This window comes from Gymnodraco acuticeps, unplaced genomic scaffold (assembly GCF_902827175.1).
Source record: "Gymnodraco acuticeps unplaced genomic scaffold, fGymAcu1.1, whole genome shotgun sequence".
Classification (NCBI taxonomy): domain Eukaryota; kingdom Metazoa; phylum Chordata; class Actinopteri; order Perciformes; family Bathydraconidae; genus Gymnodraco; species Gymnodraco acuticeps.
This window is the reverse complement of record NW_022989947.1, coordinates 1,489,127-1,555,536: the sequence shown is the minus strand read 5'-3', so window position 1 is coordinate 1,555,536 and position 66,410 is coordinate 1,489,127. Positions and strand designations below refer to the sequence as shown.

Below are 66,410 nucleotides of genomic sequence, written 5' to 3'. Positions count from 1 at the left end.
TTTTCCCCTTTCCCCCCCTCCCGGTAAATTAAATAACTAACTAAATAAAATAGATAGATACATGTATAGGTCAAAGTAAAGTAATGTAGGAGATAATATTAAAAGAACATTTATAGATAAGGGAATAAAGAATAGTAACAGTAATACTTGTACCCATATACTCACATATGTATACCCACATATACACATACACATACGTGTGTGTACATACCCACACACATGTACACATGCACATACATACACGTACCTACATACATACATGTATACAAAGACAGAACAAATCAATAAAATTAATATAACAAAGTATAGAAGTATTACAGACTGTTGTGATGGACAAATGCATGCATCCTATTGGTTGTGCAGAACTGAGATAGAGAGATGTCAGAGGTCACTTACCCCCAGCAGATCTCCAAATTCATTGTGAAGCAGCTCCTTCAGCTCTGCCTTACTCAGGGTGTTATTGTCCCCTTCCCTGCCAGCGTACTTATTGAAAGAGCCAATGAGGAGGGCCATAGCATTCTGGACGTCAGACATGATGATAGCTGATTTAAAAGGACACAAAGAATAAAGAGTTAAAAAGTCACGTTATGTAATCCTGTGTTGGTTGCATGGTATTATTATCATGGGTGCAGGACCGATTGGCTTAGTGTTTAGCCCATAAAGCTTCACACAACAAACTGAAGTCTTCTTATGCTCTCATTTAGTGCTGCTGTGTCTCCATCTAGAGGCGGAGTCTGTTCACTTTTACTGACGCACACTGTAATGGATCATGTGGCATTGTGGTCAAATTCGGAATGTTAGCAAAGAACATCATTTACATCCACAACAAGAGGGGCTGGTTCCAGGGGAGAGAAAGACACGGATTTCATAGAAATAGAACAGGAACGCTTTTATGATCATTGTACATAATACATAAAATTAGGAAGTGTCACTCAAGTTAAGTGAAGGTAAGAATCACATAATAAAAACAAGTAAAGTATTGTCGATATGAACAAGTTTCAAAATAGTTAACAAAATACAATGAAATATTGCACGATAAGAAGAGAAAATTGTGCACTGGAGGTGATCTACTTTTTTCACTAACTTAAATATGATAATTATTTTGCCTGTAATAGCTGTTTTTTCTCCTCCTGCTACAGTTCATGGCTGTATTTTTCATCCTGTAATTATAGAGACTAGTGTACACAAAGGAATGCATTATAATTGTATTCATTTTGATTTCTGGAGCAGCAGACAGTGGCTGAGTGCTTTTGTTTCTTCTGCCAGTGTTTTTCTCTGGGTTTTCCATTGAGCTGGGTAAAACTAAACCCCAGCCACTTTTATTTCCCCGTCACAGGACTCTAAAGCACGGTCTCTGCAGAGTGAGATATTGTTATGGCAACAGTTTCATCTCTATAGGTAACTCAGCTGAACTAGGTACAGAAACAGGTCAAGACTTGATTAAAGTCCCAGATGTGTGATGCCTGTTCCCTCAAAGCTGTATGTCTAAAAAGCTTTTTTCTTTCCAAAGACTCCATGAACCCCAGAGAGTCAGTTCTGGTTGCATTGTGACTCACGTGACGCTGCTCCCTCTCTGGGGTGTGGTAAGCTGAAGCTGTGGCAGCAGAGGGTTTGTAAACAGAGGGGAATTCAGGAGAAGTACAGCACAAAACAAATATCATATTACTGTTCCAATCTTTGATTTAGTTTGGATTGGAAGCAGGATGTAGATGCTAAATTCTGAATCGACAATGCCTCCGTAAAAAGCACATTCCAGACTAAAGTTAAACAGATAACTGGCACCGGAGCAACAGGAGAAATGTCCTTTGCAACGTTTGTTTCACAAGTAACTAAGAAGTCATGGTTTGCACTAAAACACATACAAAAAAAAAGATAACTCCGGAAACCCAGTAACTTTGAAGTTAGAAATGAAAAACACTGACGTTTTTGAAAAAATGTGTTTGTGCATTCCTTTTGAATGAAGTGAATGGAATCAAACATAAAAAAACAAACATTGTTTAGATGTTTTACTCACCAGAGTAGATTTGCAGAGATTTAAGAAGATCGGAGAGTGAGAGTCAGTCTTGGAGGATCTGTAGTGATGGAGAAATACATGCAAAGGATGTTTTATACTCCACCACACCCTTTATCCCTCCCTTCATAATGCTCCTTTCATCTCCAACCACTCATTCTACTCCCCTTGTGGGGCATTAGGGTCTGAGCATGACAACTGTGGGAGGACCCTATTCACTTTGGGAATTATTATTGTGCAAACAAACCACAACCTTATGCAATGGTTTGATTTATAGGTATTTTATTTTACTTTTATAATAAATAAATACAACTTTATATCTGTATAAGTATCTGGTACTAGTGCAACATGCACATGGAAGTCCTGCAAAAATGTTCAGGGGGGGTTGCAGTTATCTGACATTGTGGTATGACCTTAGAAGAAGTATGATTAGCTCAGTACCAACTGAAAACCTTGAAGATGCAAAGTTATTGAAATATTTAGTTTTCATTGAATGCACTTTCTGTGGCATGCGGGCCATTTTGCACAATTTGAAAATAAACAGGAAGTTGATCTACCCAAAATGTAAACAGTCCAATCAGCACCAACCCTCCCTTGCATGATAAGGTTTCAGGCTTGAGGACTTTTACAAGTCAATATTGACTTGAAGTCATAGCGCCACTTATGGAAAACAGGGGATCAGTTTTATGTGACAAACATCATCCAAATTACATGAAAATCACATTGTGTCATTTCCGTAGTTACTCATCAAGAAACACTGGATGTATTATTGTTGCTAGAAAATATCTGATTATACAATTTTTTAACAGTTGAATAACTATATATATTTAGCATTTTAAATCGTCATTCCTGTTTGCATTAAGGAGGACTATTTAAAAATGTATCACAAGAATCTTGTAATGTTATGATCTAGTTAGTTATAGTCATATTAAGTCTGTTAAAAACATGTAGAAGTATAGCGGGGTGTGCTCTTTAAGAGTTTTACAAAGCAACATTTTTGTCATACTTGTTACTGCAACAGTATAATTTAAGACTTAAAAAAGTCTAAGTCTTAAAAAAAAATCTCCCCTTGCTCTTTGATGGAATGTAAAATAGGAATTTGGGATTTCATGTTAACTGTTTGTTCACTTGTTTAATCCAGATCATTTTCTTTGCATTTCACTTGTTCATTGATGATATTTTGCAAGCTGATGAACACAGCAATTACTATGTAAACTGAATCACTTTTTGTAATGATGCAGTACACAGCTGCTCCATTTAGATTTAACCTTTGTCTAAAAGAGAATCCCTGATTTGTGTACAACACTTTAGCCTCAGACCCTGCCAAAACAACTCTCTTAAGACTTGAGACAAAACACTGGGGTTTTTTCAGTAATTATTTTGTTCTTCTAAAAAAATAACTAAAGTAATATCACTTTTTTGCATGTGCATGATAAATTATAAATCCACCCTTTTGTATGAGTGTATGTTTGTCCTATTGTTTGTTTGTTTTGAGTTAAAACAGTTTTTTTTCTTCTTTTGCCCAACCAGGTATCAAATAACACTTTTAATTGTAACTGTTCCACTATTTTATTCTTTATATATAATGACTTTTTCTATTTGTATTCAATTGTTCGAGATGTGCATGATTAAAAAATGAAACTTTTGGGCACAGTGACTCACTGAGGGCCGATGTTATGGTCCTCCGGAGTTGGTCCTCCCTTTCTTGCAATTTTCTGGTGGAAGCTGTGACTCACAGCCATGTCCCTGAAGCTCATGAGTCACGCTGCAGAGACCAGAAATCAGAGACATAAAATCTGCACGGTGGCAACTCTCTGTGCTTGTATTCTTCAATGTGTTGTGTGTGGTCTGTTGCATGACTTTGAGTTAGAGATATCAAAGGTCTTTCCTGCTGTCTGTCCTCTTTAGAAAGGCTGCAATTGTTTTGGTCTCTAATTAACAACTTCAATCAAAGTCCAGCAGGCCTACAGATCATAGGATAGAAATCAAGTCACTGTCGCCATCTCTCATTTACCAAAATCTGAGATTCGTAAGCACTGTCCTTTTAGCTTTGCAGAAAACTCCACTCAAACATTTTTCTCTGTTTTTTTCCATACCCAAGTCTGCCAAACAGTACCCATGGAAACCACATCCTGTTTTAATTCCAGCTGTGAGTCATATGAAACTATTTGCAGTACAGCCAAATACTCATGGCTAACATCATGATTACACTCTTGTGCCATCTAGTGGTCAAGCAGATGAACACTGACGAGAACGTTTATTTTCCTTGCAGCCATGTTACTTAAAAACAGATGTCCCAACTTGACCTAAAACGCCCTTACCAGCAGTACCCTTACCAACATCCAATGTTAGTAGTCACAAATCTCCACAATAAACCCCACCCCACCCTCTGAAATAGTTGACCATAAACAAAAAATGAGGTTGCAAAGGAGGTAGAATTTGGGTTTTGGTGGCATTTTAAGCCTTTTTTAGAGCGACAAAGTAGAAAGATGATGGAAAGTAATACAAAGAAAAAAGGCGTGTGTCAAGAAACAAAAGTTCCCATAGTAGTGGCTCACATTTAAGTGATAGGAAACAAAACACAGACACAAAGAACATGACCTTTTTTATATTTCAGCATGCTCACAATAGTTTGAAGTCATTTCCCTCTGCAGCAGCTTCAACCCGGATGTTGGAAGGGTTTGGTGCGTTCAGAACATCATTGTTTTATTGTTTAGCAGATTGAATTGTCCACAGAGAGGGGCTGTTCTGCCTCTGTGTGTGTCCAAGGAAGGTGAAGTATGCATTAGTGAATGTTTTCTAATCTCTAAAGTGACACCAATACACACCTTCACTGTGTACCAGTTGAGAAAAAGTCAAGCTGGATGAGTTATTCCAAACTGATGAACGTTGTTAGCAAAGGTATTTCTCATTAGGGGAACAAGCTTGGGGCAGTACATTCAGTGACCTCACAGATCCAGAGTTATTCATCTTCACAAATGATTGTTTTGTTTATCTATCATTGCATTCAGTAAACCTCAAGCTCAACTAAACAAAAGGGATATTGAGAAAACAGACAGCAGAGTGGGAAGTCCCTGCTGTAAACTGAGCTGTGGGTCACATGGGTGTGATGCTTTTGTAGATGAGGGGTAAAGACACACACACACGCATGCACACACACACACACACACACACACACACACACACACACACACACACACACACACACACACACACACACACACACACACACACACACACACACACACACACACACACACACACCACACACACACACATACCATGTATACATCACTTCAGGGGACATTACATTGACTTACATGCATTTCCTGGAGACTTATCCTAACCTTAACCATAACCAACACATGCCTAACCCTTACCCTTAACCTTACCCTTACCCTTACCCTAACCCTAATCCTAAACCTAACCAAGTCTTCACCCTAAAATTAATGATTCCCCTCATGGGGATCTCCAATTTGTCCCCATAAGGGAGGCGAGTCCCCACACGTGACTGTGAAAACAGATTTAGGTCCCCACAAGTATAGTAATGCTAGGCCACACACACACACACACACACACACACACACACACACACACACACACACACACACACACACACACACACACACACACACACACACACACACACACACACACACACACACACACACACACACACACACACACACACACACACACACACACACACACACACACACACACAGCATGGTAACCTAGCAACGTTGGTATTTGTTCTGTAACCATGCACACTGGAAGGCCACAGATAGCTCTGCCCAAGGAGGTGTGGTTAAGGCTTTTAAGCATTTCCCCCCCTGATTTTTGCCTTCGAGGCAGATCTTATATGTTGCTTTTAAGAACGTTTTTATTATTGTACTCTTTTATCTCACCATTTGTATGTCTTTGTATCTGTTATCTTTGTGTTCACAAATACTATACTACTCCTACTCAGGCTGTTCAAGTTCTTCCCAGTTAACTGGGATCGTCCAACCCTGACCTCAACCGTGGGCTAAACCCTAATTTACAGGAGACATATCTTTCTAACATTTATGACTAACGTGTTAGTAAGAGCTTTTCAGTGCCAGCAGCATAGCCTGAGCAGAAGTGCTGCCTGAGATACTTTATTTAAGCAAAAAAAGCCTCTTTTCAGTTCAGAAATTGAGTCAGAAGGCGAGTGTTATTCTGATCATCTCTCTGGTGTTATCCAAATTTCACCAGACTTAAAACACAATGAAAATATTTGGTGCATGACTCACTGTGCCATGTGATTCAGCAGTCGAAATGTCTTCACAGTGCTCAGACTTGACTAGAATGCAACAACACAAAACGCACCTTTCACTAGTATAGAAGAAAACATACATAAGTGGATGTATATGTATCGTGATCAAATCTGTGATATTAACATAAACATTTTTGTGTGACACATATAAATCTAGTTTTAAATTAATCTGCAAAGATATTGTGCATTCTTTCCGTAACAGGATGCAGTTGCGTAATCCCCACTAATCTCCTTGGAGACAGACACACTGTCTTGTTGTATTTACTCTTTTATATAATTGCAACGTGGGAGAAGCCGTGGGATTCGGAACAATGAGTGTTTAGGGTCACACTAAATCACATAGCGGCTTTTTAAAAGACAAAGGCTGCTTGATTAATGGTTTGGGCGGAGAAATATCTCTCATTCCCCTCAAGTATCAACTGTTGCAACACTGACATGATAAATGTTTTAACAATGCTGTATCTGTATTCTTATTCTATATTTGATCTTATTAGAAACTGGAGGTATAACTGACAACTGTATGTGGAATTATCTTCTCAACTACACTATCATAAATACTAGTCTTGCTTGGTCTACATGATTCAGTACTTTTTTCACTTGTAGATTATGTTTTTTAGGTAGAAAAAGAAAATAATCAGGTAAAAGAAGTTTCACTAAATAAATGGATCCAGCAGGATATATAAATATGTTTTATCAGTGTCTGCTGGTTTATCTGTTCATGAATTTATCATAGTTTAGAGAGTTGCAACATCAGCTTTACAGAGAGGTGAGTTCATTACTGGAACATTCTGCACATTCCTCAGAGCAGCGATAAGCAGGACTTTATCAAACAGAGAGGGAGAGGTTTGTCTGCACTTCACACACAGGAAGCCATAAAGTACAGGTGGGAATGGCATTATAACACCTATTGTCAGTGCCACCGTTCCCAAGGGATTGTAGCCATTATGGAAAGTGCTTTTATGATTAAATGAAATAGATTTATGATAACTTGCAGGCAAACACATGTGTCAAAGTATACAGTAACTTGTGCATTTAATAACCACCACACTTGACAGGTTTGAAATTCTTCAGTATATTTAATGAACAAAACTATCTTTACAAAACTTGAAATGCTTTTTGGTTTCTTTTCCTTTCTTCCGCTGTTGTTGTTTACTTCTTCCCCTGCTTCTTCATGTGCGTCTGATAGCATTGCTCACAGGCAATGGAAAGTCCAACAACCAGAGAAACAAACTCCTCAAAATCCACCTGGCCATCACCGTTGGTGTCCAGGTCCTTCATGATTTTGTCAATAGCAGCAGGGTCCTTCTGGGACTGGGTTCAAGAAGAAATATGTTAGTTGGGCATCAACAAGAAAGCTATGTGATAAGTGATATTATAAATGAATTCTGGACATGATGCACTCTACATGTCAGTCTCTACTCACAAGGAGGAAGTTGGACAGCTCGTTCTCCATCAACTCTCTGAGCTCTCGCCGGCTCAGAGTGCCGGATCTCCCATCCTTAGAGGCGTAGCGGTGGAACACCTTGATGAGGGACTCCATGGCTGTTTCCAGTTCAGAAGGCATGGTTGCTTTCGTTCTTTAAGACTAGAAAACAGAGTTCAAATAGACAATTAATTGATGATATGATCAATTAGTTTATCTTCTTAGGGAAACTTTCAAACAAGACCTTAAAGAACTTTCATGAAAAAATGGCAGTGATACTTGATGATGAACTAATCAAATTGCTTTTACAAGAACATGGTTTACTGATGATGAGCTTATCTGAGGATTTTAACGGGCATGGGGGAATGAAATGTGAAACAAATGCTAGATTGACATGTAAACAACAATCTCCCTCCTCCGGTAAGCCTGAGCTCCATTAGGGGATCTAGCTGAGAAAGTAACAACACTTTTTTCCCAACGCCCTTCCCATTGATGAGTACTATGGGAAGTGAGAGGTCTGTTATTAGTGCTAAAATGGCCACTGGCATGAAAAATTACAACATCAACCACAAATCTCAATCCATTCTGCGCACTGTAGAATTTAAACAGTTAAAAAGTAGAAGTGGGAGGACAAACAGGGGTTGGATGTTATATGTGTTAGAGGGAATGGAAAAGTCTAGCTGAATGAGGGGGAAAATGTGCATAGTCAAAGAGGTAGTACATGTGTGCACAAGCCCACATAGTCCAACCACACCCTTTGCTGTGTACCTATATACATGGTCTCAATTGTGTGAAGATAACAAGAAAGAGACATTCCAGTGGAGTCAATTGTGATCAACTTGAGGAAAAATAGTTAGCGTGTAATAACCAATCTTCTATAATTCTTCTATAAATTTTTAAAAGATGTAAAAAAACGTTTTGATAAAGTAGAAACTTCTTCTTTATAAATGCTTCACTACAGAAAACCACTTTTACAGATAAAATGAACTAAACTACATCTATTTCTTCCCCACCCTACCGTTATTTCCTGCTGTGAAAATCCTTACAAAGCAAAGCAAAGTCAGACAAGTCCGTTAAATTCCGTTAGTTCTTACCGTCAGAGCTGAGACGTGGTCGGCGGAAGAGAGAATGTTCAGAGGTCGCGAAAAATGTGGAGCAGAGGTTTTATAGTGAGGCGACGCCCTGCTGCTGTGAGTCAACCTGCGGTGGACACTGGACCCGGGAAGAGAAGTGAGAACGGGCACCCGGTGGTGGGCGGTAACTCTAGAAACACACTTTATATTACTGTCTTGGAGTTGTTGGAACAACTTCTAATTCCTTATGAGATTACAGTTTAGTTATGAAAAGGGACTTAAATAGATATGCTACACATAGACGGATCTCTTCAGACTGTATAGAGAAAATGCGACTATAATGCGAACAATAATCGATAAATCGTCTTACAAATGAAACGTTCTTGTGCTATTTTAAAAAGTCCGTTCCTGGCACTTTACATACTGCATACGATGGTGGTCAAGATTCTTTACTTGAGTACCACACTGTCAACACGCTTAATTTCAAGTAAAAGTAGGCCTACTGCATCAAGAGTGGTACTATAGTAAAAGTACAATGTAAGATTAGGAAAATGAATTTAAAGTATTGGGAGTAATAATTTCTGATTTTTTTTTTTTTTTTAAATGTTTTAAAGCAAAGTAGCAAATCTAAGAAGCTGGAACTTTGACACAATTTTAACAAAAAACTTCAGAATTGCTGCTAATTTATTTTCTGATTCACTCATGGTTTTAGTTACTTAAATATAATGTTCGATGGTTTAATATATATCAAATAATCACATTTTTACAAGATTTTCACTTAGTATAGTTGTGTCAACATCTGAATTTATAAACTAACTATACATCTGAAAAGAAACATGTAGTGCACTAAAAGTATAACATTGATCTACAAAATGTAGTAGAGCACTGAGAGCAGAAGTATAAAGTAGTATAAAAACGAAACACTTGGGTCAAGTACTGTACTTAAGTACCTCAAATGTGTAGCCCACTTAATTACAGTACTTGAGTAAATGTAGGCCTACTTAGTTACTTCCACCACTGGTATCATACTGCACAGATTTTGTTCTCAGACTAATGCTGAATTACATCATTGCAAAATAAACAGGTTAATGAGTGACCAGAGGATTTCTTACAGATAAGCCTTTTGGACTGATGTCAACAGGAAATGATGAATGGGGCGTAATGTAATCAGCAGGTTAGCCAGTAGAATGTTACCACACAGCAACTACTGTCTCTGAGTGACTCACAGCAATCAATACAAATCATTTTTTTATCTTGGTTTTATGGAAATTATAGATAGACATGCACCCCTGCGTACTTTTAGAGTGAAGGGACGAGACAATCCTTGGTTTTCTGCTGAGCTGTCTAGTCTCCTATATGAGAGAAACTGGGCAAAGGCTAGGAAATCAGGCTCAGAGGTAGAATGGCTGCGTTTTAGGCAGCTAAGAAATAGCTTCACATCGCAAATCAAAAGTGCTAAATCAAAGTACTATCTGTCAGTTACCACAAAGAATCTGAATAATCCTGGAAAATTTTGGAAAGCCATAAAATCGATATCCACCGGTGATATCCGTAATGAGCTACCTCCGTGCCTTACCACAGCATCTGGCACTATATCGGACAGGGCCACTATGTTAAACTGTTTTAATGAGCATTTTGTGTCTTGTGGCTCTCTGTTTGATTCTGTCACTAACTCTGCTTCTGTGAACACCACAGTCTGTAACTCTGAAAAAGGTGTTTTGGAAAACCCTTTTAGTTTTACTCCTTTTACTGTTGATGTTGTTCGTGAAGTTTTAACCAAGTTAGATCCTAAGAAACCGGCTGGCCCGGACAATTTAGAGCCTTTCTTTTTAAAGATAGCTGCTGATTTTATTGCTCCACCGCTCACTACTCTTTTTAACCTCTCCCTCAGCACTAACACAATTCCAAAATTGTGGAAGTCAGCGTATGTCCTGCCTCTACTAAAAGGTGGGGAGGCCACTTTATTAAATAATTATAGGCCCATCTCAAAATTATCAGTTCTGGCTAAGGTGCTCGAACGCCTAGTGAGTGAGCAGGTAAAGGTGTTTTTATGTACAAATGACATCCTGTCTAAACATCAGTCAGGCTTCAGAAAGCAACACAGCACCATCACTGCGACAATGAAAGTGGTGAATGATGTGGCAAGTATTTTAGACAATAAGCAGAGCTGTGCAGCTCTATTTATTGACCTGTCCAAAGCGTTTGATACCGTCGATCATCGCATTTTAAAGCAGAGGCTAGCCAGTATAGGCATGTCCAGCCATGCAGTGGGGTGGTTTGAAAACTACCTCTCTGAAAGGTCCCAATAGGCGCATTCACACTGCGGTACTTTTCCCACAAAGGTTCATGTGAACTTAGTTCATGTGAACTCTTTAGTTCGCATGAACTAAGTACAGATCGCGTTCACACTGGAAAAAGTCCCTGGGGGTGGATTAGGCCAGAGGTTCTCAATTGTTTTTCAGCCAAGGACCCCTTACAAGATAGAGAATACACCAAGGACCCCCTCATTCTGATTTGTGATTTTGGGCTATATAAATAAAAATGTACTTGATTTGACTTGTATGTCCCTTGGAATAATCTGACGTAGCCTATTTTTTACACTTCTATAGTCTTAGTTATGTGAAAGAACAACACAAGAGAAATGTATTAGAAAGATATTGGATATGTATTAAAAATATTTGCACCATCTCAACACAGAATACCCATAAAACAATCAATCAATTAGCTGCAAGTAACACTGTACCTAAAGAAAATATCAAAGGGAAATCAAGAGAAAAGTGATCATTTGAAGTGCATTTCAGAACATACACACACACACACACACACACACACACACACACACACACACATACACACACACACACACACACACACACACACACACACACACACACACACACACACACACACACACACACACACACACACACACACACACACACACACACACACACACACACACACACACACACACACACACACACACCACACACACACAGGGGTTTAAAGTGGGCCGGAACGATCCAGAACAGCGTTCCGGCACCTTCGATTAATAAGTAAATAAATCTGATTGGCAGTTTCATACATAATAATGTCAAGCGAGTTCACAGGGCTGCCAACTCTCACACAATTGACATTTTTCACACGCTCTCAGCCACAAGTCCGTTTTCTCAAGCAGTGAAAAACAAATTCATAACTGATAATGTCATGGTGCGAAAAGAAGACACTACTGCACATTGCGCAACAGCAGCACCATGACCATCTGAATAGCGAGAAATATACACAAATGTATTATATTGTAACCTATTCCCATGCATGTTGCTTAAAGTAATCAGTCTCACTTCTGCGTCTCTCCCGCTCCTCTCGCGCCATGCGCACCAGGCAGGAGTGAGAGTGAGTTACCATGGTTACGGGGACGCTCTGTGTCTCTGTCGCTCTGAAACTTCTCGCGATTCCCAATAATACGTTTTTAGTAATATAACATAATTTTACAGTTTTGGTTAACATTATACAGGGTTAATGTTTCTTGATTAAATCCAAAGAGGGCAAGGTGGTGTTGTAGACATGTAGGAAATGTGTTTTAAATTACAATTTGTTCACACACACACAGAGAGAGAGAGAGAGAGAGAGAGAGAGAGGAGAGCGAAGGAGATAGAGACGAGAGGAGAGAGAGATAGATAGAGAGGGAGAAGATAGAAGAGAGAACGAGAGACGGAGGATAGAGGACAGAGAGAGGAGAGCTCGAGAGAGAAAACTGATCTGAGCTTAGGAGAGAGAGAGAAAACTTTCTGCTTGTTGCAATACTGTAGCTTATGCAATTTAGGCCTAGAAATGTTTATGTAACTTATGTGCCATTGTAGTCCATGGTTTTGAGTCTGTCTGTGTGTTGAGCGCAGCGCCGTCTGCTTTTTGCAGTACAGTAACTAAAGTAAGTTAGGACTAAGCATACCGGTAGTTTTCTGTGGACCTGTCTGTTTTTCATTTACTTCATTTGTAGCCGTAACCGGTCGTTTTAAAAATCTGTCCATCTTCGTAGTATGCTAGCCGTGTTATATATCTATGATGCTTGCAGCGGCGCTCTTTGACTGACGTAACAGTTATTGTTGTTTCCACTGTAACGCGCTTGATTTTTAAATGTATCTATATGTTAGATTTGAACGTAATCTATGAAATATTTTAGATTAAAAAATATATATATTATTTGTTGAAAAAAAAAAAAAATTAAAAAAAATGATATCATGATAATTTAAATTAATGAATCTGAAAACTTTTCACGGACCCCCTGGCAGAGTGCCACGGACCCCCGGGGGGTCGCGGACCCCACTTTGAGAACCACTGGATTAGGCAAATGAAGCCGCTGACGTCAGTTGTTCTTCTTCTGCTTTAGGTTTACTGGCAGGCCGCAAACCACTTCACGGCGTATACTGCCGCCCAAAGTCCCCGGCCAGAAGTCCCCGGAGTTGGGGACTGGCTTCAGTAGAAGCTGCTGGGACTCCCAGCAGCTTCTACTGAAGCCTTCCGAGTAAATCGCCAGAACGCCGACACCTCCTCATCTCCACCGCTCCCATGTTTTATTTTTGTGTTGCCATAAATTAGTCTCTCTGCGTTTCTGCGCTGGGCTAATGCTAATAATGCTAATGAGAGGATAATAAAATCGCGGCTTCACAAAACTTTTTGGGAGTTTTACGGGGCGTGGTTTGCAATCCGCCCAGCCAATCAGAAATATAGCTCTTTTCTCACAAGAGAGCCGCACGAAAGTCCCTGCTCTCTCTGGATGATACCGTGATGTACTGTGCAGGTCCCTCCATTAAGGAGGCTGGTGTTAAATTACAGACTGTTTTTAACATTATTCAGACTCAGCTCTCTGAATTAAAGCTTCTTTTAAATATTGAGAAAACCAAGGTAATGCTCTTTTCTAAAGCTAAAAAGACACCAGAGCATGTTTTAGATATTGTAACTACACAAGGAACACAACTTGAAGTTGTTGCCTGTTACAAATACCTTGGTATCTGGCTTGATGATTGTCTCACTTTTAAACTTCATGTCATAACCTGCTTAAAAAACCGAGGGTTAGGCTAGGTTTCTTTTACAGAAATAAGTCCTGTTTCTCGCTTGAGGCCAGGAAAAGGCTAGTCACTGTGACCTTTTTACCTGTGCTGGACTATGGTGATTTGATTTATATGAATGCACCTGCCAATTGCCTGGTCAAGTTAGATGCTGCGTATCACAGCGCGCTAAGATTTGTGACAAACTGTAAAGCATTAACGCATCACTGTACCCTGTATGCAAGGGCTGGTTTGCTTTCACTAACTGTACGGAGGCTCAGTCACTGGTACATTTTTATTTACAAAGCCATGTTAGGGAAACTTCCATCCTATATCTGCTCCCTGATCTCACGGCGAATTGTAAGTGGCTACTGCCTGAGATCGCATGCTGTAGTTTTATTAAATGTGCCAACTGCTAGGACTGTCTTAGGGAAGACAGCTTTTAGATGTGCAGCGCCACTGTCTTGGAATAGTCTGCAACTGAAATAGAAATTGAGCAATCTGGTGCCACTAAATGTTTTTAAAGCTCGGTTGGATGCTACTCAATCGGAAGCTGTTGGTACCTGTACATGTGGATAGTTATGTAAATTGTAATCCCTGTGATGATGATGTAAGATGTCCTTTTGTTGTTCTGTTAATGTTTTTATGTTTCATGTGGAACCTACTTGAGCAGGTCTCCCTTGTAAAAGAGTTCAATGATCTCAATGGGATTTATCTGGATAAATAAAGGTTTAAAAAAAAAAAAAAAAAAATTACTGTTACGTCTGTTCTCTATGAGAGGCGTATGGGCGGAAGTCAAAAGCTCTTCTAGATGTGTTTTTTGTTTTGTTTATCTTTATGAACTGCTTTAAAGCATTGATCTCGTGGAATTTGAGCATGCAGACAATTATTAAAATATATATTTTTTACTTTTCGCCTCTCTTCTATTACGAAATGTTGTTTCCATTTTGTTTCCAAGTACATCAGGTTGCCTGCTTACTTAACTATCTCATAATATTAACATTTTCTGCCACTTTATTACATCTTGCATAGTACTGATATTTTATGCTGAAATCTTAAACTTAAACGTGACTAAAAGTAACAAATACATGTATATATTACCAAATCCCACACTTCTCCCACACAAATCTTAATCCAATAACTTTATAAACATTTACATGCAAGGAGCTATTATCCAAAATGAGTACTTTTACTTTTGGTTATTTAAGTTAATTGTTATGCCAATTAGTTACTTTTACTTAAGTGAACTTAAATGCATGCCTTTTACTTCCAACAGTATTCATATTTCTGCACTGTTATTGCTAACAGTAATGTACTTCTTCGACCCTTGACTAAAAACTGACTGTTTGCTCGTTTTATTAGATGAATTGCAGCCCCTCTTGTGGTTGAAACACGGTATTACACACACAAATAAAGCTGTGTTCCTCATCAAAGAAGTCTGCATTGTTTTTCTTAAGATAGTCTTATTCTCCTGTCATGCCCATGAACAGACTGAGCAATGGATTATTTAAAAAAGAAAATATTTTTAAAAGTGGTAAAAGTATCCAGATACAAGTTAAAGTAAAACATACTGAAACATAAAAATCCTCCATTCAAAATAACAGTTCTGCATTCATAAAGTACATAAGCAGTTATTTATCCGTAGGTTTACTTGAAACATCAAAAATATGGCGATGTTATTTTTCTATATAATCTAATGTTGGATTATCAGGGACGCTTTATTGTACATGCAACAATGGCATTGCTGTTCAAAATATAGCTAATTTAATTTGTTTATTGTAACATAATTTACTTTTTGCCATCCAAAAATCAGAATTTATGTAAATTCCTTATCTGAAAAATAAACTGTCAGATCAATGTAGAGCAGCAGTAAAAGTTGTGTGTGTGTGTGTGTGTGCGTCATCTTGTGGATTTAACTTGTACAGTATGTGCCTGAGGGTCTGCATTTAGTTTCTACTGTAGCCAAACTTCATGGTTAATGGATAAGTTATATGTTTATGTGAGAATTGTTGTATTGCTGCCCAGAAAATAAACAACAATAGAGCTGCTGTTCTTCCTCTGTTATGCTCTATTGTGAAGTATTTAATTACTCAAATCCTGCCAATGGAGGTAGGCCTACTTGTATTTTATTTGAGTATTGTCATTTTAACGCTACATTATACTTCTACTCTAAGGGAAATGTACCTTTTATAGAAATACATTTTTTTGAAAGCAGAAAAAAAGGTGTGTTTTCTCAGTTTACTTGACAACGCAGTGACTGTTTCAGGTGTAACCATTTAGTTTCTGCATACATTTCAAACTCCATACCTTAAACTTGGGTTTGACTGGAAAATATATTTTCACTGCACATAAGATTCCCCGAAGTTTGCACTTCCCCTGCACTCACAGTGCTTTCTTTCATGCATTTCCACATGATGTGCAGCCTGGTTATGATACTGCAGGAGAGTATGATTTATTACAGAATGAATGCAATGTTTCCTAAATGGCATCGTTTTCATCTGTCTGCTGTGGCTTAATCAGATTCACCCTTCCTTTGTTAAAACAGTATTGTGGTTTATCTTCTGATATAGGGAAAACATCAAAAATAGAATAGAATAGAATCGTTTAATGTCATTATACATGTACAATGAAATAATAATAAATGCTTCTCCCTTTCAAGGGTGCCATCAAAACAAAAACAAAAACATCACAACATAAAACAACAAAATACACGTAGCATACATACTTAGGAATAAGGAATAAAGGAATAAGGAATAAAGTGCAGTAATTATTTCCAGGGGTATAAAAATAAAATCTGTAATGTAATAAATAATAATAATAATAATAGTGTGTATTTATAATAATAATAATAATAATAGTAATGATATATATGTATATGTACAGAGTCACATTGATTCACATGATTTCAGGTGTTAAGAGCAATGATGGCTCTTGGGAAAAAACTGTCTTTGAGTCTGTTTGTTTTGGATGTGATACACCTGTAGCGCCTGCCAGAGGGCAGCAGGTTGAACAGGTGAAAGCCGGGGTGTGAGCTGTCCTTGATAATGTTTTTGGCTCTACTGAGGCAGCGGGAGGTGTAAATGTCTATCAGGGAGGGGAGAGGGCAGCCGATGATCCTCTGTGCTGCTTTTACGACTCTCTGGAGCCTCATCCTGTCGGCCTCAGTGCAGCTGGCGTACCACACTGTGATGCAGTATGTCAGTAGGCTCTCGATGGTAGAGCGGTAGAAGGTCACCAGCAGCTTAGTGGCCAAGTTGTTCTTCCTGAGCACCCTCAGGAAGTGCAGACGCTGCTGGGCCTTCTTGATGACAGCTGTGGTGTTGTCCTTCCAGGAAAGGTTTTTGGTGATGAGGACGCCGAGGAACTTGAAGGTGTGGACCCTCTCCACACACTCGCCGTTAATGTCGAGGGGAACGAGGTCGGTAGTATTACTCCTGAAGTCTACGATGATCTCTTTGGTTTTTGTGGGGTTCAGTGCCAGGTTGTTCACTGAACACCACACTGAGAGCTTCAGTACCTCACTCCTGTAGGCCGACTCGTCTCCTCCTGAGATGAGCCCCACCACATGTTCTCTGGGTGGGCTGGACTGCAGTCGTGGGTGTAGAGCGAGTACAGGAGAGGGCCCAGCACACAGCCCTGAGGAGAGCAGGTGCTGAGAGTGCAGGTGGAGGAGTGATGGGGGCCAAGTCTCACACGCTGGGGGCGGTTAGTGAGGAAATCTTTGATCCAGGAACAGGTGGGTGGGGGAATGCCTAGGTTTGACAGTTTGCAAACTAGAATGTCCGGGATGATTGTGTTGAACGCTGAGCTGTAGTCAATAAAGAGCAATCTGACGTAGCTCCCACGATGCTCCAGGTGGCTCAGTGCAGAGTGGAGAGCTATGGCTATGGCGTCTTCATTGGATCTATTTGCTCTGTAGGCAAACTGGTGTGGGTCGAGCGTGGGGGGAAGGCAGGCCTTTATGTGATGTAACACCAGCCTCTCAAAACACTTCATGATCACAGGTGTGAGTGCAATGGGGCGGTAGTCATTAATGCTGTCTGTGGTTGCTTTCTTAGGAACAGGAATGATAGTGGCAGTTTTAAGGCAAGGTGGGATAACAGCGAGTTTCAGGGAGAGATTAGTTAAATCTTAATTAACTAATGCAATATGAACAGTGTTATGGAAATAATTGTCATAGACGCCAAGATGTGACATACAGGACAAACCTTGATGTCTGTTTACCTTCTTTAAGGACACAGGCTGCTTAGCCAATAATGTTATTGTTCCCATTCTGTGACCGGTCAATACTGGGTCACAGATGGTCTGTGTTGTGGGTACACTGGGACACTTCCTTCTCTGTATTTGTGGACTCCAAGGTGAAATCTTCGAGGTCATAGGTGTCCGAGGCAAGTAGCTCAGTGTTCCCACATTGTTTAGGCTATCTTCTCAAATATGTTGTTTACTCTCTGCGAAACCAGTTAGATGGGCTGGCAAGAGAGAGGCTCTCCAGAATTGACGTGGCAACTCTACCGTGAAGTCAGAACCTCTGACTCTTGGACTTGTGATGTGAATCCTCCGGCCGTTAACTCCAAATAAACCATCATGTGTTTGACATCAAAGCTACTGCTCTTCCCGTGTCTCCTTCCTGAGTCGGTGACTCCCACTGCATAGCTACACAGAAGTTTCCTCTACAAACAGTGTTCACATTCCTGGTGAAGTTTAATGCTATTAAATGAGTGTTTAGCAGTATTAGGACTTGTTCGACAGGATTCCTTAAACACCAAGGTGTGGCAGAGCCAGGGAGTGTCCCCATGTGCTCCTATATTTAAACCCTGCAGACGGTGCTCTCTTCACCGTGTCGACTCATCTCTCAGGTAGGAACGGTTGTATCAATGCATTCAGGTGTATCTTTTCTTTTACAGCAGGGTTTTCTCCGTAAACGTTATACCTGTTTTGATGCTTGACTGTAGTGACTCGTTGGTGATTTTATCTCAAACTGCAACCAGCAACATCTTGATAAAAAAATATTTTAAGTGTATGGTTGTGATTTCAGGTACTAACTTCAGTAAGGCTGCCTAACATATTGACAGGTGTGTACAAAAATATTTTAGAGAAATGCAAAAAATGTGTTAAAAAATATTTTTAGAATTTGGTTTGTGGATGACTCAGTCTCCATTCCTATTCTCCATCCTGTTAATATTTTAGTAATATTATGACAATGGTTGTCATTGTTATTGATGTTTTTCTATTATCTGTTCAGATCATCTACCCTCTGGAAATGGAAGAGTGCTTGAACCTAACTGGATTGGAAATCTCTCTGGTTTCCATGTATGCTGTCTTTGACGGGAACAAAAATGAAAATGGAAAAATGGACAAGGATACGTTTTTGAGAGTGTTGAAGGAGGAACTGCCTTTCTTTGCGGTGAGGGGAATCATTGTATTTGTGTTGTGTACACTGCGTCTTGTTCTACAGGCATTTACTCTTTCTATTCTTTAAAATGAATATATTCATTTTTTTCATCCTAGCAAGCGGCAGCTAAGAACAATTGTGACATGTTCAGCAAAGTGGACCTTGACAACGACGGGTTCGTGGACTTTGAAGAGTTCTCCAAAATGGTTTGCGGTTGTGCTTGTTCCAGCCATGACGCTTTGGAGGAAGCCCACAAAAAACATGAGCAGAAGAAGGAATAAAACAAATGACCATTTATGAACATGGCTAATACTTTTTCAGTACTTTCTGACAAATGTGATTTCACCTTACAATAATAAAAGTGTTTTTGTTCCAGTATTACTACTTGTTTAGTTTTTTTAATTCTTTTTTTATTAGGATTGATACAACTTCCAGTACTTCCTACCAGTATAAAAAAACGTTTTTATATATGAAATGCTCTGTTTAGTCGCTCTGCTTGTAACTGATCCAGCCAGCAGCAACAACATTGGGGAGTGTGATGTAATGCCAGCTTGTAATAACAGCCAGGTTGATTTTGCAAATAGTGGGGATGATGAATACAAGTAGAATCTCAAGCCATTAAAATAGACGTTATTTTTATTTCTATCACGAGAGACCCCAACACTTTACAGAATTAATCCAAAAGAAGATTTAGTGTCTCATTGTGTTCTATATACACTATATGACCCTCCAGCAGAGGAGAAGTGTATGGGAGGGAATGGGGATGCCATAGTTTTAACATCGCATAATACAAAGTGGTGTAAGTGATTTACTACATTTGACATTAAATATTTCTATTTGATTTGGGTATTTCCATGTTCGTGGAATTAATACTGTGACTCGGAAATGTTGTTTATTCCAAAAATAGTGAAAAGAACATAATAGAATAATGACATGACTCGCTTTTAATATTATAAATACACTAAATAAGTAGAGGAACTGAATGTCTTTGTTCACGGCTGACAAAACAGGCCAATTCCCCTTTATGTACTTACACTTTCTGTTATAACAGTTATACAAAACATTGTGACCTATATGTCTCATTTTACCATATGTTCTGAGTATCCTGCAACGTTTAACGCAGCCTTTAAATGAATGTAAATGGTCGGAGGTGTTGTTCTGAGGAAACAGAAAGATTTTATATAAATGTATATTTGTTTTATAATTGAGGATACAGACCGTTTCTCCTCTCCTGACATCAAGCTTCTACCCTGCTGTGCCACATCATTTGAAGGCATCCGGTGCGGGATGGGAAGGGTGGGGGGGCGGGATGTCTGGGTGAAGAAATGAGCCACAGGCATCTGTAAGAGTGAATGTACATTGACGTTAACAACCAATATAGAAATCGTTGTCTTTCTATTACAATATCTGTTTCGACAGCCCAACATAGGTTGATGCTACAGCGTTTTTTTGCGTGCGTAAAAACGCCCAGACCGAGTCTCTTTTGAGGAATCACCAGAAAACGAAGGATTTACTAAACGGTATACCGGCATAGATTGTGCTTTCCACAAAGGTTGCATATAAACCTTGAGTCTTTTGATATGTACCTTGTGGTGTATGGAATAGATACATCGCGTTTTATATCCAGATGATGAAATCAGGAGGTGGCTATTTTCAGAAAATGGCAGAGATGGATCTTAAAACAACAACGATGGAGGCATTGGTTCGTATGAGTGTGAGTATCCATGTTCTGCTGTCAATGGATGTATTTTTTCATAATATTCTTCTTTACTCTTATTAAAGTACATGCATTTCTGAATAGAGAACAGACTTACTGGTTGTAGGCTGTCTCAATGTTTCACCTGCGGACAATGTATGTGAATGGGCCTTCATATAATTGTCTTTACCAAGATTAAAGGCAGTTGAAATGAAAGAAAAAACATTGCCTAGATAATCTGAATTCATTTTCTACCATGGAATTATAAAATATTTCGTTACGCAGGCTAGTAATGCTGTTAATGTTCCTAAAAATGCCTCGGTACACCAGACTGAACTCCTCCTCTGAAATGTCAGAAAAACAATGCTCTTTCTACGTTTTGAAACAAGGTTGTTTTAAACATCACCAAATGCAAAAACAGTGTGGTTGCAGCCACAAATTACACATTTAATTTTTTTGGGGAGGTGAACGGGTTTCCATGGAGACGGGATTCAGGACATCGGGTTGTGTGGCTGCACCAGCCGGTATAGGGTTCAAACTAAACAGAGATGGTTACAATACACCATTGTGGGCTAACTAGATGCATGTTAACGTTGCCTTCACCAACTATTTGGGATATAATGTGCAGCATCTTTTGCTGCTGCTGCCACCAGCCTCTCATCTAGACCCCATCTTTCTTGCTCATTCCTCGCGATGCCTCAAACCCCTCCCCTATTTCCCAGAGACAGCGCTCTCTTGATGCTGCATATATACACGTAGTCTACTGCTATGGCGCCTAGATTCCAGGTGAAGGTAAGGATGCCCTGTCGCATCGCCTGTTTTACGCCTCCACCTCGCTGGGCTCAGCTTTAGCAATGCGCACTATCCGTTTGAGATGGATACAGCAGGGCCACAGGCTCGCGTGGTGTACATAGTCAGCTGGAATTGCAATATCCTGAAAACGAAATACGCTACATTTGCTAGTGGATGAGAGAAGGGCAGGCCGGAGTTGACATTGGAGAATGACACAGAGAGACTGAGGTGGGCTGATGGAGAAAGTAGGTTATTTTGATTTATCCAATTAATCCAATGTAACGTTTCAGAATGGGTCTATCATTTTTTACCATGCTGCTGTAGCCTCTTTCTGGGTCATCTGAAAACGTGTAGCAGTTATTTTATTGGACAATTTAGCTTTCATCAATCTACTTTTTTATATAATCCCAACTGTGTTAACATCATGTGAGTGCTTAATAAAATCAAGAGATCATGCAGGAATATAGTGATCCCCTGTATTTAATCCCTACTGGTTCTGCATCCACCCCCGACTCAGTGGTTTTAACAGTGGTCTCCGGTGTGCTAAGCCGTCCCGATGCTACATCTTATCACACCAAAGTGATCAAATCCCCAAACCCCCAATGCAGCAGGCAGTTTGTCTTGTCCTGTTTTTGAAGTTAACTCACAGTGTCAGTGATGTTCATGTTTTGCAGCTTACACTGCAACAGTTTAAGGTTGAGGTTGCATTTAAAAGGCATCCACAAAGCCAACAGGCCATTCTGTAGCAATATGACAGAAAGTGTAATACTCCTCCTGTGTACTGCACTAACAAATGCTGACTGAACACAAAAAAACTAGAGCAAAGGAACAGGTCCTTCTCATTGAGGCAGTATATTAGTGTGGTGACACTGTAGCTGGGGCTCTGTGCAGCCAGTGTGTCCTTTTCAGTCAAACCCATGTCCTTGAGCAGCAGGCCTATGACACGCCAACTGCTCCAGTGGGGCGGCTTTCACACCCCCACCATCTCCAGCTTGGGCCACTGTGCTTACAAGGTGCTGGTTCAGCATTGAGGTATTCTTGTGCAGCACTCCTCTAAATACAAGAAACCAATCAGCTCTGGATTATGTGGTGAATAGCGATCAAATGACCTAAAAAGTTTAAAGTATTCTCAGTGAACATTCTAATGCACTGTGAATGTTGTCCCGTTTATCGAAATGCCACATTTACCTCTAAAATGCTTCTTTTTTTTTTAAAATGTCATAAAGGCAGGAAAAGGCTGCACCATCTCATGATTATACAAAAGCATAAGCGACAACTGGTTAAAGAGTTCATGTTCATATGCAGCGCTGTGATTTAAGGGATGCACTCTGTGCAGTGGTTGAATAATTAATGACTGGTCTTTATCCATATTTAACAAGAATGATGGCCTATGTCACATGTCTTTGATAGCTTTTCACATTGCCCGGTCCCTCACTCTCTCTCAATTCATTTCCTATGATGCTGAATCTCCTCAGAAGTACAGACTGAAAGGTGTTCGTAGTTCTGGACTGTTCAGAAAACTGTCATTGAGTTTCGGTTTGACTTTTTTTATCAGATATTTTCTTAGTCAAATGAAAGTGTTGCAAATATTAGACTTAAGTTATTGTATGCTTGTGTTGAGATAAAATGTCACATTTGAAATCTTTGGCTACTTTTATAAGGGGTGTTTGAAAAAACAAACAAGAAAACATATCTCACAGTTAAGTGCTGAAAAGAAGGTTTTGCTATCAGAAAAAAGAATTGAGGTATTATTTCACCATTAGTATTAACAAATGCAAGTGTTACATGTCCACTCAAAAGCTATTTATGCACATTTGTGTTCTTATGTGTGCATACCCTAATCTCTCTCCTCTGTGCCTCACAGTCTAACATGAAGAGCCTGGAGCAGGAGTTGCATTGCAGTGTGTGTAAGGACATAGTCAAACAGCCCGTGGTGCTGCCATGCCAGCACAGCGTCTGCCTCATGTGTGCCTCAGAGGTGTTGGTGGCAAACGGCTATCCGCCTCCAGATCTTCCCCCAGAGCCCAACTCCCCCGCCTCAACACCCAACACCCGCTCACCGCGTCAGGTTCGAAGGCCTACACCTAAATCTGAGCAGCGACCTATTGACCGCGTGCTGCGCTCAGGTAGGAAGTACTTCTTCATTCGTCATTTTAATCAAATCTCTTGAGGGGGACGTTTATGTCTTGTTTGGATAAAAATGGAGGCCCTTTGGATTGACATGCAAATTATTCTATTTACACCTAAACCCACTCTTGATGTTACTCTAAGTCAATGATCAAACATATCTATGTAAGGAAAAGCTATCCTGTCATTTTCTGTCTCCTGCTGATTATAACTGGATTTTCTGTTTGGTTTGAGGTCCCCACCTGCCTTCGCCATCCATGCCCCGGTCTCCGGGCTATGGCACGTATCAAGGGCGACGGCGTAAGGAGGCCCCCCCCCTGGTGATGATGTTCCCCTGCATCCCCTGCGGCCAAGATGTAGAGCTGGGAGAGAAAGGCCTTACTGACTGTCTGCGCAACCTCACCTTGGAGCGCATAGTGGAGAGGTACAACCTGAGAAACACACATATTATGTTCTGAAGCCAAACATACACAAATGGAATGATTGGGTGTGAAAACCAGAGGGTGTGGAAACATTTCCAATTCAGATTAATCAGCAGAAACTAAGCTGTTGAGGAATCCTGCAGAGCGTGCACTGCATACTGTAGCTACCGACTGAGTGCTGCCACAGTCTAGTTGTTTTCTGCGTACTTTATCACCTATTCAATACTGTTCGGCTCAATGTTTCACAGTGAACCCTTTGCGCTCTCATTTCAAAAGCTTCCACAACCTTTCATTTTATGTTTTGGTAGATGATGCAAGTTATTCAACCACTTTAGAAGAAGCCCTATATAAAGGCTAACACAATCTGTTTTCTCTCCACCCCTCCACCAGGTACAGACACACAGTGAGTCTGGGCAGTGTGGCTGTCATGTGCCAGTTTTGTAAGCCTCCTCAGGCTCTGGAGGCCACTAAGGGCTGCGCTGATTGCAGGTCCAATTTCTGTAACGAGTGTTTCAAGCTGTATCACCCGTGGGGGACACCACGGGCACAACATGAACATATCCCACCTACACTCAACTTCAGACCAAAGGTGCGACAACAGGACAAGTACAATTTATTATATTGAATATGAATATATCATAAGCTTTATCGTACTGCAAGAAGAAACGATTTGTTTTAAAAATCACAACATTTTTTAATTTTTGGTAAAACTTTGTAAAATGTCTTAAATAATGGCTTCATTAATGGTCAATACATCTTTAATAATACCTTACAGATCAGGTGTAAGTAAACTATAAAACATGTTTGGCTTTCTGTGAGAACATTTCTTTAATTAACGTTATGTTTGAATTATTTACTTGTAAATGTTGGTAATTTTTTAATAAGCCACACACCTGTTAGAAAACATAATTATAGATTAAGTGTATATAAAGAGAGAATGAACTTAGTGTCTCATAACCGGAGCTGTTGATACATTTATTTTGGTTGGTTTTATTTGAAGAACTTCCTGATTAAGAGCCACGTAAAAATATAAAGCAATTGTTAACCTGATAGAGGATGATTTATCACAACTAGGCAACCCTAAAGAGGCAAATGGCCTCTAACTGATCATTAAAGCTTCAGAAATTATATATTTAACAGGATGGTTGTTAAATCCCTTTAGAAGTGGTACCAAGCCCTGATGTTTTTCAAGATCTAATTAAAATAAAAAAGCCTATGCAATTGCTTTTTTTCTGGATATCTTGACTGCTGTTGCCTTAAGACTTAAACAGAAGACTGGCCTTGCGACACTGGAAAGTTTCATAAGTATGCATGTATCCCCGTAGCGATCTACTCCATCTCCTTAAAGGTGAAATGTGCTTCAGATACACAAGTTTAGATTTAATGTGGCTCTTGTCCTCAGGTTCTGACCTGTCCGGAGCACGACCAGGAGAAACTGCAGTTCTACTGTCGGTCCTGTCAGCGGCTGCTCTGCCCGCTCTGCAAGCTGCGCCGCATCCACACCGGACACAAAGTGCTGCCAGTGGCCCACGCATACCAAGCCCTAAAGGTACGAGTCTGAGTCTGACTGAGTTGATATGAATGAGATAGAATGCAATATTGCACTCAGGATTTTTTGAGTTAGTTGAACGGAAGTATCAGTAAAATAAACTTCTGAAAATGAAACTGTATCAAACATTTCATTGGTGCCTTCTGTGTTATGTTCAATGTTAGTTTTGTTTAGTGATGTCGGAAATCATTTCCAAAAAAGACAGAACTGAGTTTGTGTGTTTTGTGCTGGTATTTTAATATTTGTTTTAATCATATTTTTCTCATTTTCGGGCAACCTTAGTTAGCATAATTTAAAATGATACTTTTATGTTATTAAAGGGCAATATAATAATTGTTGAATAAAGGTATATTTCTCAACAGTATGCATGTTTGATATTTATTGAAATCAACCTAATTTGAAAATGTTAAAAAGAAGCGGATATTAATGTATCAGAGACCACAGTGTGTAGTTGGGCAGATGCAGAGTGGATATACTGCTCTGTGTACAAATTAAGCCGTCTGATGTGCATTTGTTGTGTGTATGTTGTGTTTCTGCTGTCTATTTGACAGGAGAAGATTACAAAGGAGATGAACTACATTCAGTCCAACCAGGACACAGTGCTGTCTCAGATTACCCAGCTGGAGAGCTCCATCACTCAGACTGAGGTGATTATTATTTTTGGCTGACTGACAAAATGTAGCTAAACATGACATTTACACCAGTCAGCAGCTAAACACCATAACACTGTTGAGGTTCTTGTCGACAGATTTGATTTGACAAGCTCATTTTACAGACAACTCAATTCACATGTTCCTTTGGGACCTTACTCACACTTGTTGAAAGTTGACTAAATATAATCCTGCTAAAAATGTAATTCAAGCATTCCCATATGTATGCATTGAATACATAAATAATGCATTGTTTATAACACACTATAATGCAATTGTAATCACTTTTTGTTAAAATGTCAACAACAACAAAGTTATTAATCCTCCTGAAGAGCATTTCAAATGTGTGTATAAAAGTCCACTTTATGATTTTATACCTATTTTAAAAGTTGGTTAAATTGCGTTACAAATGTTATCAAAACTCAAGCAGACCTTCTTAAGATTTCTGCTGGTGTTCTCAGCTGCCTCACATGGCCTTCATCAGCTGTCATGAGAATAACAACAAGTATTTCAAGATAAATACAACATGTTTTAACAGTTCTGATTCATACATATATTAAACATATTCCTAGTATTGATAAACAAAATTAAGAAGTTCTGCTTAATTATTATATTTTGTACTGTAATTCATCATCTGTTTATGTATTAATAATGGATAATCAGCATGAGGAGTTATATTGTAGTTGTAGACAAAAACAATAGCAATGTTCCTATATCTGCCTGCAACTACATTATAATTTGATATACATCTAAATACTAGCTACTCAGAATGTTAGAGGCATTTAATTCAATACACTTTTATTATATTCAATGTTATAGAGTGCAAAAGAGTAATCTATCCATTATAACATTCTCATTTGTAACCCTGATTGTATGAATCTGCAAAACTGTTTCTATGAAGGGTTTCTGAATCAACTTAATGGCTCTTATCTGCTGGGTATTATCAAATATTTAAAGGTATCCCCCTGTGATTGATCACCAGGTAAACAGTGTGTCAGCCAGAGAGCAGCTGGCTCAGAGCATCAGGGATCTGACAGCAGCTCTGGCCGAGCGCCACTCTTCGCTCACTCAGGCTCTGGAGTCCACACGGAAGAAACGAGGCGAGGCGTTGTCTGCTCAAGTGTTGGAGCGACGTGGATTAATGGAACATGCAGGTTTCATGGCGTTTACCCAGGAACTGCTGAAGGAAACAGACCAGCCCTGCTTTGTACAGGCTGCACGCCAGACCCATAACAGGTTTATCATATGACTATCTGGAATCGCTTTTTCACTTGATTGAACAGAGTTTAGTTCTGCCTTAGCCCTTGTTGATCGCTGGGAAAGAAGTTGCAACTGTTCAAAGATAAATACAGATGTCTTCTTTTCAACATGTCCCATAAAAAGTCCAAAAGCAGCAATGAATTGAGCTTTCCCTTTTGTTCACCGCACCAGGTTCAGCAAAGCAATCGAGAATCTCCAGCATTTCACTCTGGCTGCTGATCCATCCTTCAGACACTTCCAGCTGGACGTCGCCAAAGAACTCAAACTCCTGACAGATTTGACCTTTATAAAGGGTGAGAAGGGGAGTGATGGGAGGAAGTGAAAGGGGGGAGGTTGAGAAAGAAAGTGGAGGACAAAAAGACAGAAGCCTTTTGATTACTTTCTTATATTCCTTAGATCTATAGCAGAAATGCAGTAAGTGTAAGCCAGTAAAATAAGTGAAGGTTTACATTTTCTAGATTTTAGTTTGTCGTGTACATTTAAGGGAACATATTAGGACAATCTCACCTTTTTAGTGCTTGTGTGAAATAAATGTGGGCGTCTGGAGTACCGACTAACCCACAAACTGTGAAATATGACAACCCAGTCAGTGTTTTGTGGGTTGTCTCAGTCAGAAAACATGTGATCTAACAAGCCATTCATATATGGCCCCCTTCCTAATTCACAATTAGGCTCATTAGAATATACCACCCCCCATCTGAGTATCTCCACCCACAGAACATACAGAATACTACCTTTTAAAAATGTTTTGCTTGTCGATAATAGAGCTGGGATTTTTCAGTTGGGGGGCTTAAAGAGACAGGCGCTAAACAGAGCGTTTCTGACAGAGAGTGCATAGGTATATTCAGAAAGACAGTATGAGGAAAATGCATGTAAATCTTTCCTAGTAGAAACCCAGAATAGAAGTATGAACATAAAAATGTGACTTATGTGTCCCTTTAAAACCTCACAGCTCCAGTGGCTCCAGTGATTGACACCCAGCACACCATGGCCTATGACCAGCTGTTCCTCTGCTGGCGACTGCCCCAAGAATCTGCACCGGCCTGGCACTACTCTGTGGAGTATCGTCGTCGGGGTGTGGTACCAGGAGGAGCATCTAGAGGCGGGGTCAGGGGAGGATTAGCCGCCGCCCGCTGGGGCTGGCAGCGATTGGATGAAGTGAGCGGGACGAGCGCTGTGATCGACAGGCTGGAGATGGACAGTGTGTACGTCCTGCGAGTGAGAGGCTGCAACAAGGCGGGCTATGGGGAGTACAGCGAGGAGGTGTACCTGCACACCCCGCCTGCACCAGGTGAGTGTACACACAGAACTGTTTACTTAATCATTAATAAGGTAACTTTAAGTTTGCCTCGGGGATACCCAAACAGAGGTGTGTCTGCCCTGATGAAGGATACTGTAGGAAACAGTTTGCAAAGAACAAGCATAAGAATCCAAATTAAGCTCAGTTAATGCTTTAAAAGTCCAGAAACATCAACAATTAAGCTGGGAAAGTGCTGTGGGAATCAGGGTCAATAAAACGACATCACACAGTAGATCTTTGAAAAACGCATGAGATTGTAGAATTTCTGAAGTGTACTATCAAAACACTCATTTCACACCAGCAGAAATCCCCTCATCAGATTATCCTCCCTCTTGAGGCAAACCTTGGCAGATCAACACAAGGGAACTCAAAACAAAGGCAACTTTCAAAGAGACAAGATACCAAAGAAAAAGGCAAGACTATAAAAAATACGCAAAGAGGGTTTGAAAACACAAACATTTAAGATAAAATAAGTTAAATACACATTGATGATGGCTGTACTTCATGTACTGTAAGTATGCTAGTGCCAGTGTTTTTGCGCTGTGCACACTGGCAGAATGTACTGGCACAAAGTCAGCATTTAACAGTGCCGTCGCACTGGGTATTGCCAATTGAAGCCTTGATTTAGGCATTTGTAATTCACACATTTCTAAGATAAGCGGTTGAATGTGAAATGATGAACACTAGGTGATTTTTAACAACTTGTCTTATTTGTATTTGTGTATAGTTTTATGATAGCCTTGCACTTAACCAAAAAGTACATGTGAACATGTTGTCAGTGCTACAATTAAGTCTGTTGGGGGAATACTTAAAAGCAAAACACTTTTCCATAGTGATTTATTTAGATATGGTTAGAACAATAGGTTAAAGTTGGACTGTAAAATGTGAGTTGCTTGTATCAGCCTCAAAACTGGGATAGCGTTTAACTTTCTCCATGGTGAAGGTGAAGGTCCAGAAGGGTCATCCCCCACCTGCACAAAGTATCCAGAATCTTTTATTAAAAAAATGGTATCTCCCCTTTACTATGCAAGAGTCTTTCTACAACATTTAGTTAATGACTTATAAGTCAGTGACATATTTGACAGCTACAAAATAATCTCATTACATCCACACAGCAAGCAGTGGTTGCTGTCACCCATCTCTTCACACCTACTACTATTATTAAAAGGCATGTTGGATGTTATGATGTGTAGCTAATAATTCACTCTTTATTTTCTGCCCATTCTCTTTTTTTTCAATTCCATTTTCTTAACTTCCATCACATCCTCACTTTATGACTCATTACTACTTCATATTTCTCTCATTTCCATGTCACAGCTTTGCACTTGTCATCGCTCCTTCCACGCTGCCAACCTACATGCCTCCTACGGAACGTAAGAAGTGCATTCACATCTCTTGACCGCCCTTCTGTGCTCCTATACGCTTCTCCTCTTTCTTTTTGTGCTCATGCCATGCATCCCCTGTGCTTCAATCAACCCCCATTTAAACAAGCTCTCACCCTGTGTCTCCCACTCTACCTCCCATAACAAGATCTGTCTGGGCGCTGATGAGGTTTGCAGTTTGTTAAGACTTGAAGCTTAACAACATGGATCGGATTCAGATCCGAGGCTTTTCAGTGGTCGAGTTGAGTGATTGATGAATTCCTTGTGTCCTTGTAGGCTGTTTTTCCTTCCTGCTGTTAAGTATGTTTTCCTCAGTGTAATGTACATCCTTTGGAAAAATCTGCACTCCCCACAGCAAGAGCTTCTTTGTGACACCTTCTGTAATTTACTCTGAGTCATCAGTTTATGTACGAGGGTCCTTTGTCTTCCAGTGCTGGAAGGAGGCGCATGAAGCTCTCTTTTCCTCTCCCCTATAGTCTCTCCTCTCGATGGCTTCATTTTGTCCTGATTTCTCTCCTTGCTGCTCTGACTGTAAATCTGTTCCACTTTCCTCTGTCGCCTCCTTTCTCCTTATGCTACTAAAACCCCTATATGTAATTTCTGTTTGCACCTGTCTCTTTTTCCTCCCTTTCCCTCTGTTTGCTGTGTCCTATCTCCTCGTCTCCTCCCAGTGCTCAACTTCTACCTGGACTCTCGCTGGGGTCTCCATGCCGACCGGCTGGTGGTCAGTAAAGAGCAGCGCTGTGCTCGCAGCGTCCCGGGTCTCTCTCTCCTGCAGGCCGCTGACCAGGCCCTCACTTCCTGTCACCTGACCTCAGACCTCTTGGTGGGAGATGTTGCTATTACACAGGGACGCCACTACTGGGCCTGCTCAGTGGAGCCTGGGTCCTACCTAGTGAAGGTAATACAAAACAAAGGAATGGCACTCTGTTAAAGTAAAAGTTCAATAATCTGAACATTGATCCCTTCAATCTTGAAACTGTTGAAAGTGGATTTTTGTTATTACTATATACTGTGCTAGGTAGTTTGTTAATTTCACCAAGGGATTAATAAAGTTTCACTTCAGCCTATAACAATACATGGGAACTGTTTGTTCATTTTATTTTGTATTACAAATGTACAATCTAGTCGTGAAAATGTAAAGCTGTAAATAATTAAACATAATAAATTAAGAGGAGTGTAAGTATAAAGTAGGAAATTGAAGTATAAGTATAAAGTAGGACATTTAAATAATTGTGTAATGTACTTCAAATTGTATCTATGTACAGTACTTGTGTAAATTGAGAAAAAGGACTATCATCTAGTGATGATGCTTTTGGAAAAACCAATAACATGCTTTTTAACAAATCATAAATAAGAATCAATTGGTTAGGTGAAGATTTGCTACAAGATAAATGTTTATTTAAATGTCAACTTCAAATATATTGTTTTGTTCTTATCAACAGGTGGGAGTCGGTCTTGAGTCTAAGCTGCAGGAGTGGTTTCACCTTCCTCAAGACATGGCCAGTCCCCGGTAAGTATCTAGAATAAAAAAATATCTGACAAAATTCAAAGAAATAGTAGTATGTAATCAGGTGCATTTAATTAATCCCTGTACTAGGTAAATATGTAATGTCCCTGAATTGGGTTAATCTAGTATGTCCCACTTTATTTTGGGGGGAATATTCAGCTTTTTGTGTGTTTGATGTAGTGCTTTTTAGATTTCAGAACGCCAACATTGGATACAATAAAATGTGTTAGTTGGTGAGTGTGAGGCAACAGAGATAAAACCCAGATGCAGGCAAAGCAGGTAGTTCAGGTATTTGTTTATCAGATTACGGAAACAAGGGCCAGTCACCCGGTAAAACTGGGAAAGCAAGTTCTAAAAAAACCACCTTGTTTCAATTGTCACGTAACATTGTTCAGATTACTGAAGATGGCTAAGAAAGGCATGAGGCAGTGTGCCAGAGATGACTTATCCATAACAATAGTTAAAGCCCTCATTGTTCTCACACTGCTCTCTCTCCAGCTACGACCCTGACAGTGGTCATGACAGCGGAGCAGAGGATGCTCTGGACTCTGCTCCACCCTTCTGCTTCCTCACAATGGGGATGGGTAAGATCTACCTGCCCCAGCACAACAACCACCACCACCACCACAGTAGCCATGGGAACGGTAACCGAGATCACATCACCAACGGCAACGGCTCCTCCTCACCCACGGGCGTCACCTACCCACTGCCCCCCCGGCTCGGCGTGTGCCTTGACTTTGAAAAGGGCCGCGTCACCTTCTACGATGCCCACTCCCTGCGACCTCTGTGGGAAGGTCACGTGGATTGCTCCGGCCCTGTGTGCCCGGCGTTCTGTTTCATTGGTGGAGGGGCCCTGCAGCTGCAGGAGCTGGTAGCCAATCGAAATGCAGATCAGACTCCGGTCAGGAGGGTCACCATCCAGGCTCGCGGTTCTAATTTAAATAACAACTGATGGCAGACCTGAAGTCAAATGGTAGTTTGGAATGTAACGGTAATTGTGAAGTATTTACTCAGCTAGAGCGAAAAGTTAGACATCTCAGCGATTTTTGTTTTGTATTTCATTTACTTTGTATAAGAAAAATGTTTCTATAGCAACAAATATGCAATGTAATTAAGTTTCTTACATTTTTGTTATATGCATTTTTGCAAGAGTTAATGCTTAAGTAGTGTTCGGTTTATCCAGCACATTATATGTAATTATATCTTTAATGCTTGCTGTTGTAGACAGGCTAAATGCATACATTTATAAAGCTTATACAGCGCCACACATGTCGTCCTTACTGTAGAAGCGTTTACTTTGTTGTTTCATGCCTATAATGTTAAAAGCTTAAAAACTCTTTGTTTTAAAGATATGAACCCTATGAAAAAATGCCTTGTCTATTTGATTGCATCTTATGGTAAACTTGGTTTTAACCACATCTATTTGTTTGTTGTCAGTCACCCATTTTGATCCCAACCAAAGTTGTTGTTTTACTGGGATGTAAATGTGGTAAATTAGAGATAGAGAGGAACAATGGGGCAATACTGTAATTAAAAGCTCCAATTATACCTCTGCTGCACAGCTAATTACTAGTTTCCACTGTTCTGTTTGTGCATTGCTGTTTTGTATTTCAAATACATGAGTCTGATGTGTGTGTGTGTGTGTGTGTGTGTGTGTGTGTGTGTTGCCTCTCTATGCGTGTGTGGTTTGACTGATAACAGCATTGATTCATTTGCCGACAGTAAAAAGTTGTTTTCTCGCAAACAATGCTTTTTTTTTAATCTTGCCTGATTATAAATTAATGAGCAGTGCTTCTTATGAAACTATTAGCTAAATAAATCCATATAAAATGTAGCTGCTGGCAGATTATTCGCAAAAGAAAAATGGATTATGAAAATAAACACTGAATAAATACAAATTTAAATTATAAAAACACTTTGTTGGTTCTGTTTTATTCACTTTTCTTTTTTTTAACCTCTACAGCTGAATTTACATTGGTTTGCCACTAGGGCGCAGCAAGACCTAGTAGAACCTCAGATCTAGCTATCCGAACACACTGCAGCTATTGCAGCGGTCAGAATATTCTTTATTTGGAAAGAAAAATAATTGGACCCATTTTCCATACAAATAGCCATTCTTTATAGCATATTGGCAAGCACAGAATCCTGAAATGTGAAACTGGAAAAATTGGCATCATTTTCCAAATCTCCTAAACTCTAACAGATTTGCTTTTATGGATCTCTTACTTTTATATAATATATCACCTGCCTTTTTTGGTTATTATGTTTCCAATTTTAAAGGACATGTTCTGTCTTTGCTTTTGAAGGAACAGACTGTCTATGAAATACAAGGTGGTGTGAGGCAATAAGAAAAAATAGGGGAACATTTTAAATCATTGACATCATATATATTTTAAACGATAACCATATTGCATTCCAACCTTTGATTGATTGTCATTGATAACTACGATAATAAATGACTCAGATTACAGCAACCTTTCACATGGCCACATTTTTCAAGTTTTGGATTCTACTTAAAAGCATATTTTTGCCAAGGGGTCTCTTATGTGTATGGATGGATTTATATGTATTTATAACCACAGATAAAACTTTATTGTACACACGTGCAATAAAATGCATGATAACAAGCCATAACATATGTACATATATTATATAGTATGTATGTAATACATGGCATCTTATATGCTGAATATAACATGAGTTGTGATGTATAAAGTGCAAAGGACGCCACCTATTGGCCAATGACAATTAAAAAACAGACGTGTGTCTGACTTAAGAGATGCTTACTCAATGAAACCCCCTGGAAGAATAATGAATAGTGATTACCATCTGCTTTTGATAAAGATATTAACACCTCACATGTGTAGGTGCTTAGCATTCCTTATGTAAATGTAATGTAAATCGCTGGCGTTTACCTTTTATGAGCTTCAATATGAAAATCCACATGTGTGTTTAATTGGACCAACATTCAAGGGGAAACTAGGGGGGGATAAGGGTTTGCCTCAACCACAAAGGGAAAATAAAAATGTAGGAAAAAAATAGAATTGAGAAAAAAGAAATGATAAAGCGCTTAGCCTTGACACAAGTCAAGGTTCTTTTTTTAACGTATTAATACACACAGATAAAAAAAAACTGCCTCCATAGGGAGGTTTAGCTCTGATCCCCCATGATATAGAAGAAGTGGAATGTACTGTAAAGCATGAATACATCACGGCACAGCCTTACACCCACCCCCATGTGCTTGCTGCACCTCTCTTCTTTAGTCCAAATCTCTAACAGATTGGGTTTAGTCTGACTGGAGGTATGCAGCCACAACACCACATGTAGGGGTCTGCATAATCCCTGCACTGAGTATTAAGCACACAGCATGGGCATTCTTTTAAAGACCTGCTGGAATTACCAATACATAATCTCCATGATCATCATTTAGTATAGTTCAGTGGGAGAGGATGGGGTCCGGGGGGATCTGAATTTATGACGGATCTATAAGAGATATATGCAATCTGTGAGACAGTGTGTGCTGCCATCTGGAGAACAAACAGGACCCAGTCTGTTGGAATCCGCTAACACAACTGTCTTAAACAACATGAAGCTAAACCACATGTGCAAAAGTCCTGATTTGTTTGTTAAAACCCGCTATGCGGTTTCTATAGCCTGAAGTGTTAAACATTGTTTATAGGCTACCTGCTTAAAACTATTCTGCTGAATCGTGAATCTCTGGGATGGAAGCCTGCAATGGAAATGAAGTAAGCAGGGGGTGAAATAAAAAAGAAAAACATGAATATAATGTGTTCCTGCTACCAGCTCTGTTTATTACAGCTGCTACCTGCACTTTATAGACTTTTTACTTGATTAAGGAAGTAGATTAATTATTTATCTTCATATGCACACACCTTTACATTACAAGAGGTGACAACTCTTCACTTCTGTCTCTCCATATGTAACAGATGATTTGTTGAAGGGAGTGAATCAAACTCACGTCATTCATTTCTTTTACATAGCTTGCCCTGCCTTTAAATTCAATAACGTCATCTAGACATTATTCGTCCAGATGTGACCACTGTTAAAACATTTATGTTTGACTTTCTCATCCATCCATCTACCCATTAGACTGAACCGCATTAATCATTTATAACTTCCTGCTTTTATCACATTGATAATCTGAATAGGGGAAGGAGAAAACAAATCAATCAGCTAAATGTTAGCTAAGAGGATTTGAGGGGCATAGCAGAGCCATCTTCCCTCACTATAATAAATGAGGGGTGACAGTAATGCTACACAGAGCCCATATGGCCACATACTGTAAACAAGTGCACTGCAAGAAGACACAAGGCTAATTCTGTTCCACATTCACACTCCAGTGGCATATCCTCCTGTATTGGATTTCTGTACTGTACTTTGTTTTCTGGTTAATGAGGCGGAGTACAATGCTTGAGTGGTTTATTGCATCAATCAAACTGCATGCAGTGAATAGTGAGACAATTAGAGGGCCGTAGGCTGTGATGTCACAGGATGCATTACAGGAATGATAAGACATTCCAGAGAATATTCTTATTCCCTTTATTGCCTATAATTAAAAGATTGATGACACTTTCATGTTTCTCCATTAAGTATAAGGCTTTAGCTGGGTAGAGCCTACCACGTATAACATGAACAAAGCTACTTAATCATTAGGTTATATCTTTCTTTTTGAAGACGTTAAAACGCTCCTTCTTTATTATACGATTGTTCAATTTGCACAAAAGAGCTGAACTACTTCACTGCTTCTGGGTGTTTCCCTCGTCTACTAATCTTTATGCCAAGTTTACATTCAGCTGGCTTTATCATAACACTTCATAATTGTAATTGACGTTTTTTTTTACCATGGTGTATTATAATTGCCATAAGTATTATTTTCATAATCCTTTTTATTATGCATCATAATTTGATTAAGACTTACTGTAAGTTGTCATTGGGTGCTTTAAAGGAAGTAAAAACATACCTGGGATTAAGGTTTATGTCATACATTCAAAGCTGATTTGAAGACACTAAAAGTGAACAATATTTTCTTTAAAACAAGTAATATAATATATTTAAATCTGAAATGTCACAAAACCACCAGCAAGTATCAGCTTTTAAGATAATGTACCTTATAGGTCATTATAAAAAGCCTAATCATGTTATGATTATTCTTTTAGAGTATTATAGAGTATATATATTTATGGATGCTTATAATTCTACAATGCTACAAGCAGATTGTAACACTTTATAAGTATATTTATAATGCATTAAAGACATGGTCATACAAGATGTTATAAAAAAGCTCTTGCAGGTTTACAGTCTGAAATGTGGGGATCATATCCCTAAAAAACGATTTCATTTTTAACCTAAAGTAATGGTTCACTAGTTTGAACCATTAAAATCTGTCTTATGGATCACGAGAGAGAAGTGGACCGAACTATATAACATAGCTTTTGGCTCTCAATTGTAACTTTAAGCTGGCGTAACTTCAGATATATTTTTTTACACTCCGCCTGTAACTGTGATATTATTGTTTCCATAAAACCAAGGTGTGGAATAGCATTTTAGCGAGACTAATGACACAAAATTCTTCGTAACAAATGGTGTGAGCAGGTGTGGGACCGTTGCACGTGTGGTAAGAAACCATGATTTTGAATGGAGCTTTATATACTATGTGACATTTCCATTCAGTGAATAAGTCAGTCAGGACGTAGCAGATTTTGAGTGGTTTTCCATGGTGGTCAAACATGCTGAGTCCGACCTCAATAGCCCCCTCGCTGTTAAAATTCCAGGTCCCTGAAAAGTGAAAGGCTAGTCAAATCAGTATGTCAACAGGGGATCTGTAAACCACACGTTTCCTGGTCGGCTCTGTCAAAACCAGCTGTGCATACATCATAGCCTGCATGATCTGTGTGTACAGTTGAAGAAAGAAAGAAAAGACGGACAGAGGAAGGACCGACGTGAAGAAAAAAACAGACAGAGAAGGAGACAGACGTGTAACAACAGATACCAACAGACATTTACAGAATTTGAGGAGGAGCAGGGGGAGTTGGTATTTGATCTGTGAAAAGAGAAAAACAGTTTGACAATCTCTCTGAAGTCTGACAACTCCATAGTCCTATCTGTTACCGTGTCCAGGCTTCACAACAGCCCACCCTGGCCTTCTTGTCTGCCCCTCCTCACCTTCCAGATGCTCAGCCAGTGAAGGGGTGAAAGGTTGGCAGGTGCCTGGGGGAGCAGCCAGGAGCCTCAGGGTCAGATTTCTGAGGTCAAGCAGTCGCAGTCTGTGGGTTAAACAGGGGTGGGGTGGGAGGACGGGGGACAATATGGCTAGTGTCCAGAGCAGGGGATAGACGGGACCACAGAGCAGCAGTCTGCTCTAATCAACTTAATTTACGAGCATTGACAGACAGACAGCCACGCCTTAGTGAGGCGGTTACAATCAGCTTTCAGGGTATTACCCACTGCCCACCACAAATCCAAAATCCTTGAATCCTTGACCTTACCCACTGCCCACTACAAATCCAAAATCCTTGACCTTTTGCAAGTCAATGACGGCCACAATTGACATTTGACAATGTCAAATACATTGACAAAATGTACATTGCATTTGTGCGATAACAATTCCAAAACTCATCCGTAATGTGAAATAAAAAAGTGGCTGTACATTTCAAGTGGCATTTATCGATCATATGTGACGGACAAACTGCACCATAATTGAACTCTGTGCCGTGTTTAAAGGCAAAGGTAATTAGTCTGAAAAACCCATCAACATATTGATGTGAGATTACTCTGATCTCCCAAAGCAACATGTCTTCAGCCCTGAAGGCCGGACATAATCTGGTTAAGCAGGAAGAGGACATTGTCCCTATAATGAGAAACCACAGGCAATATATCGAATGCAGTGAGTGATGCTCACATCCATCGACTGGACTTAATGCGTATGTAACTTCATGTGCAGTTTGACGTATTCGGCTATCTATTGCATGCCCCAGTTTCTACAGTGCCCCTTCACTACATCAGTGAAATGAGACGATAAAGTTCCTGATGTCTGCTCTGAAATCAAGGTGGTATTGGCAAGAGTTAGGTCGTCTTCCTTATGGTTTATAGCTGAATTAATCTTGCAATAAAACTCACTTCAGTAGCTACTTCTCCCCAAGTCCTCTCTGCAACACATATATCAAGGTAATACCATGTAGTGAGCGGATCGTATACTACCCCCTCTTCCTCCCATTACCGTCCATTATGTAAATACACGATGAAGTCCGTTTATTTTAGTCTAGACATGAAGCCCCACATCATCCGCCCCTTGCTGAGCGCCGAGCACTGACCCACATTGATACATTTATAATCAATACCTCCCGAGGTCTCGTGCGCCGACTCGCCTATCGGATGTTGAAGGAAATTGTCCCATCCAATTTAAAATGGCCAGGGGGAACTTTCATAACCATGTGCCAATTAGTTACACTGTCAATAATGGTAATGCTAAAGGACATTGTGTCCCAGGGTGAGTGCAGAGGAAAGATAGAGGGAGGAGGGAGACATCAGCTTATGGCCGTTGTTCATTGTTAATGGCTGTTACACTGACAAGAAGCATTTGATCAGACACACACACACACATATTGTGGGCCATGGTTGAGGGGGTTGTGTTATAGGGCAGAATTACACAACCCATGATGATAATAAGTAATGACGTCTTATAAAGGTCAACAAACAAAGCACTAGTGGGACAAACACAGGCCGTGTGATGAGATTCATTAGAACAGCATTGAGAGCGTGGAGAGAGAGAAAGAGGGGCTGAGGGGGGGAGTAGGGGGAGGGAATTCCTTAGCTGTACCACTGCGGCCGACACAACAGCAGCTGAAACAGGTGTGTGTCTTTACGTGGGGCACCGAGGGCAACACAAGTGCTATTCTCACATGGTTCAGACCGGTCACACTTGACCGCAGTTTGACCTTACACCCAGTTGAGGAGCCCGAGACTTTATTAAGTAGGCCCTAAGTAGCGCAGGGGTCTCACAACTATTATCCCAGCAATTAAATACAGACTGTCCCCGTCAGTAAATTATCTTGGCTCAAGGATATTTATGAGCAGTGTGCTTGTCAAAGTCAAAACTCCCAGAAGCCCTGCTATGAATTCGGGACCCCTGATGCGCCGTATCAAGGGGCTCTCCACCCTGATGCTTCTACTTTGATTCGTGGTCACCTCGCCTGTCCGAAGAGACTCTTGCAAAGTCGTCCTACAAACTTTCAATTAGTAACTTAAGATGTGACGTCGGAGTTGAGAAAACACACGTACGAACTGATTGTAGGAAGTCTACAAGCTGATTGCTTGCATTCAACCAAAGTGTTCTTGAATGTGAGTTATTTGTTATTATTTATTACTCGCACATCAATAGAAATGCATTAGTTGTGGAGCCTGCCACACTACTGTCTGCTTTGGTGAAGACGGCATAAGAATGAACCCAGTCGCCCTATTAAATAGTTATGCCTGAGGAAATATAAGCTTTTAACATAATGTATCTCCTTTCTCAGCCAAAGACAACTCTAGAAACTGGTGTTAATCTTTTTACAAGATGTAAGGTTTGGTATAAACTTCTGTCGAGTGACTTAAGACTGTAATTGGCCTAAAAACTCTTAAAAAGAGCTTTGTTACTGGTCAGCTCAGCTTTTCAGACTAGAATATCATCAATTTATGGTTCAATTGTAAAGTTTCTCCTGATTGAGGTTTGGCCTTTTTTAAATAATGCTTCATTTTGAATCAACGATGTGACATTTAAATAGATTTTTGACAACTTCTAAGAGGTTTGAGAATGTTTCTCAGTTGATTTATTTTATTTCCATACCTACATTTCATAGCTAAAGCTTTAAAGATCTTGAGCTTGTTTTGCCAGGCTCACCTCTCTGTGGCACCAAACCAGTATCACTTCTCGCTCTGCCACCAGCGATATCCCTGGAAGTGACGCACTTTTAGTCACTCTTTCCCTTTCCCAAACACATCTACACACTCATCTAACGACAACATAACACACAGCTATGGTCTCCAACTCAGGAAACAGAGGGTTCCTGTTTTTGAGTCAGAGCTCTATTGTTATCTTAAACAGCATTTTTGACAGTACATGCTCTCTCTCTCTCTCTCCTGGTTTTCCCTGCCTCTCCAGCTCTTGCTTCACACACTTGAGATACAACAGAATTATTATCAAACCATATCTTGACTCCTATAGCTCTTTAGTAGCACACCTTCTTATCGGGACCTTTCACTCTACTAATATTGACAATGCCAGAGAGATAGAGTTAACACAAATCTCCATTAGCTATGTTCCTGTTTTATCTATGCCTCTTATCTTTGCTCTGTGGCACAGTCACTTATATTTCTGCACGTGAGGATCAAGTATCTCCTCTTCCATCGTTGTGCCTTTTCTGATCCCTCTCACACACCGCTTTCAGGCTTTTTTCTAATTTTTTCCGGCTATGCATCTCTACCCACACTGCATTGTGGGAACCAAGGTGCTGCATGCAGCCTATTGCGCAGTGGAAGGTGTTAGGGGGATTGAAGAACAGTCTGGATAAGCAACAGCTGGATTTAATGCACCGTTAAGGTCATTGGTTGTTCAAGCTGCACCTGCAAATCCCCTGATTTCACCCCCCCAACCCTCGTCTAAACCTCTCTCCCATGCCTGCTCCCCTCCTCTGCTCTTGTCTCTGTTGCCCTCTCCTCTTTCATCCACATTCTCAGTCCCCCTTTCTTTTCATTCCTGGCCCTCTCAGCTTTCTCGCTGCTGCCCTGTCAGCTATGAAATCCCCCCCCTGCACACTTTATTTTCTGGTTCAAAATGAACTGCTGCCACTGCTTCACCCGTCTCACTTTGATTCGCTGTCTCCTTTTCTGTGTCTTTTCTCCTTGTCACCTTCATACTCTCTTTCTCGCTCTATCTCTGTTTCAAAGCCCCTTCAGCTCACATGCTGTTGTGTTCTGTCTGCCAGGCTTTCTCGGCTGGAGCGCAGGTTTCCTGAGTCCTGGAACGGAACAGGAGCTGGCAGGGAGAAACACTGAGAAAATCCAGCTCCACTGTTCCCACTGAGCGTCACACTGAAGCAACACAGGCAGGACACAGCACACACTATGATGTATGTAATGATGCAGCACGTCAGGGGTAATCCCACCTGGATTCAGTTTAATTAATGGACTAAATGAAAAGAAACCTTACCTTTACAGTCTGGTATGTATCACATCTTACTCAGTGTGGCAAGTAGCTCCAGGCTGTTTTGAGTTGCCTCAACACAGGGACTAATTCATACATTTTATTATTTGATTTCATTCTGAAGATGTTTTTTAGTCCCCACCATTTAATTTACCACTAGAGACACCATTTAGGCAATACGATTAAAAGACAATTTAAGGACAACATTGTTGATAACTACAGAATAGATTATTTTTGCAAGTTTGCAAAACATGTATTAGTTTTGAATTCAAATACAGAATTTAAGTTTTATAATGTTGGAAATTGAATATCATAATTTATTCTTTAACCCGGACAGCGAACATTAAACCTCATTTTAGTTTCCACATCATTGTAAATACCCAAAGTTAGTTAATCGGCTAATTTTCATAGTCCAGGTCAACATATGAGATCATCATTATTATCATTACTGTATATAGGATTTATATGATGTATATGAGATATACCCATCATTTTAGGGCAGTGGATTTTCATGGTGAATAGGAAGATGTTACTTTCGATCCATTTATTTTGTTTTTTTCATTTACTATTAGATTATGAAAAGATAAATAAAAATAGTAAACTTATCAATTATGAAAGTAATACTTATTTGCAGCTCCTTGGTAGTACAATACAACTGAATAATCATGGGCAGACAATAGCAGATATCATGGCTGCTACACAAAGCCACAAAGATAAACCGTACTCAAACTGTAGCAGATTTGGAAAGATTTACAGATTTATGTTTCAGCAAACAGACAAAGACACTAACTATCTTCTAGCCATGCACATAACTGTCTCCATAAACAGAAGAAACAGGCTTTGCCCTTCTGGCAGACAGACGCGCAGATCGTCGCTTACACTATTAACACTGGTGCAGACAAACATAAACACCACCGTCCTAAGAATAACTCTCCATTTTCCCCCAAAGAATGATGTTTATTTCTCAGTGGCTCTCTGCTGAATGATGTTTACATCTCCCACTCCTCCTGATTTCGCCCTGGAGAGGTCTGTGCCCTCTGCACCTGGACAGTTCACCGCCCTGAATGAACAGAAGTGCCCCTCAGCACCTAAAGAGACTCTGGGATCAAACAACAGTGTGCTCCCCGAGGCCCCTAATGAAATTGTTGTTGCATTCTCAGGATTTGGAATAACATTATGGATAGCTCTCAGCTAGTACTAATGGTAAACTAATTTTTAAAATGGCTTTTCTAAATTAAGGGGATGGCACAGAGAAACAGTTAAAGGTCTAATGTGTGCTAAAAGCCTGACTGGGGCCTCATTATAGACTCAGTTGAAATAAATTGTTTTGTGTCTCTCAGCTGACAGGGTGCCGCTGTTGTTAATTTATCAGACAACAGTGTAGGGCAGCGTTTTAATGAAAAACAATGACAGCGACAACCATTTGAGATTTTTCAAAGTAGAATGAGGCATGTAGTAATTCATCTTTCAGACCACTGTCTTCTCACTCCACAAACAATTATACTCTTGTATAATTGAGATGTAACAATAAAATAATCTTGGGACAAGCAAGAAAAAAGGACTTAATGGCCTAGAATATAGTGTTAATTCAATGATAAAAGTAATATGATTGCATTACTACACATGTAGATGCAGGTCCACATTTGTATATTTATTAATGTGTGAATTCAGATTAAAACTTGCTGGCGATTAATGAATTTTGCAAAAGACTATGACAATTATTTAGGTAACTGAGGGATTTATAAACGCTTCTTTTTTAGTTATTCTGCAGCCAACATAGTCACTTTTTTATATCTACATTAATGTATGTAGGCTATGTTAAAAAAAAACTGGCACTACTATGGTGTTGATGGATTTACATGCCAGAGAAATAACAACCCACTCAGCACTTGTATTACTGCCATTTGGTCCCTTTGAGAATATATATAGATAGATGGATAGATGTGTTGTTTTATCTTAAATGCCACTGGAAAAAAATCCATGTTATGCATATCTATCGACACAAAGGTAATATTCCCCTGTATCTGTCACAACCATGGATGTATAATAGAGGTCCCAACACATCAGGGACTACGTTTCCCACAAGGCATTTCGGTCTACGTCATAAATCTGCGCAGAGCTGAGGTGGCTTTAGAGCGGAGGTAAACACATCGGATTACTTCCTTTAAACCTGTTTATTGAAATTGAAATGATATCAACACGAATGTAAATGTTATTGGAGTTGCTTGTGTACGACTGTTATGTTCCCGTAGTCTTCGTCCTGTCTTTCTCGTGTGTTGTTGCCACATAGCTAACGTGCGGCTACTTTGGTGTGCTAAAGCTAAGCTAATTGCCTAACAGCCTTTCAAACGTTCGTTCCTCCTTCAGGTTGTTTTCCCGGCGGCTCACCTGAATTCCCCGCTGCTGCTCTCAACATGACTAAACTTCTGGAGTGGCTGCTCGGCGTGTCCCTGGTGTTAGCGGCTTGGGCTGTGGTGTCTTTCGACCTGTTGGAGCAGAGGCTGCCGCAGAGCTACCGAGAGGCGGCCTGGCCGATGCCCCTGTACCTGCTGGTGTCTTTCGGCTGTTACTCCCTGGGCACGGTGGGGTACCGAGTGGCCACCTTCAATGACTGTGATGAGGCGTCCGCCGAGCTGCTGGGGCAGATACAGGAAGCCAAACAGGACTTGAGGAAAAAGGGCTTAAAGATATAGAGCTTCTAAAGGACTATGTAGACGTTTTTGAGAGACTGAAAGGGATGCACGGACTACTTTTACTAACAACATAGTGAATACAGAACACATTGTTGTTTAGGATGTGTTGGATGAAACTTTGAACTTGTACACTCTTTTTTTGTTTACAGCAGACATTGAATAATCATCTATCACAATAACCATTTATGCAGCAGTGTTTGTGATTTTTCAGTGTCATCTCTTACAGATTAAATACTGATCAGATGGTCTTCTGGAAATGAGAAATAAACAGCCTGATACCTACTTGTATGAAGCAACATATTATTTAACAACACCATATTCTGTTTGGGTCCTTTAACAGCAGGTGGTTTTACTGATGAACACATCTCAAACCAGATAAAACAAGCACAATTGTGATAGGTGCTGTGTTTGGTTAATAACTACACATGGTTAAACACCCCTGAAAATCACTGCTCTGCTTAAGTTTCATCTGTAACAAGTTGCCCATCATTGAAATGCTAACAAATGAAACCAAACAATGGGACAATCTCACTTAAGACCATGGGGAATGTTCAGACGCTTCAATTTGTATCATGACTACACAGTGGGGACCGTGTGTGTGTGGCTTTTCTGTATAGACGCACTAGATTTTATCTGTGAAAAAGTGTACATTCCATTGTGCAATTTCAGATGCTATAACTGGAACAAAATTAAAATTGAGTCTATTTTTCTTCATGTTTTCTTCTGACACGTGTTTTTGGGTTGGGGGTCCAGATAGGGCCAGGAGGTATGTACATGAATGCTTCCATATAAGAAGCATTCCTTTCCCTTGAATAATCCACATGACCTTAGGACTTTATATATATATATATACTGTGCAAGAAACAGATCTCTTTTGTCCCATTGTGTAGTTAATGACATGATAGTATACATATACAGCATCCCCTTATGTATTCTCAAATCAGAAAATGTAAGCTAAATGCAAGCTATGGACTAATCTGATGTTGGCAAGCCCACTTCTTTTGTGTGAGCCGTAAATTGCTGCCTATGCTCATTTTCAGTAAGTTCCCGCTGGGCACAAAGCATAGCCCGGCCAAGGCATCATTATAGGGTTTCAAAAAGCTCCTGTAACTTCAGAACAAATGCAAAAGACTTGGCATTTTTTTTGTGAGCAAGCTATGCCTGTAGTGCCGTTTGGCTGCAGCCCCATCATGCCTTGCAACTTCACCCCCCATGAATGTCTGCAAGCTGTTGCAAGAGCAGACTGGATGAAAGGCAACCTGTTATTTACCAGCAAATGTTCTACTTTGGCAATTACACCAAAGGCTTCACTTGGTAGGCAGTTATATCTTTACTCGTAATCACATGTGAAATAGTAAATCACTTTTTCTTTGTCATCATTCCCTCTGAATCCAGCTTTCAAGACATCCATCTGTTCATTTGTATTCTGCGGGCTAGGAGACAGAAGTATAAATCAGATTAGGCCACACGTCTTTTCCAATATACAGTACATAAGCTTCATCCCAGACATAACCCTTTACATGATGTCAGGGGAAATCAAGTTTAATCTGATGGACAGACATAGATGTATCAAAGGCTGTCCTAAACATTTCTTTCCCTGGCAATAATATGCTCTCTTATGTAGCTGTAGGAATCAAAGTTGTACACAGTCGTTTTTACCATATCCTATTTGTATTATATAATTCGGATAACTTTGAGTTAAAAGCTTACATAAACTATACCAGAAATAATGTGACATCAAAGTTGAGTTTCAGTTCTTTTACACTGAATATGTGAGGCTGGTTTGCTATGAATCATATAAATGGTGTTTTTGCTCTTGTATCACAAAGTGGTGAGTTTTGTCCACTTGACTCATGTGTGAAAGTAAGCTAAAATATCCCAGTGATGTAACATGTCTAAGTGGCAACTTCAAAATCCTCTCACTTGGATTTTTTCTATCTTCTGGTTTTGGGTTATGAAAGCCACTTACAAGTGATTTTCATAATTGCACTGTCTGTCATCGACAGGAAAGGATTTTGACAGATGTCTGAGAAAGATGACAAACGTGCACAGAATGTTCTTCACTTTCTGCTCCAAAGTGGCACATTGATAAAGTACAGATAAATGAAGAGAGGAGGAACAGGAAGAAAACCTATGGGGTTAGAGACAGAGTGAGAGAAGGGCCATTGGGTTGAGCCTGCAGCATGGCCCTACTGAGACCTTAAAACACAATACAAAAAGCTTTCCCAGAGACACTCAGTGACACTGCTGGGAGAAAATCCATCTCGACAGGCTGAAAACAAGACTGAAAAATGATAGGTTATCATTTTTCTGCAGAGAAAATACTCTTTTTTTCCCCACCCACACATTTCACAGCAAAACCTCAAACCCATCTAGAGACGCAAATAAAGAGAGATGGAGTTAGTAATCGAGGCTCGGTTCTGAAAGAGATGGAGATTTGACACAGACACAGAATGATGAACAGTAATGACAAGATGAGAGAGTTGGATCGAAACAGGAGATATGATACAGAGATGGTTTAGAGAGGCAACCCAAAACAAATGTGGATGTGGGTATGAATAAAAAAAAGGAAAGTGACTAAATCACACGAACAGGAAACCAGAGCATGAGCTGGAACAAGTAGGATGATCCTGGAAGAAAGTATGTGACAATACTTTTTCGGGAAGAGAAGACCACACCCCGACCGCCGGCGATGGCAGGGGACCAAAATGTGCCCGGATTGGCCCAGCAGCTCTGACTTTAGTCTGTGTAACCAAGGTGCTTCCTTCCCATCAGCCCAGTCTGACCCTGCAGTCACCTTAAGCTTTTATAGGCACTGAAGCAGGATTCAGGCAAAAGAGGGAATGAAAGAGCTTCCAAACATGCCGCTACAATAAAACGACATTTAATCCGAGCATGCAGTACATAATCGCTGAATAAAAATAATGTGGATGAGGTTAAAAAGTCAATCATGGGATTGTTCTTTCACTGCTCATAAACAGCTTCTTTGATACTTAAAGGACACCGGGTTCACATTTTAGGGCAGCACGGAGGCTTATAAATGCTACAAATAGCTTCAATAACATTAGGTAACCTCCCAACGGCCCAGTAAGGCAGATAGTCCTGGCTCTTCCGAGTAGTAACATACGCTAGCAGGCAGACAGGGACTGGATCGTCATGTGTCCTGCTGATAGTGAGGTATGACTCAGTCCAGAGATGCAGAGATACTCCAGCTGGCCATGCCAAAGCTACTCTGAATTGTGGATTTTTCTTGCTGCGCCTCATGGCCTCCTGGCAGATTTGAGTTACATACAATGTCCCGCTCGGTTTAAACGCAGATGATGATAAATTAATAAAAGCCTAGTTTTCCTGCTGGTTGGGAAATGTTTAATTTAATATAGAGCCTCCCATGTGTTGCTATTACACAGTCATAGAGCTGTGGAGGCATTCCGATGTTTAGAAGTAAGGTTTGCCATTTTCAAAATTGTTATCATTAGTTGTGCAGGTGTTCAGTCATAAAACAACATATTGGATAATACAGTTCTGACCCAATAAATTGTCAGGGAGTCACCACCTGGGGAACATGAATGTCTGTCGAACATTTTATGGTAATCAATCTAATTGTTGTCGAGACATTTCACACAAAATCGACTCGTTTCAACCTTATAATGGTGCTAGAATAAAAGTCTGCGATCACTAAAAAGTAAACCAAAGGATTTATCCTCTGGTGACCATGAATGATGTGCGAATTAATCCAGTAAATGTTGCAATATTTTAAATTGTCTCAAAGTGGTGGATCAACAAATTAAATATATGCTATCCATAAAGCTATGCTGCTGAAAATCTCAGAAGTTGCTGTTGAATTCCTAGAATCCTTAATGATTCTTCTAACCATCCGCTTAAAAGCAATCTTTTCATCATGCAGCTTTTCCTTTTCACCCGGATGATTGGAAAAGTCTTTGTAGATTCTAGAAATGCAGAACAGCTGTAGGTGTTATGAATCCATCTAAATATATATAGGTTTATTTATTAATTAAACTACATGCTTGGCTCTGTGAATACAATGTTTTTACACAAGGCACAACACTTAGGAGAGATTTAACTTAAAATATATAGAAGATGTTGCCTTGAAGAGTTTTGAAAATTGATTTTTGAGATTAAGATTCATGCTGACCTTGGAATGTGTATGGTCTATAGATTTGGGCCTTAAAATGTTATGCAAACATTACATGGAGATTTATTGGCCCGTGAAAACATTATACCCTCGGGTTGTTCATGCTCAAAGGTTGTTCCGGTTATCTACTGACCGACCCTTAACATTTAGTACAGCGTTAAAAGTTTCACACTTGCTGTTCATATTTACTCAAGCTGGTACGCAGAACGAGTGAGTAAATACAAATAATTGTCTCCTCTTGACAAGCCACGACTCAGTGGAGGCTCCTCTCGGGGTCTGGCGGTTAAGAGGCCTGTCTGCCAGCCCTAATTTATGACCAAGCCTTTGAAAACATTTGGGAGTTGTGGGGCCTGGCACCAGTTTCTGGTGCTACAGCTGTTTTTATTGTCACGGCCGTAAAGCTCCCCTGGGAAGGGAGAGACAAGAGAAGGAGAGGCGAGAACAATGGCTTGACATGCAACTTTGAGCAAAGTATCATGGTTGGAGAAAAAAGGAGGTGAGTATTGTGGGAGGGGTGTTGTAGCTCAGAATGGAGGTTAATCATAAAGTTGAGATATAGTTGAGGGATCACACCTGTGTGAGTCTTCATGCCAAAAGGCAACCTTATCAGTAATAATAAACAATGCCCTCCCCCCTTTTATGGTTTATCTCTCCAGTATTTGTCTCCAGCCACCATGGCCCCGGTTTTAGGTTTGTGTTTAAGTCATTATCTGAGCTTTTGTCGCCTTTTGAGATATTTTCTGTTATCAAAAGTAGAAAGGGGTTTTCTGAAAGCACCACAATCACCGAAGTTCCCTAAAGGCGAACAAATTATCTTTAATTTAAGATGATGCTAGGTTGTTGGTTTTTTCTTAGGCTAGATAATTAAACCATTACCCAAAATAGCATGCAAGGCTGTACTTTGGGACTGTGTTGCAGCGAGCTATAAATGGCAAAGCTAGCGTGCTAAGAAACTCAAAATGGCATTCACATGGTGAACTTAACCCTCCTGTTATCCTCAGATTTACTTTACACCCTTTATCCTCTGGGGTCAATTTCATCTGACAATGATCATATTCCACATTTGAACCAACATGTATGTCTGGTTCTTTAGGTATCTTAGTCAACCTACATAACCATTCAAATAAAACGTTGCCCCAACTTTCCCCCCCGAGACCCCTATGTGACCATCGAAAAATATATAAATCACCATCAAATCTCACTGACTGAAATCAAATGTTAAAGTTAGATATTGTTAATGTTGTTAAAGGACCAATAACTAAAGCAGAGGGTAGTTCTTTTTTTACAATGATACATTTGCATGTAATAGTCACCTCAATATCATCCTACACAATCAACAAAATGTGCAAAATGTTGACATTTTTACATGTTTTATACTACTAAAACAGCCTGGGGTCAAATTGACCCGAAGGAACACCGATGCATACAAAGTGCGTACAGGACATTTAAAAAAGATCTTCATGTTCATATATGTTCACCCATTAGTCCTCACTAAATTAGGAAAAGTCATGAAATACTAAGCAAAACAAATAATGTGAACAATTATTTTAGATACGTTAAACATTGAATGGGGTCCAATTGACCCCAAGGATAACAGGAGGGTTAAGTAGGATTGTTCACCATTGTTGTCAATGTCTTTTGAACACATTTCAAGCCTATACAACAGACAACTTAACACTTCAACCTGATGATGGTTCTACATTTAAAGCGATCAATAAGGTTATTACAATTCTTCTTGAGAGGGAAATACAAATCTGAACCAATTATTTTTGCAATCCATCAAATGCTTTTTGAGGCCAACATTTCAACCCTTAGAATCCTGCAAGCCGTACCATAAACACACACAATCTCAAAATAACCCCAAAAACACGGTCATGGTTTTCCAAAAATATCTTTTTTTATTTCACATGAAATGTTCACATTTAGCATATTTATCAAACAGGTCTTTTTATATAATCTTCTATATATATATATAAATATATACATATTATACACTTTTCTTACTTACACATGTACAAAATTAACAGGAATTCAGATTTAAAAAAAGACTGACTTTAATGGTAATCATACACAGTTGTGCTTTGTGGATCAAGCCAGCCTGTCGGGTGACGTTTTGATGCCTTGTCTTGTCTGTTGTGAACTTGTTCAAATCATAAATTAGGGTTTTAATTATTCTGAATATCTAGTCAACTTTACTTTATGTTGTTAGATGTATATGCTTGTGTTGAATATATGAATGAAAGCACCGTGACACACAGGGTTAGATCCTGTATTTATAAAAGATACCAGCACTTCATGTCAGGCAGTTTAACTAATACAGCGGCAAAGATCCAACAAATAGAGAAGTCCAGCCTCTCTGCACGCACGCACGCACACCTCAGTGTTTGCTTTTGGCAGAAAAACATTTGATCTCACCATTCTTTCAAATCAATTGCTCCCTTTTTTTCTAACTCTCACACTCTTTTTCTTTCACACAAGTACTAACTCTACCAGGAAGAAAATAAGAAAAAGTCCCCCGGTTGCCAACAGTAAACATTTCTTTTTAGGAGCACATGATATATACAGTAAACTTCTCAGCTGCAAATGTTATAAATTATCTTCACAGAATGTACACATAACACAGTAAATGTAGTGTGCTTTAATGTCTGTCATCTGATGTCAGTGTGTGTTTGTCTGTGTGTAACACAGTTGTGGAGTGTGTGTTGGTGTTTCCGTACTGTGCTGTATTAGTGCTACAGTAAAAGCACATGGTCGAGTTTGCAAAGGAATGGTAGTCATGAGAAGAGCCCGCGTGCCTGTCGATGCTACATTTAGAGAAAGTAATCACTTGGGACAACAATGCCACTCAATACCATTACGATAACAACACAACAAATAGTACACAATACTCAAGGGTGGAATAGTGTACAAGTTGGAGAGATGACTGATCTTTGGCTCAAAAGGTAGGAGATAACTTTTCCATTGAACGTGGATACATCCGTCTAAATGTATACAATTCAAAGAGAGTTGCGCTTGATTGTTCTTCTGGTTCCAATTCAGCTTCTTCCTATTATCATTAAGGGTTATCATCCAAAGAGGTTCATGTTTTTCTGGAATGAGCCCTATAAAAGAAAAAATCAAGGAGAGCTTTTCCAAGAAGAAAATAGTCACTTTCTGAAAAATGAGGCAAAGCTCACACACTTTGTCTCAGGAGTTAGTTACTCAGCACGTGGAAGTGCATTCAAGTCCATCTGTACTTTACAAGCTTCAAAGGTCTTTGCCAGTGGCCAGCACTGGGCACAGAGAACTGTCTTTTTGAGTCAGTGGTTTCATCCCCACGGACTGTCTTCATTGTAGTCCCTGAAAAAAAAAAAGTTCTTTCATGTCCTCTCAGTGCAACAAAAGCAGTAATGAAAATGGGACTAGCAGTGAGAGGATAGAGAGGGAGGAAGCCGTCACTGCAGAGTTTGACCGTGCACTCTTCTGGACGTCTGGCAGGACTACCACTGGGTCATCTGCTTGAGAATGAGAGATAAAGAAGACACATTAGGACCATATATTTACACCCTAACGTAATCCTGAAAGTGGTCGTATTGTTCATAGGTCAAGGATAATTAGAAAGGACTCCGGGTTAGTCGACATACCTGCAGGCAGTCTGTTGGTCGGGTTGTGAACCCCGCCCCCGGCTCCAACTGCAGCCCCACCTGTGCCTCCTTTAGCCACTCTGGCTTCTTGAGAGCCTGAAAGACAAGAAAATTGCCATCAATTACTCTGCTTTGGTCTCACAATACCTTAAAGGACTGACTGTGGCACTCTCCTAACAGCCACAAGGGCGGTTAAACTCACCATCAACGGCTACGACGTCCACCTTGAGCCTGAGGCACTCCTTTCCATGGTGGTGCAAAGGTTTGGCTGTCGGGAAGAAACAACACAGGCGTTAACATCCCAACTAATGCACTTATCCTCCACCGGCCCCTAATGCACCTTCATGCATGCACCAACACACACACACAAACACTTGGCAACAGACCAACACAGGGACAAAGCTTAGGAGGCCATCTGTGACCCGCGAAGTGTGTCTTGTCCTGCAGTTTATCTAATTACAGCCATGGTCAGGTTGACAACACTGCCTGGTCTTTGTGGTTACAATCTAGCGGGGTATTGTATCAACTTTGACAAACTGAGAAGCTTAATAGGAGCATTTGTGTTCCCCTTTAAGATTAATTTAAATTAAATGTATATTTTATTTTCTGAATTTCTTCCCTGTATAACCAAAATCCATGCAACATTAATGACATTCACTTTGCCTCAGCTGTACCTACTGCTGATAAGCAATTAACAACAACGCCCTTACTTTCCATGCTTTAAACATTCAGTACAAATATTGGAAAATATAACTTATCGGCTAACACGGTGACACATCTACAACAAAGCTATATTGACACTTACAGATATAATAGTAGCTTTCTCCTTGGCGGAACTCCTTTCCCAGAGTAAAGGGAGTAAAACGTTGGAACTTTTCAGAGAACTTTTCAGCGGCGTGAGGAGCAAATGGATGGCCGCACTCCCAACGCATCTGGTCGTATGACTGAGGCTTGCAGATGTCGAAGTCCTCACGCTCCACCATGTAGAGCACGTATCGCTCAGCATCCAGCAATGGCACCTCACCCTCTGGGTAATGGGGGCAGACGATGTCCAGGTAGTCATTGAGCTTGACCTCAACAGTGTAGTCGTCCTTTAGAAACCTGCGGGGAGAAGTCAGATAGGGACGGTTATCCAAGTGGCAGGAGACTGATAAGCGTGGGTATAGCATTGGAGCGGTGATAAATATAAGCCTCAAAACCTGTGATTATATATTGATCGGCTGCACGCCCTGTACAACAGGGAAATCAGAGGAAAGACTAAGAGGCCTGGGATTGAGAGATAGAGAGCAGGAGTGTGTTTGTGAGTGAGGATGTGTGTGTGTGTGTGTGTGTATGTGTGTGTGTGTGTGTGTGTGTGTGTGTGTGTGTGTGTGTGTGTGTGTGTGTGTGTGTGTGTGTGTGTGTTGGAGTTGAATGAAGAGAGAAAACGCAATAAGGGGAAGAATTATCATAGAGAGGACATGGGCATTAATATGGATGAACATGAAGCCAGTGTAGCATGGCTGCTTTGTGGAGTTAGCATCGAGTGCACATTGATCCCATGTCCACCAGGAGTTGAATGATGTTTACAGAGAAACATTAGCAGTCAGTTAGCCCGCCGAGACAGGAGATGAGTATTGACATCTGCAGGGCTACACACACCAACACCCAAAAGGCAGAATGCGTCATGCTAGTTTCACCTTAACAGAAGCAGACAGACACCTGAGTTTACTGAAGATAGGGATACAAATAAAAATGTCACATGTTTAAGTCATTCATTAGGGTCAGAGACAGGCGGGCACATATAAAATGAGTCTGGTGACAGCCTGTAACCGTCTCCCACCACACTCCCTCTCATTACAAACACAGAGACACAGTCAGACTGTCTGCCTCCCCTCATCCCTCCCTTCACTCCTCCGCCCTTTTTACGAGTAAACTAAACTCCTGCCCTCTCCTTGGACGTGGGTCAAAAGAGCACTCTTAGAAAAAAAACAATTTAGCACTTCCACTTCTAATGTCCCACACCAACACTTTTTAAGTATCACTGAAAGAGTTAAAAACACACACACTCCGAGGCAGTTTAAAATGATCCTATCTCAACTGTCCATGATTCCTCCTGGATTTTCTTCTTTAGGAGGCATTATGAGTTTATCTCCAGAGAATTGTCACTGAAGGTATTTCAGCTTTGTCCCCTTCCCCCTGACTGAGTGACTGCTTCAGGGGCGGCTCACAGCTAATGCTCTCTTCTCAGCCAAAGTCATCTATCACTGGCCTGGAGCAGTAGCTGGCCGCTGGCAACACTCACACACTCACACACACTTCCCAGTAATTCCCATCTATCAACAACCTAAAGCAGTAGCTACCTACCATTTGCAGCCACCAAAACCACACACACACACCTCCTCTCCGGTACTGAGCTCCAAAGCGATGCCTATCAGTTTACCGTCTCCTACTGTTCTGCATCACCAGGGGTTCTGAAGGAGTGGAGGATATTTGACAGACTTCAATATTTTCACAACACATAGGGAGAATGTGTGTCTAATATAGGGTTTTGTTGCTTTTGCAATGAATACATGGCCGGTTCACCAGGTTTCCAAAAATCCAACGCAAAAAAGAGGCAGGGAGCCAGTTTTGAGTTACTGACTGCTATTTAATCTACAAGATTTCAAAGACTAATGAGTTCCCAAAAGCCTAAAGGGTGCTAATCGGACATCTTTAGCTTGGGAAAAAACAAAACCTTCCCACTATAGAACTGTAACAAGCCACATTTGGGGAGTTTGTGTTTGTGTGACAAGGTCCATATGTGTGACTAACGATCAAAGTGCACAGGCCCCTGCCGCTCGTTAGCTGCTGTTGTTGTTTTTGGCCAGGGGTCTCCCTGGTACCCCCGGTAAAAGGACAGACGCAGTGGCTCCAAACACAGGGCCCTGACTCCTGCACCCCCTCTGCCACCCCATCCCTTTACCCCCTCTGCGCCTGACTGCATTCCCTCAATACTGATGACCAGATTAGCCGGCAACACCATTACAACAGCAACACGGCCCGTTAGAAAACAACCACCTTTACAGGACTCCGATGAAACTTCCATCCAACTACACTGATTATAGTGTGCCCCGCCAACTTTCAGGGGGGAGAACAATAATTATCATTTTGCCACGGTCCAGACAGCTAAGTGCTTATCTGCCGTTTGCCTGCCACGCTCTGTTTACCAGATTGGTGCTAAAGTGTTTTTTCCCCCTGCCACTTTTAATTTCAGTCGAATCGATAACACTATTGAACAAACAATGTTGTCTGCTTTTGCCTGACAGAGTTATCATCCCCTTGCAAACAGTGAAAACACACACAAACAAACTCCCTATCCCCAAACCCTCCCTCACTCTGATCCCGGATTACAAACCGGTTGGGTATGCTCCCAATGTGTTCATCAAAAGGGGGTCGAAGGGGGGTGCAATTAAAACACAAAAAAGGGCATTAAAGTCACCCTGAGGGGGGTAATTATGCCCTCCTGCTCCCCACTTCCCAGCCTCTTTAGGCTGAACGTTTTGGGGGAGGCGTAGGGCATGAATAGTCGTGGGCAGGGGGGGGGTCAAAGGGCTTGAGTTGGAAATGGCTTTTGAAGTTTCTCTCAGAGTTTCCATATGAGCGCTACAGTTGCTTTATCAATGCCACTGTTTCATACAGTGTCTCTATTCACAATGTGCCTGCGCTGATTGAATACCTCACTTAGCAGAGAGAACAGTGGCTGAATACACACCCGGGGAGGCTGGCTAGCTCCTTTTATTAATGACAAATCGTTTTAATTATCCAGCTGCCTTTTGTTCCCCTCCAAGGCCCCGGCATTGAGACATTCCACATCATCTGCTTAATAAACTGATTGGAGAAACGCACTTCAAAGCGAGTTTAGGCCTGAGTGTGAAAAGGTTTAGCTAACAGAGTCAAATCATGCCACCTTCACTTTAGCAGACAAAATCCTCCCACCCCCAGTGTGTGTCTCTTTTTATTCTCCTCCGCCAGACTGTTCCCTCTCTCTGTCGATGGGCTGCTTTGATTTATTCCCATTGTTTATCCAAGGATGCTCTCTTGAAATGACAGTGACGCTTGGAGCTCCAGCAGAAGTAACCGCATGGAGATGTTGTATCCTCTACTTAAGGATGATTTGTAGAGATATGGCAGAAACGCAGTGAATGTGCGCATGTGTGTCCGTCTCAGCGCGAGACATTTAAATGTGTGATTGTTTGTGTTGGAGTATTTACGTGTGTGTGTGTGTGTTACGTCGGTAGAGCTCTGAGAAATGTGGGAGTGTGTTTCAGTCATGATAAGGTAGAAAAAAATGCAAATAATGAGCACCAACGATAGCAGAGAGGGAATGTCAAGTGGACAAATGTGTGAGTGTGTGTGTGTGTGTGTAGGGGTTTTGGGTGGAAAATTGACTACAAGATGTTCCCTGCTACTCTTCCTCCTACCCTAAGAAGGAATTTCTGATTTATTGGAGCCTCTTCAGGAGCAAGAGTCTAATCTCTCTTCTTTAATCTCTCTGGCCAGTATTTTGCTTTCTTCTCCACCTCTAGCCCCTCCTTTCATCCATCCATCACCCTCTCATCTCTGCACTCTATCGGCCTGTGGAATGCTGGACCTCTGAGACGAAGAGGCCGCAAAGTGGATCAAAGGTCGGACAATCGCCAAGTCAGCACCGGAGAATTTTATACATGAACAGTCAGCAAGAAGGAGCTTTGAGTCTTTTAAATTCTATAGACGTTCACTACAAGGGAAATCGTTCTTATTGAACATTTAAAAAGGGCAATAAAGGCCATCGAAGGACCAACTGCACATACTGTATTTTACCACTAGTGATGCAACTAATGATTATTTTCATTATTGGTTATCCTGCCTATACTTTGATTCAATTCTGATTGATGGTTTGGTACATCCTAATGTCTCAAAGGGGATGCCTCGTTGCCAGTCCATAATACTTGATAGATTGCAAGATACAAAGCAAAGGAATATTAGGAACCGTCCATATTTGAAAAGCTAAAAAACACAATTTTCTGCCATTTTGGATGAAATATTAAGTTAAATCAGTCATTCAAAAAGTCTGCAATTATCGCGCTGTGGTTCAGCTAATTGCTGCAACTCTACTGACCTCCACATCTAAAAACAGGGGCTTTAGTCTACTTAACCTGTGCCATCACCCTGACCACATAAACATGATTATTTTCCTCCCGGCTTTTACACACACCATTAATGTGACCCAGTAAGGTTGCTGGCCTTCGTCACAGATGAGTGAGCCGGAATGTGGGGACCACCTAATCGGCTCGTTCAAGCCTGGATTAAAGGGTGGAGCATAGGCTGAGCTGTGGTCCATTCATCAGCACCAGACCCTGCTTAATACAGGAGCTTAGAGAGTGGACAGTGAGGGCCAGAGAAGGGGCCGATGGGCTGGGGAAAGAGTAAGGGGTGAGTTAGGCAGGCAGGGTGGAGCTTTTTTTCCATCCCCATTGTTTTCACACAGAGAAGTTTTGGAGTTCAAAAATAGACACACTGACTATGAACATGTGTGTGTGTCCATGGTAGCAGAGGGGAAAGTGAGAGGTGTTAACAGAGTAATGAAAGACACATGACACAAGGGAGCCATTTCTTTCAAGATATATTTGCGATAGCAATACTCCAAGGGGACGGTGGCACATCAGATAGAGTTGAAATGTTTGGAGGTGCATCATAAGTTTAGTCAAGCGCCACATTTTAACGTAATTGCTCAACTGTTTTTGTTTCATCTGCCTTATCTATTCATCCATCAATGTCAGCCATCCCCTCCCACTCTCTGTCCGTCTTTCATCGCTCAATAAGCAAACCAGATCCTCATGTCAACTCTGTCCCTCCCCCCAAACCAAGACTTGCTGAACCAATCACAAAACTGTTTCTGGTGGTATTCCAAATATGCAACTTTTTGACCCACCGTTTGCCGAGCACAATGCAGCGTGGGTTTGCTTGAGTCGTCATAGAAACAAATAGGGTCTAACTCATTGGGCTCCTCCTTTTTAACATAATATTTCAGTCTTCATTCTTTGCACCGTTTGACTTTATGTCATCCATCTCAATCAGCTTTCCCACGTCTTTCATTCAACCTTTGTCCGTCTGGTTCATTGGTCATTCTGCCGGCGTTCCTGGAAGACCTCGCCAAGCGACAAAGCTTTAAGTCCAGCAGAAAAATAATTGGCCTATTCCACAGCACTGAGGAGGCTTAGATAAATACATATGCTCTTTCCAACTGTGGCACTTTGTCCCATGAGCCATTTGTAACTTATAAAGGCCATAACACAAAGGTCACCACAGACATCACATTTCTCAGGGGGAAAATATCTGTACAAGAAAATTGATTTTTCTGGATTGATTTCCACAAAGAAAAACTTCCATAGTTGTGCTTTTTGTCTACAACATGGTCTGACATGTGGCTTAATGAATTCCATGGGGAAATAATATATGAGTACAGGCCAAACTGATTAAATGGCCGTTTTAATGAATGTAGTGGTAGTACTTATTGCTAGTAGTAATAGTAATACAACTGGCCTCTAGGGGGTGGCAGTATTTGCTATGGAGACATGTTTACACACTGAGCCCAGACATCCAACAAACAGGAGATAAAAGGCAAGAAAAAACAAAAGTTACACAATGAGCCTTATTTACACAGCAAGGCAAACACAATGGTTCATTTTCATAGATAATATCTGACTCTTGCTGGGTAATTCTTCCACATCTAAACACATATACACTGCTGAATGTCACCAATACTTGACAAACAAGTCTGGGGGACACACATTCTCCATCTCTACCTCACATTAACCATGAAAAACATCATTAAATCATAAATCTGTGTATTCATTCAGTTATTACTCTATGATCTTTGTGTGGGGTTGCAGAGATGGAAAGCAGTGCAGGGAGGAGGAGAAGAGTTGAAAGGAGCACGGGAAGTCTGCTGCGAAGATAAGGAGGAGGCACAAGGACGGGCAGGGGGCAAAGAAACACTGGCAGGGTTGAATGGGGTGACACGGCTCAGAGGAGAATCCCAAATAAAGACAGAGGTTTGACAGCAGCGCAGGCGGGGAGGCGGATCCGTTATCATCCTCAAGGCTTCCACAATTGAGCACATCCCTCATTAAAACAATGAATCTACTTATTCTGTGAGATTCAAACTAATTCATTCCTCAAACAAGCCTGGGAACTTTAATCAAATCCCAGGTCCAGGCTTTTAAAGTCTTGCGTGTCTTGGGTGTGAGAACTGTATTGTTTATTGTGCAGACAGGATACGCTGTTTTCCCGGGAAAAGACGTAGCCAGGAAGTGCAGCACTTCATAGGGAAACACAGAGCAGACAGCATGCAGACTTTTGTAATGCCGTAAGCACGCCTGCGGGAAATAAAACCTTTGGCCTGATTCTCCATGTAGTGCAGTCAATAAAACAAGCCCTCTCGCCATTGAGACTGCAACAACAAGTAGGAATATTGAACTGGAAGAGTATAAACACAGGGAAAGGAAACTAAATCTTGTCAATTTGATCATCAGTCTTCTTCCAGACGATTACAGACTGTTAAGATAGGAAACAACAACACACTTCAATGAGCACCAAGCCTATAAGAGGCGATTACCATCCGTTGGACAATCACTCAGAGTATTTTTCCCCAGATTGAATTCACCAGACAGATTACAAACCAGATTAAGGGAGGTGGGAGGGGACAGGCGTTTCGAGAAAAAGATAGACAGAGAATTCAGAGAAGAAAAGGAGCTTGGGGTTTAGAGCGAAGGCTGGATTAGGAAGTGAAGTGGGAAACCTGGATGTTTTTCAAGGAAAGTATCTTCGGTTCAGATTACTTGGAAATCGCAGAAGGCCCGTATTGTGTGAACGCTGACTACCTACAATCTTATCTTCAATCTCTCAAACATGTACACTCCCACATGCACGGAAGGCAAACAGACACGGCAACCCACTCCTATGTGTATACCTTTGTTTTTTTCTTCATTCAATGTCCTGTCTTTTCCTGGTTTGAGTTCTCAAACTGGCTCTACCACTTCCAGAAACACACTCAAAAGGGGAGAAGCACACACAAGTGAAGAAGATGGGGAAAAAAGAAACAGGTTTTCTGGGAAGACTTGAGTGGCTTTTCATAGAGAGGTAGAAGAAGGAAGCTTTAAGAAAAGAGAGCAGGGGGGGGGGAAGCATGAAGGAAAGGGCAGAGTGCCTTGTGACGGATCGCCATGGGTGCCAAGAACGATAACAAAATTCCACACCTCTTAGCCTGCTTCCCTCCTTCTCAAAGAGCCAGAGTTGGAGGTGAGGAAATAATAGACTGAAAAGGGACAGCTTGTAAAGTTGAGATAAAAAGCTGGCGAAGGAACGAAGGGGACCAAAAAGACAGGAGGGGGAAGAAAGAGAGTTTCCCAGAGGCTGAGCCACGGCCTGAGTGGCAGCCAGTATTCAGGGCCCACCGCCGTGACAGAATGACTGACAGATTGATAGAGGCTGTGCCACTTCATCACACGGCCAACTCTGACCCACAATCAGTCACACCAGTTACTATTCTCTTTCTGTGGCTCACTGTGAAGACCATTACCCAATTTGTATAGGAAGGATCACAAAAAAACCATATTGACTGGATAACTACCAGAAAAACCCTCCATGTGGGTGAAACATACCTTAAATAACTCCCTCATCAAAATCTGAATACGAGTAATTTCCAACTGGGTTTTTCCCCATAAAGGGAATTTGCTTTGGTGTATTGGTACATGGCATAAACAATGTATGAGAATTGAAATTTAAAAGCAGGTTTCCAAAAGCAGGAAACATAAATATAGAAGAATCATACCAGAATATGAACAAATACTATAAATATGAATCTTAGTATATAAAAGAAAACATATATAAGAACATTAAAAAAGACAATAAAATATGTACAAGAGAAATAAAACAATGTATAACAATGCACAATACATTTGAAATAAAAAAAGGTTGAGTTTTATATTTTTGAGAGGGGCTAGTTTTGTGCTGTTATTTGAGCCAATACGACAAAAAGAAAGCATATTCAATTCAAAAAAATGTAACCACTGTGCCAGCCATGGCTAAAACAATCTGGAAGTTGTTTTAGCTCATTTAACTAAATCCCAAATATTTTTAGAAAGGCATTGCAAAACTTCAGATTCAGAACAGATTAGCTCAAAACGGTGTCATATCAGAAAAGGTGATGATGAGGATGATGAGGATGATGTTAAATTAACAGCGGATCAAAGGAGATGCATGGAGAAAGCCATGAAACAGTTAACAGACTCACACAAGTGGAGAGCACAGCACCAAGTTGAAAAGGGAACCTGGCCAAGAAGAGGGGGAGGGAGGTGCTGGAGCGAGGGAGAGACAGGTACAAAGCAGAGGAGGGGTGGGGTGCGGGTGGTGGTCTACTCATGCTCTGTCAGCAGGGAAAATAGGGGAAAGGCAGGAAGAAGCAGTGAAAGAGCAGATTATTGCCTCACATAGGAGCTGTGGAGTCCATAGGGCTCCAGGGACGATGTTAACATCAATCACAACTGTGTGGCACATGTGTAAGTGTGTATGACTGGGGTTAATGTGTACGAGAGTGTGTGAGTCACTTGAATCTGGTGGTGTTGTGAATGCTCACACACACACACACGGTACTGCTGCACAGACACTCCCTTCACAAAAGACACGTACACACGCTGGCATGCAGGGGCCCGAACTGACTGGGCACACTGGTGATCCTCTTTCTGGGAATAAAGCTGTGCTGGTGATTAAGCTGTTGCTAATCAGACACAATGGTTACATATAAACTAACAACGAAAAGGTCAGAAAATGCTGAAAGACACATGGTCAGGATATATTTCACTCATGCTGAAACAAAGTAGTCGTTAAAGTACTGGCAGATAGACCTTGGAAGGAGGCCCAAAGGTGCGTTGTGCACACACACACACATCAGTGTTGAGCAGGGCAACTGTGCATGGATGAGTGTGTGTTTCGCTAAATCCCTCAACAAACACGCTGAGACAAAGGAAATGAGCTGCACCACATGGGCCATAGTGATCAATCTGAGATCAATTTAACGTTCTGACCAGCGGGAAGGAACAACAAACCGAGGCTAGGAAATAACCCCATCTCATGAGAGAAAAGATGGACGTCAACACCCTGTTTCAAGTAAGGGTCAAAGGGTAGACCAGAATCATGGGGTTGATGAAAGTTTTCTGCGAAAACAGGATTAAGAGTAGCCAACGGGAGAGATTTAGCACAGTCATCCAGAAAAAAAAAAGCAAATGCAGAAGGACGGATTACAAGTAAATATACAGGAATGATCACATAAGCAGGGCGACAACAAAACGCTTTTCCATCTGGAACTTCGTTCTGATTTTCAGCTAAAGGCTTGGTCACTATCATTTTGACTTTTTCTAGAAACTGTAAATTCTGTAGTTTTAACCACAGGGGAGATCCAACGGGAAGCAGTGATTGCAAGTTATTCGGAGAACATTTGGAAATCTGGGTGTTTGCAACCAAGATAAGACATGTGTTTGCACAGCGGAGAGAGTGAGCCCAACACTGATTGATTTAGTAGCTGTGATTGAATGTCCTGGTTTGTGATTGAGTGATTGTCTGCCAGGAGTCTCTGTTTGTGCTTGCCCGGCACAGTGGGAGTGTTTGTGTGTGGGTGAAAGTAGAAGTTCATTTGTGGTGTGTAAAACTAACCCTCTTTGTACCCCGAGCCATTTCACCCCAGTCGTCATCAAACATAATTCTAATTGACCCCCACTTATTGTGAATGGCCCCTAACCCCGACAATTTCAGCTCCAATTTCTTCTCCCCAAGCAATCCATCTCTCTCCTACAGCATGACCTACTGGCCAGGCCTCAAGTTACCTCCTCCGTCTCTGTCATACAGCATTATTACTCGTCTTACCACCTGAAATATGAACACCCCTATGTCTCCCTGACAGCCACGTAAACCCCATGCGATATCTCTTGATTTAGGAGACACTGCAGCCTCCCACTCCACACAAAGGTTAGGGCTCTGTCAGATGTGGAGGATATTGCAACTGATATTTCAACACATTGGGCTGCGAGTCAGACCTGTAAAACCAACATCAAAACTATAACCTTTTCCTTGAGAAAAGAATCCTCCCCCATAGGATTTAAGCTCAATGTAAGGAGATGCAACAGCACCAAAATAAAACAAATCCCTCTCTTTTAACAGTGCAAATAAGCTGTTTGATACATGGTTAAAAAATTACTGCACTCTTAGAATAATAAAACTCTAGATAAGACACATGTGTGCATAAACAGTACAACAAAGTTTCCAGAATCTGTCAAAACATAACCTTGCATTTGTCTGTCCATGAAACACATCATTTAAACAGATTAAACCGAGTTAGCTTCCCTCAAAAAATGAGCTGTTATCTCAATGTCAGCTGAAAAAGATAAATAGAGAACCTGATGCAACAAATCCCAAAAGCATAACACATGTTGCGAAAGGACTCAATTTGAACAGGTTAGACAAAGTATTACAGATAAACAGCAGCATAATAACAGGTTCGAGCCCAAAGGGAGGAAGGGGGGAGGGAGAGAGGCTCCTAACTGTCTTGCATTATCATGTCAACAGCAGCCAATTGCTTCAAATCACAAATTCATCACAACAGGCTCACTGAATATGCATGAGGTGCAACTCTTCAACATGCTTCTGAATATGGATCATAATGATGCACTGAGAATAAGCTTAAAAGTTATTGAAATGTTTAAGATTCCAAACAATCTTGTTTTAGCATTGCCGGATAAAGAAGTGTGTGAAAGCGTTTGTTCAGGAGCAATGTATAAACATAAGAAAACATCAAATAAAAAAAGGTATATTTACTTTGGGTTGGTGCTGTTCCAGTAGACGCTGTGTCGCTCCGCTGAAGCAAACCAGGCGCAGACGCTCACAACGAAGCCCACAATCCAAACCAAATCCATGGTGGAGAGGAGTGGAGGCGTGCAGAGGGAACACAACTCAGGTAGGCTGTTCAAAAAAACCCGAAAAGTTCACAGAGAAGAGCTCGTTCGCTCACCTGTAACCTGCACGCTTAGAAAAACACTTCAAGCACGCAGCGGTTGTAAATAAATAAATAAAAAGCAACTAGATTCGTAGAAGATTATCAACCGTAGACGGGTCAGTTTAACTCGTCAAAACCGTAGTGAATGAGAGCCTGTGTTGCGTGGTGGCTGATTTTGTGAAACGCCCACAGCCACAAGCCCCGCCCCTATAACAGCGGACCAATCAGAGGGCTATCCGAAAGACGCGAGCTCTGCAGCCTTCCCCATATGTAGCCCACTGTTTTATTATTAAACCTGCAGCATGTATATCTGAATTCTTTTTTTTATTTGAATTGATACATTTATATTTCTGGATTTATACAATATTTCTGAAAGTATGCAATATCACACAGTTTAATGTTTGCAAACAAAATGAACAATAATCTTACGTTTTTTCAATGTAAAAATAATGTCACTTTTTGTGAGAAAAAAAAACTATAATGTGTTTGTACCTTTTACCTTACCTTTAATCTGATCATGCTCTGTGATTGACTGTAGTTATAAACTACAGTGTGAGTCATTGCCTCTGTCATGTATGTTGCATGTGGGTTCTAATAGTTGTAAAACAGGAAATCATTCATCGGCTATTCATCTGATTTATATTTAATATCGCTTGCATGTAAAATAAACATTTCAATTGCACTTGCATCATATACGTTCTCGCCTACAGGAGGTATAAAAGGTAACATCTAACCAACCTAACACCTAAACAAATACAGGTAATACAACACCACATATTTAATAAAGCAGCTCTCTGTAAATGGCACACAGTTGTTCAAGTTATAACACATTTAAACTGTTGAGTTTTCCTCCAGAGCTCTTATCACTGCAGTGTTATGAGTCCTGGCAACATCTGGTGAGTTTGCACAGTGATTTCCGGAAGTGAAAAATAAGGGTTTTTATCTTACAGATTTTCTATGACTCCTTTCCCCTATGTGTTGGTTTTACATTTATTCTATGGGTGTTCATTTGAAATATTGACATTGAAGTAAAATCCTCCCAACATGTATGAGCTTTTGTAATCATTTGCATAGAGAGACTGTGCCTTGAACTGGAAGCAAATAACCTCCATGCTGTCAGATACATTACAAATCCAGATTCTCATTTTCTGTTCCATTGACATGGATAATCTGGACTGCGAGCGGCTTGCTCAGCCTAGTGAGTCATTTTGCCAGAGGGGGTTTTCAAGCCTGCTTCTGCTTGACATGGCACTTTATTTGCTATGCCTGCTAAGCAGCATAAGAGCTTTCAAAGGTATCACAGCAAACAACTAAATTGTAAAGTGAGTCAAAAAGAAGGGCACTCATTGTGGATAATAGATTGTAACAGCTAATTACACAGAGTTTGCAGAATTTACTCCATATTGGGACATAGATAAGATTCAGGGATGTAATCAGATACACTTTGTGTGATTTTGGTCCATGTTTAAGAACAAAATGAAGGTCAAGCAGAGAGGGATACACTCCTGATGTAACAAGAATGTAACAGTAAATCTGAAAGATATTGCAGAGGAAGAAAGGATAAAGTAAACAGTGCATTCTTATAGTATATTAGGCTTTGTGCAGCCTTGAAATGTAGCCTTTTTAAATGTGAAGTTTTGGCTTAAATTCATCCCATTTAAAATTGGTTTGGCTACAGGAGACAGTGCGTACATTTTTTGAAAATCTCTGCTGTCACAGAAGGCCTGACAGCTATACGAGATGATTACACTTTCAGGTAGACTGC

General features: G+C 40.5%; 5 protein-coding genes and 1 long non-coding RNA gene across 12 annotated transcripts in view; 3 read left to right on the top strand and 3 right to left on the bottom strand.

Annotated features, from left to right (window-relative positions):
- LOC117542635 (ictacalcin-like) overlaps window positions 1-2,171 on the bottom strand; it is a 2,523-nt gene extending 352 nt beyond the window's left edge. The window contains exons 1-2 of the mRNA XM_034210423.1: window positions 2,015-2,171; window positions 397-542 (exon numbers count right to left, since the gene is read on the bottom strand). Of these exons, the coding sequence (XP_034066314.1) occupies window positions 397-534 (138 nt within the window). The 5' untranslated portion in view covers window positions 535-542; window positions 2,015-2,171. The remainder of the gene's footprint in view (window positions 1-396; window positions 543-2,014) is intronic.
- A 5,193-nt stretch (window positions 2,172-7,364) lies between these two features.
- Window positions 7,365-8,962, bottom strand: s100a10a (S100 calcium binding protein A10a). The gene is made up of 3 exons (XM_034210259.1): window positions 8,826-8,962; window positions 7,732-7,893; window positions 7,365-7,619 (listed from the first exon to the last, which is right to left on the bottom strand). The coding sequence occupies exons 2-3, from the start codon at window positions 7,870-7,872 to the stop codon at window positions 7,458-7,460; spliced, it is 303 nt and encodes a 100-aa protein (XP_034066150.1). The 5' UTR covers window positions 7,873-7,893; window positions 8,826-8,962; the 3' UTR covers window positions 7,365-7,457.
- Window positions 8,963-18,472: 9,510 nt separating this feature from the next.
- LOC117542665 lies at window positions 18,473-19,622 on the top strand. The gene is made up of 4 exons (XR_004568466.1): window positions 18,473-18,705; window positions 18,885-18,921; window positions 19,092-19,253; window positions 19,358-19,622. It is a non-coding gene; the product is annotated as an uncharacterized LOC117542665 (long non-coding RNA).
- Window positions 19,623-20,540: 918 nt separating this feature from the next.
- Window positions 20,541-33,842, top strand: trim46b (tripartite motif containing 46b). Of its 6 annotated transcripts, XR_004568468.1 has the most exons (13): window positions 20,541-20,955; window positions 23,594-23,855; window positions 24,091-24,280; window positions 24,669-24,867; window positions 25,681-25,827; window positions 26,379-26,474; window positions 27,460-27,713; window positions 27,909-28,030; window positions 28,690-29,028; window positions 30,355-30,410; window positions 31,091-31,320; window positions 31,865-31,932; window positions 32,428-32,598. XR_004568468.1 is itself a non-coding variant. In XM_034210507.1 (12 exons), the coding sequence occupies exons 1-12, from the start codon at window positions 20,869-20,871 to the stop codon at window positions 32,879-32,881; spliced, it is 2,448 nt and encodes an 815-aa protein (XP_034066398.1). In that variant the 5' UTR covers window positions 20,542-20,868; the 3' UTR covers window positions 32,882-33,842. The 6 variants fall into 6 exon arrangements, 5 of the variants coding, with proteins under 5 accessions (XP_034066402.1, XP_034066398.1, XP_034066399.1 ...); XM_034210507.1 differs by lacking the exon at window positions 30,355-30,410 and having other exon boundaries at window positions 20,542-20,955; window positions 32,428-33,842; XM_034210508.1 differs by lacking the exons at window positions 20,541-20,955; window positions 30,355-30,410 and adding an exon at window positions 21,668-21,729 and having other exon boundaries at window positions 32,428-33,842.
- A 10,368-nt stretch (window positions 33,843-44,210) lies between these two features.
- dpm3 (dolichyl-phosphate mannosyltransferase subunit 3, regulatory) lies at window positions 44,211-45,537 on the top strand. The gene is made up of 2 exons (XM_034210284.1): window positions 44,211-44,271; window positions 44,498-45,537. The coding sequence occupies exon 2, from the start codon at window positions 44,545-44,547 to the stop codon at window positions 44,821-44,823; it is 279 nt and encodes a 92-aa protein (XP_034066175.1). The 5' UTR covers window positions 44,211-44,271; window positions 44,498-44,544; the 3' UTR covers window positions 44,824-45,537.
- Window positions 45,538-50,949: 5,412 nt separating this feature from the next.
- Window positions 50,950-64,791, bottom strand: LOC117542676 (ephrin-A1-like). Of its 2 annotated transcripts, none has more exons than XM_034210483.1 (5): window positions 64,468-64,791; window positions 53,405-53,700; window positions 52,802-52,867; window positions 52,600-52,695; window positions 50,950-52,473 (listed from the first exon to the last, which is right to left on the bottom strand). In XM_034210483.1, exons 1-5 carry the CDS (start codon window positions 64,563-64,565, stop codon window positions 52,346-52,348), a joined length of 684 nt encoding a protein of 227 aa, XP_034066374.1. In that variant the 5' UTR covers window positions 64,566-64,791; the 3' UTR covers window positions 50,950-52,345. The 2 variants fall into 2 exon arrangements, with proteins under 2 accessions (XP_034066374.1, XP_034066375.1); XM_034210484.1 differs by having other exon boundaries at window positions 50,950-52,470.
- Window positions 64,792-66,410: the final 1,619 nt, after the last annotated feature.

Coding starts and splice junctions, on each gene's coding strand:
- s100a10a (XM_034210259.1), bottom strand. CDS start 7,872: ATGCCTTCTGAACTGGAAACAGCCATGGAGTCCCTCATCAAGGTGTTC. Junction 7,620..7,731: donor AGCTGTCCAACTTCCTCCTT/GTGAGTAGAGAC, acceptor TCTTGAACCCAG/TCCCAGAAGGACCCTGCTGC.
- trim46b (XM_034210507.1), top strand. CDS start 20,869: ATGATGAAATCAGGAGGTGGCTATTTTCAGAAAATGGCAGAGATGGAT. Junction 26,475..27,459: donor GCTCCATCACTCAGACTGAG/GTGATTATTATT, acceptor ATTGATCACCAG/GTAAACAGTGTGTCAGCCAG. Junction 27,714..27,908: donor GCACGCCAGACCCATAACAG/GTTTATCATATG, acceptor TCACCGCACCAG/GTTCAGCAAAGCAATCGAGA.
- LOC117542676 (XM_034210483.1), bottom strand. CDS start 64,565: ATGGATTTGGTTTGGATTGTGGGCTTCGTTGTGAGCGTCTGCGCCTGG. Junction 52,696..52,801: donor GGACGTCGTAGCCGTTGATG/GTGAGTTTAACC, acceptor CTTGTCTTTCAG/GCTCTCAAGAAGCCAGAGTG. Junction 52,474..52,599: donor GACCAACAGACTGCCTGCAG/GTATGTCGACTA, acceptor CTCATTCTCAAG/CAGATGACCCAGTGGTAGTC.
- dpm3 (XM_034210284.1), top strand. CDS start 44,545: ATGACTAAACTTCTGGAGTGGCTGCTCGGCGTGTCCCTGGTGTTAGCG.